At 43.9% G+C, this 63,548-nt stretch overlaps 1 protein-coding gene and 1 long non-coding RNA gene across 2 annotated transcripts; both read right to left on the bottom strand.

Moving 5' to 3' along the window:
• Positions 1 to 16,868: 16,868 nt before the first annotated feature.
• On the bottom strand, positions 16,869 to 33,533 carry LOC134485847 (protein NYNRIN-like). The gene is made up of 2 exons (XM_063282839.1): positions 32,762 to 33,533; positions 16,869 to 17,038 (listed from the first exon to the last, which is right to left on the bottom strand). Exons 1-2 carry the CDS (start codon positions 33,530 to 33,532, stop codon positions 16,949 to 16,951), a joined length of 861 nt encoding a protein of 286 aa, XP_063138909.1. The 5' UTR covers position 33,533; the 3' UTR covers positions 16,869 to 16,948.
• A 12,010-nt stretch (positions 33,534 to 45,543) lies between these two features.
• On the bottom strand, positions 45,544 to 49,191 carry LOC134485716 (uncharacterized). The gene is made up of 2 exons (XR_010063979.1): positions 49,040 to 49,191; positions 45,544 to 45,754 (listed from the first exon to the last, which is right to left on the bottom strand). It is a non-coding gene; the product is annotated as an uncharacterized LOC134485716 (long non-coding RNA).
• Between the last annotated feature and the right edge of the window lie 14,357 nt (positions 49,192 to 63,548).

Genomic DNA, 63,548 nt, shown 5'->3' with positions numbered 1-63,548 from the left:
TAAAAATAGAATTGGTATGTTTTAAAGCCATCATCTAATGGAATAATTCCCCTGTATAGCATTTCTGGCCTTTTTATATAGAATTGTCCTTTCCTTCCCTAATAAGTGAAATGTGGCCTCAAATGCTTTAGTGCCCTCTTAACTTGGGTGAGCTGATGGAAGGTTCTGTTTACTTTCTTGAGCTGAAGCACTGAATGTTGCCAAAGTAACAATACGGGGAGTTTTCAGATCTAGGTCACCAGCTCTCCCACATCCTTCTCTCTGAAAAGAGCTGCCAGGTGATAAGGAGTTACCGAGACCCACCACGCACGGCATGGAGAAAGTAACTGAAGAAGCTGTCCAGATAAAAATCACATCAGGTTTTTTTTAAAAAAACAAACAAACAAAAAAAAAAAAAAACATGAGTGTGTTGTGCACACAAAAGAACAGTTTGTGACTGGGAGAAGCCAAGTTTGGCTGTCAAGACTTACAGACTAGTTTATAAAGCTTAAAGGAAGAAATTCATTGATGTCTCTTATGATTGGCCTCCAAAAAACAACCAAAGACAAAAAGCCGTGTGTCCTTTTGAAGCCAGTGGAGCTTGACGAGCTCATGTGTGTAAGACTGGCTGTTTCGAAGAAAATTTAGTTTCTGTTGCTATGATCGGTCAGCCTAGGGGTATACGAAATTATTACACACACACACACACACTGTTACTATATTATAAAGTCCCTTCTCTGGGTTGGTCTGATTGTGGCTAGATATAATCAGTTCTCTCATCAGCATGAGATGCCGCAGAACCTTGCAGATGGCAAAGGGAAATTTAAATAGGCCTTTGCAACACACCACAGGCCATTCCTTACCTTTTGTTTGTCCATGCTCCTGGGGATGATTTGTGGAGCCAGCATCCACCCACAGGCCACAGGCGTTTAAAACTCTTGGGAGACCCTGGTGCTCAACGTGGTTATCAAGACAGTGGTTATCGCTAGAACCATTAGGGAGATAGGACCAAGGGCTTGACAAGATCCCAAACGGAGAACCCAAAGTCAATATTTAGCCAACCAAAGAGATAACTGATTGTACCTTCCTGGCTCTGTGGAAGATTTGAAGACAAGATCACAAATGGAGAACCCAAAACCAATATTTAGTCAACCAAAGAGATAAATGTGCCTTCCTAGCTCTGTGGCAAGTTTGAATCTGATCCTTTAGCTCTCTCAGATGTGAGGCTGACTGTTTTCTCTATGTGTGTTTGAATATAAGGACATCCCCGGCTTGTCTGTTTCATAAAGAATTTAGAGCTGGGGAATCTGAACTCAGGAGGACTTTGCAAGGGGCCTTAAAGTTCAACAAGGACCAGTCTCCTGGTTTGTTTCCTGAGGAGAAACTTCCTGAATGTTCTTTTCAGTTTGTGGCCTGGTCAGTAAAAACTTAGGGACAGAAGGCCCTCAATACACTGCATGCAAATCCAATGAGTCTTTCATGCTGCCTTCCGTTGCTGAGGGAAGAGAGAGTTGGATGTTATTATTTTTTTCTGAAGGCAGAAAGGCTTCCTTTACTGACATGATGGCATAATACACCATTTCTTTTGAGAAGTAAAACTTATCCCAGCAAGTCTTAAACCCTAAGAAGACAGTTGTAATCGAAACATTGAGTCAAATGTCCAGTCCTCTTTAGATGAAGAACTAAGCAGTAAATCTCCATACTGAATCCACAGAGATTTTCTGAAATGACAATGTTCAAATCATAAACATAAAACATGTAATAGTACGAGGGAGCATTGGTTAATTTCTAAGGCATTACTGTCCAAATAATATATATAGTTGGATATATAACAATATATTAAATAATATAATTACATATATTGTAAATGACATATACTTACATATATTATAAATATATTTGGATATATAATAATAAATACATATTTGGATATATATTTATATTTGGATTATAATATATGCATGTCATGTAATGTATCATGTAATATATTGCATGACAACTTATGTATTGCATTTTTTATTACATATTATGTAAATAATATATAATATATATTTATAATGCAAATATACTATTTGAAATGAATAGATAGATAGATTCTAGTATATATCCATAGTAAGGCCTAGAAGTCATTGTGTAGGCCTGGCTGGTATCTATATCCAGTATGTGTGACTTATATTTTGAGTTACATTCAGTGGTCTTATATACAGGAATACTTAAAGAAGGGAAACATATACTCCTACTACTGTCATCTGCACTCATGTCACTGCTAGCAAAACATTTTGATTTGCTACCATTGAGAATCTTGGTATTAAACTTTGTTTATGGCTTGCAGGACCTATGCAATGGCCCACACACGCCATTCCTTGCTCTATTGACAGATATGTAAAGAAGGTCAAAGATTAGCACATGGAATGATTAGTTCTTGATTAGGTTCTCTTATTGGAGTGTGCCTTGCATTGTTAGGGATCAAACACCCTTGAAATGACTTAGGAAGCAGTTTAGCAGTGCAATCAGAAACACAGTGGGTTTAGTGCTGTTGGTGTTTCCCTCATCAATACAAGAAATCTTCTCGTGAGGAGCACAAGGAATTCAGAATAGTGCATGTCCATATATCATGACAATTTAATGCTCCCTCTCAGAACATCTGGAGTCTCCTCTGGAGGTTGACAGGGACAGAATCACACGGTAGGAAATTGTTATGCTCAAAACCAGGCCAATGATGACTGTTACATGTTCCCGTAATACAAAACCTTGAACTTGACTTGAAATTCCCACAACTGAGGTATTTTTACTACTCTGAAAGTTTCTTAATGCACATGGTGATGTTCAAAAGGGGAAAACAAGGGTTGGGGATTTAGCTCAGTGGTAGAGCACTTGCTTAGCAAGCGTAAGGCCCTGGGTTCGGTCCTCAGCTCCAAAAAATAAAATGGGGGGGAGGGGTCGGACAGTATAAATCTCTCCATTTGCATGCATTTTCCCATGTTGGTGTATTATAATGGTGTGGAATATTACACAATGAGGTTGAAAGCTGGAGCCGTGGAACACGAAGCCAAGTCTAAGACACCCTTGAACTTTACTGTCAGCAAGAAAACTGTGGGTAGAAAGGTCTCTGTGGTTCCTGGCATCCAGTCACCCTCTCTAGCCTTGGGGCTCATCAGAGTCCTCTGTGGATCTCAACTCTAACACTAAAAACCGTGAGCAATCAAGTCAGATGAAGTAAAGGGGAATAGAAGACTCCATTGTGCTCGCAAAGGAACAGTCCGGGAGCTGGGAGACATTAACAGTGGTAAGAAGCCTGGCTCACAAGAGTCACAGAACAATGAGGAAGTGCGTTGTTCTGTGTCAGGAACTGACTGCAGAAACCACATTCCTTTCAGGACAAGAGGAACCGTAGAAAATCACTTGCCTGGAACTGATTGTTTTAAACAATCACAGTGACACAGGGGAAAATGTGAGTTGTATGTTTTGTTAGAACTTAACTTTTATTGAGTACTTTTATAGGTTAAGAACTGAAGGTGGAGTAACGGGTGTTGGCCTCTGTTTTGACTTTTTAAATAGCCATAAGTGATAAGTTTCCATGTGGAGAGCAGTGAGGTCCTAGCTTTGTGAGGGACCCTCATGTTTCAAAAGCCAGTTCTCAGCTGAGCACCATGAAGTTATTGTCCCTTCCTAGTAGAGAATTGCCACGTGACTCCTGACCACCCTCCTAGCCCAGAGCACAGTGAGACACAAGATAACTGGGGTGTTTTGAGCACCAACGTTCTGAAGTAGTTTGCATCATCACAATAAACAAGACAGTCCCTTTTCTCAACATTCACACTGTCTATAAGATTAATTTCATGATTAATAATGTATAGCCTGGAGCTTTACTCTTGCTTTGAATTTAAATATTTCACTATTACTCAATTGTGATTTTTATCATGTTTAACAAGTAAAACGCAGCTTTATAAGTAACATTCTTGGTTCGCTCTGTTGTCTTTCTTTTAACTTACTAGAAAATTCATACGGGGAAAACATTTTATTTTATTTATTTTATACCTTGCCATGTGTGCTGCTGGCTAGTTTTATGTCAACATAAATTGACACAAACTAAAGAAATCAGTAAGGAAGATGCCTTAATTCAGAAAAATATTTTTTGAAGGTGCAGCTGGGAGGCATTCTCATTATTAGTGATCAATGGAGGAGGACCCAACCCATTGTGGGTGGTGCCATCTCTGAGATGGTGGTTCTGGGTTCTATAGGAAAGCAGGCTGCGTAAGTCATATACAGCAAGCCAGTAAGCAGCACCCCTCCATGGCCTCTGCATCAGCTCCTGCCTCCAGGTTCCTGCCCTGCCTGAGTTCCTGTCCTGACGTCCTTTGGTAATGAACAGTGATGTGGAAATGTAAACTGAGTAAACCCTTTCTTCCCAGCTTGTTTTCTGGTCATGGTATTTTCTTGCATCAAGAGGAACAAACTCTAATTATGGTACCATGTAACTCTATCTAGCTTGACATTCACTATGTTGACCAGGCCAGCCTTAAAACTTATAGAGATCTGCCTGCTTCTGCCTCCCAAGTGCTCAGATTAAAATCATGTGCCACCATGCCCTGCACACGGTTTTGGTTTTGGTTTTGGTTTTGGTTTTGGTTTTGGTTTTGGTTTTGGTTTTGGTTTTGGTTTTGGTTTTGGTTTTTTTCAAGACAGAAACACACTACAGGAAAAGGTTTTCTGTATAGCCTTGGCTATCTTTGAACTCATTCTGTAGACTATGCTAGCCCTGAAATCAAAAGTCTGCCAGTCTCTGCCTCTGGAGTCCTGGGATTCAAGGCATGCACCACCACTGTCCAGCATGTGGTTGCATTTTTTTTAATATAGTTTTTCTTTGTGCTTGGAAAATAATGTCATAAAAATCTGCCTTTGTGTTTATTTTTATCATCTTGAGCTGTCAGTGGATAGAGTGTGTGTAGTGGAGTCCGGGGATGGGGTGTGGGGACACATGGGAATGATAGTACAGATGGGAAAAGCTATTATTGAAAGCATTGTTAGAATTTTTATATTAGAGGAAATGTCACATGGTATGTCTCTACAAAGTATGGAGAATTTATCAATAACTATAAGTAAAACAGGCAAGCCAAAACGTAGCAAGATAAGTCAAAACCAAGCAAGTTTCCTTGCCCCTTAAGTGTGGGCAGGTCAGGGAGTGTGGTGAGATTGGCAGCCAAACTATAATATTACATTTGATGTCTTCCTTTAATAGGCTGGATGCAGTGTCCTAATGGAAGCTGTCCTTGTTGTTGGTCTGGAGTCGAAAACCAGTCACACTATGAACATTTTGTGGGAGGTGATTGCCTCTCTAGTCTGGATACCTCAAGTCCTGCAACTACCAAGAACTGAATTCTGCCACACATTCAGCTAGGAAGAGGTCCCAAAACCTCTTCCTAGGTGAGATTGCAGACCTGGAATAACTTGAGGAGAAACCCAGAAATGGCTGGAACTCTGTCAGATCATGTTTTTGTGTTGTTTTATGGTAATGTGTTAATGCAGCAACAGAACACTGGCAGGCTACCCACATGATGTTACTCTAGTTACACTGAGAAATCGCCCTATACCTGAGCACCAGGAATAGGCTTGGCGATGGGGGCAGGGGTAGTGATGGTGGTGGGCATCAGTGCAGCTCTCAGGATGTCAAAAAAGGACAAGTTCAAGGGCCGCTGAGCAAACGTGCTGTTTCTAAGATGAGACCCATGGTTTGTCTCTGCTAAGATAGTCTGAGCTATACACAAACGTTTTGAGGATCCTCCATCTTGAAGATGAAAATCTAACATACCCCAGATGATGAACCACAGGCGGGTCTCCATCTGTGACCTGTCTCGCTGGGTGAGGTTGTGGGGGAGAAGTAGCTAATGAAGTACAATAAGAGATATCAGTTCTCATTACATAGAGGTAAAACATAGAAGCTGCCTCTTCTTCCTCCCTTGAATATAGCCATGATGTCAGGATTGGCAGGGGCAAATCTGCATCATGTGCTGTTGAGCCAATGTCTTCATCAGTAGATGAGGAACAAGCCGTGTCATCACATTCCTACAGCCACCTCAAACCCCTCCCCTGAGACCTGACATAAAGTAGCCGTAGCAAGTATCAGTGTAGAACTGCTTGGGCTCTGCAAATGGCAGCTAAATGCATTGCCACGTGCTTCTGACTTTCTAAAGCTTCCTTTGGTCTAACTATAAAGCCTTGACCTCCCATGCCTTAAAGTCCCCAGGAAACTCCTTCTAAATCCTGCCCTCATTCACCTTTGTTCTTTGGATAGCATCCTCTATTATCTCCTCTTCCCCCTCCTCCTCTTGCTCTTCCTGCCCTCAGTCATTCACCTTTGCTCTACTGATAGTATCCACTCTCAACACAACTTCCTCCTCCTCCTCCTCCTCCTCCTCCTCTTCCTCCTCTTCCTCCTCTTCCTCCTCTTCCTCCTCTTCCTCTTCCCCCTCCTCCTCTTGCCCCTTCTCCGTCTGCTGCTGCTCCGTCTCTTTTCAGTCCTATTTTCTGCATGCCCTTTTCCTCAGAGAACATTATTGACGGTCCCTCTTCCTCCCTCCAGCTTCCTCTGGCTTCCACAGTATCATGTGCGTACCCTCATGTCCTTGCTTATACTGCAGTTTGTATCTGGAATGCCCCTGAAAGACCAGGTACTGGTGGTGACTTGTATTGCGATTGTGAAGTTATGAGAAAGAGGTAGAACATTCTGGAGGTGGGGCGCTGGTGGAAGAAACTTAGGTTTGGGTGAATCTTTGCAAGAAATATTGGTACTTCAGCCCCCTTGAGTATGACCCTGTCTACTTCCTAGACACTATGATATAATCATGTTCCTCCACTGAATGCTCCTGCCAAGATATTGTGCAACACTCAGAACCGAAGTGCCAGAGCCACATGGCTGTGGATTAAACTTCTGAAACCACAAGTCAAAATAAACCTTCCCTCCCTCTAAAATGATTTAGCTCAGGCAGCTGTTACAGCAAGAGAAAGCTACTATAACTAGTTCTTAGCACATGATCTTGTTCTCTATCCACGTTCTCTGTCATTTAGCTCCCTGAATGCTGAGATCATATCTGGCTAGACTTTATGTCCCATGTTCTAGGACATAGTTGCTACATAGTAGAACAAAGGAAAGTTAAAAGCTATAGACTCATATTCTTCAGTAGTCTCCATCTCTTAAGAACGCATCCTCCATGCAGCCCTCCCCGGTAGAAGGATTTGGCTCTTACCTGCCTTCCTCCAAACTCATTCCAAATCAATGCAAACACATCTGTGGGTTTATCTTCTTTGTCGGTGGGGGATGGCATGCAGTGCCCCATGGCCCACATTGTTTCTTTCATTTTAACGAAATGGCTACAGATCCCCATAGAGACCTCACTTTTTTAGACAATTCAGTATCACTACGTTCTTCGGTTGCTCAATGTCCACTTACCAGTTCCTAGCCGACTGCATTTCCACTGATGTTTATTTATGCTTTTTCATTTAGAACCAATTCAAAATTGAACCACTGTACATTTATTTAGTAGGCTATATGAATATGCATATAGAAATATAATCATAGGAATAATTCTTTTTCCAAAGGAGAGTTGCATTTGAATTCAGAAAGATATTGGCATAGTATCTTTCATCCAACTTGCTTCATTTTGCATTCTATCCAACAACCAGAAAGCCTGCTTACTTGTTGTAATGCCTACAGATCCGACTCTTGGTCCTTGTCAATATAATAGCTGAACAACAGGGCATGACTTGTTTTTCCCTATTACTAGTTGGGGTGAGCACTTTTCATATGATATAACACCATGTGCAAACCTTGATGTAGACAAGATCTAGTCTGGCTAGTTCTACCAGAACGAGAATCTTCTAACGCAGATTAGGCATTACTTGAGATTGTTAAGAAACAAACACAAAAGCAAACTTCCAGGAATGCCAGAAATTACACACTAGACTGGACTGAAAGGAATATCCCCCATACCTCTTCCCTCCATCATGAAATTCAGAGAGAGATTGGACGGCTGGCACTGCAGACGTCTCTGTCTCAGATGCAGCTTGTTGGGTGCTACACCTGGCTCTTCCGGCTGCCACTGTCACCAGCAAGGTGGGAACACAGCTTAGCTCATCTCGAAAGTAGGCTCACCAGGGCGTGCCTGTGGGCCAAGGTCGAGGCCACATGCTTGACTCCTAGCTGCAAGAGAGGCTGCTCACCAAGTATTGATCCCCTTGGGGTGAAAGCAGGATTCATAATGTGACAATTCCCTCAAAAATAGGAAGATAGTCCAAGAATGAAAAATTTGCCTTAGTACTACACACTACTACGGGAGACTTAACGACTTCATTATACTACACCATCCGAAGGAACTCTACAAGAGATTTAATGACTTCAGTACTCCACACTATTAACTACTTTACTCGGTTCTCAGTTTCTGAAGTAGTAGCGTGTACTCCTCCATCCTCTCACACCTTCCATCCATGGCCAGTACAAGAATCAGGAAAGAGCATGTTTCACTAGAGGAGGTCCTGACTTGTATAGGTGCATCTAGGGGCAAAAACCACACTACCTTCACTTGCTAGATGCTTTTGCAAAATTTGCTAAGATCAGTCATTTAATCAAATTATTTATGTGTACTCTAACTGCCCTAGTTTCTTTCTGTGACTGTGATAAAATAGCCTGAAAGAAAGCAATTTAGGAGAGAAAGTGTTTATTTTAGCTCATAATTCCAGATGACAGTCCACCATCGTGAGGAAGTCAAGGCAAGGACGTAATACAACTAGCCACACCCACAATCAAAAGTAGATGCAGAATAAATGCATGCATGCTTACTTGCTCAGCTCAGTATTTATACTCATTTGCAGTTCAGAACCCAGCCCATGAAATAGCACTGCCCACATTCAGGGCGAGTGCTCCAACCCCAATTAGGCCAGGTAAGAAAATCCCTGCTCAGCAAGGTGGCTCACACTTTCAATTCCAATACCCAGGAAGAAGAGGCAGGTAGATCTTTATGAGTTTGAGGCCAGCTTGATCTACATAGAGAACTCCAGGTGGTGAGGGATACAAATCAAAGGGGGAGAGAGAGAGAGAGACAGAGACAGAGAGAGAGAGAGAGAGAGAGAGAGAGAGAGAGAGAGAGAGGAAAAGAGAGAGAGGAAGAGAGAGAGAGGGAGAGAGAGAGAGGAAGAGAGAGAGAGAGAGAGAGAGAGAGAGAGAGAGAAGAAGAAGAAGAAGAGAGAGTGTGTGTGAGAAATGGGAGGGGTGAGAATAAAAAACAAAACAGAAGATCCAGAAGATCCAAAACATCCAAACATCTAGCTTTATACCTTGATAAGCACGCTCGGAAGTCAACCCACCTTAATAACTTCATGGTGGATTCTTCCGGGAGATTCTAAGTTGTGTCAAGCTGACAGTTAAAATCACACCTCACTCTAGTGGAACTGTCCTTGTGCTTCCCTCATGTTGAAGAGTTAGGGTAAATCGAGGAGAGATTTAGCATCGTGTTGCTTGTTTCCTGCAGTCACTCCTGTGAAGAGGAAACTCGTTCCAATGCAGGGTGGAAATGGCCAGCAAGCACGGAGCGTCTGCTGTTGTCTACAAGGGCCTGCTGTTCTGCTGGCCCTTGGCACCAAATGTAAGTACACAAAATAAAATAAGAATCACAAGTTATAAATCAAACATCTAATCCTTGAACATTTTTCTAATTTTGGGCTGGAGAGACGGCTCAGCGGTTAAGAGCACTGATTGCTCTTCCAGAGGTCCTGATTTCAATTCCCAGCAACCACATGGTGGCTCACAACCATCTGTAATGAGATCTGGTGCCCTCTTCTGGCCTGCAGGCCAGCATGCTGAATACATAATAAATAAATCTTTTAAAAAAAGAGAAAAAAAGAAAAATTTTCTAACTTTTAGACCAATAAATTTTAAAGAATGTTTTCAACTCTCATCACCTTCCAGACATCACCAAGTACAGCATATGGAAGATGCTACAACTTTTCGTGGTGGTTGTTATGTAAAATAGGACGCATTGAAGGCAGAAAGTAGTGTCTGGGCAGTACACTTGACATTGGTGTTCTCCTTTCTCTGTGATCTGACTACATCTGGTCATCACCCAGCATCTGCTCTCATTCCGGGTTCTTCCAAAAGTGCTTATCTAGGAGGAGGCTTGGGCCTCCTCAGGACCCCTGACATCTCGGTCCATTTACCATGAATGGATCGCTTGAGTGTGTCACCCTTGCCAACATCGTGCTTGACCTTCTTCCTTCTAACTCTTCATCATGTTGAAGGCAAAGTGTCCAGTGGACAGCAATGCCTTATCGTTAATGAGACCCTTTGTGTAGTCTCTGGGTCAGTCTTTCCTTTAGATCTACAGAACACAAGGTTGTAAGAATTAGATCCATGAGTTCCCTAATTTCTACTGCTCGGTAACTTGGCTCATATAAAATGGTTGGCTGACAGTATGTACTGATACGAGACGACCTTGTGGCCTCTCAAGGTATCATTTCTGAACTGTCAGCTTCAGCCATATCAAACATCACAATTTCTGGGATATGTGGTTCTGGTATGACATGTTATGACTAGTGGATCTATGGCCACGTGTTTACCCCTGGGTCTCTGTCTGGCTGTCACAGCTTTCTGTGAGATTCTCACTCAGTGGATCAAATGCCTAATAAATTCAAGAGTAGATATTTGGGCTGGACTCTGTGAGTTAGAAAGCCACATTCAAATACAAATGTGATTTGCTTTTAAAAGGGGGTGACATAGTCAAATTGGTTGGGCATGTCATGTGACTAGGCCGCATCAGAAATGTGTCATTTGTCTCTGCCTTGACAGTTAGAAAATTTAGTGTGACCCACCCACGTCACAACACCTTTGTGCTGTGTTTCTCAAAGTCTCTACCCTAAAGTCCCAACCTCTAGTAACCAAGACTGTTATTTTAAAAACATCTTATTAAATATTACTCAAGATGAGGTCATAGTAGAGCTGGGGGCAGGGGCTAACCCTCACATGGAAACTTTATTACCAGTACCTGAGGATGTGACTGTATTTGGAGATGGGCCCTTTAAAAGATAAGGTAAAATGAGGTTAAGAGACTGAGCCCCAAGCCAGTAAGAATTCTCTGCTTCCTGTGTGTCCACAATGAACTTTTTCCTGCCCACTCATCCTTAATATTTCTACCAGAAGAGGAAGAAAACGAGTGGGAATGAGTCAGTGTGTAAAGTTGCTGGACACCGGGTCTGACAACCTGAGTTCCAGGCCAGGACCTACGTGGTAAAGAGGGAACAAACTTCTGTAAGTTGTCCTTTGATGTACACATGTGCTGTACACACACAAACACACACATGTGCGCTCTCTCTCTTTCTCTCTCTCTCTCTCTCTCTTTCACACACACACACACACACACACACACACACACACACACACGCACAGAGATAAATAAAGTTAAATTTGGAAGGATGGGCAATCATGGAGACAGGAACAGGGAGAATGTCGCCATCTTCTGGACAAGGAGAGAGAGAGCAGGTGAAAGCAAATACCTGGATTGAGGATTTTCAGGCCCCGGATCTCTGACACTAACAGCAGTTTAAGGGACTCAGTCTGTGCTATTGTGACATCTCCAGTTGAGTGACACAAGCAGTTACACGATACAGCACACCATAAACCTGAAAGTTAATCTGCTTTACCCTGGGGATTGTGTCACTGGCACAATAACTGCAGGTAGATGACTCCATGGCTGTGTCAGCGCTCACGGTTACCCTGCAGGTGTCACGTGCTATTTGCTTGCTTTATGTTGAGGATGGAAACACTGTACATGAAGTAGACTAAGCTGACCACCATGACCATTGCATGATTTGATTCTTTAAGATTGTAAGGAAGCGGGGTTGGGGATTTAGCTCAGTGGTAGAGCGCTTGCCTAGGAAGCGCAAGGCCCTGGGTTCGGTCCCCAGCTCCGGAAAAAAAAAAAAAAAAAAAAAGAACCAAAAAAAAGATTGTAAGGAAGCTTTACTTTATTCTAAGAAGCGATTCCAGTTTAGACTGACTGTCTTGGCTGGCTTCCACTGGGCCTTCCCTCCTGTGGTTTCATATTCTGAGACTCTAGCATAGCCGTTGTGCCAAAACAAGGCATGTTAATTCCAGTTATGCCTTCAAAGACTAAGTTATTGCCACATCATTGGCAATTGGTAAATCTGCACAAGGAATCAAATACTCAGTTCCTGAGCAAAGAGCCTTGGGCATTATTGACAGCATTGCCTAACAACCTGGCCCTGATTTCTTGATTCTATAGCTGAGCATTCTCTTTAAGTATTTTGCCCTAACAGTACTATGTTCTGACTCTCCCTATACATTCCTAGGGACCCGAGATCCACGGATGGCTTTCTGGGTTTTCCATGTACTACATTAAGCTTGTCCATGGAGATTCTAAGGTTTACCATTTAATGTCTCCTTCCAGATCACCACCTCTAGGACGGGTGAGCCCAGCGCTACAGCTTCTTCTGCATCAGGAGAGAGGAGAAGCAGCAGCGGGTGTGTTAGGGCTGCTGATTTTTTTTTTTACACACAATACACAACACACAATACACACTACACATCCTAGGCACATCTTAATGACCTCTATAAATGATATGTCTTTTCCATGTCCTCCCAAGGAGAAAAATAGTGGGTTTTCTATTCATTTAATATTTGATCTGAATACCTTCAAATCTCTGAATATATTTTAATCTCAGTATCAGGCTTTTTCTATATTTGGCGGGGGGGGGGGCTAGCTTATTAGTGAATTCACTAATTCACTTTCTTCTTGAATTCATGACATGTTATTAATATTCTGACCTGGAACATGTACCTCATTTAAAAAGTCTCCTTTATCCCTCTTCACACATCCCCCCCCCCACCGCCATATTAACCAAAGCCTCTCAGAATGTCTTTCCGCATTACTTTGTGTGCTTCTATGGATCCCTGTTGGGAGTGTGAGTCTTCCACTCATACAGTGTAATCGCTGGGATTGAGCTGGATTGTATATATTTAATAGCCAAATCGTGGGGAATGGTGCTGAACGTGAACCACTTCATGGCTTGGTAGTTCAAATTCTGCCCACCATGGGCCAGCGTTTAGTGATTACTCATGTAAGCTCATATCACCGTATAAACAGAGACTCAATGACGTTCATGTTTTTATTATGGAGGAAAAGAGTGCCAAGGGAACACACACTTTTTTTTTTGGCACACATTTTTAACATCAGCACTAGGAGACTAAGGCAGAGAGATTACAAGTTCAAAGCCATCTTGGGCTAAATAGCAGGGCCTTGCTCAAAAGCCCAGAAAAAGAAAACAGAGAAGCATTGAAGGGCTGGAGAGATGGCTTAGCGGCAAAGATCATTAAGTGCTCTTCCAGAGGTCCTGAGTTCCATCACCAGCAACTACAAGGGGGCTCACAACCATCTGTAATGGGATCCGATGCCTCTTCTGGTGTGTCTGAAGAGATCCACGGTGTACTCATATAAATAAAATAATCTTCAAAAAAAAAGAAAGAAAGAAAGGGGAAAGAAAGAAACTATGGAAAGAAAGAACAAAGAGAAAGGAGAGAGGGAGGAAGGAGTGGTAATTACAGTATATTTTCTACTTTGCTGAATAAACGTCACTTTATCCCAAATTACAGGTCGAATAAATATGATAGGATTGAATTGAGATGCAGCCACTTGTAGTTAAAGAAGATGATCGACCCTGAACAAGAATAAAGGAACTAAGCTAGGCAGTGGTGTGTAGTACACACTATTGTTATTGTTATTATTATTATTATCTTTACATCTTTCTCTCCCTCTTCTCCTTTTTCCCTCCCTCTCATCTCCCATCCTCCTGTTCTCATTTTCTTTTCAGAAAAATGGAGCCTGCCACCCCCAGATATCAATCCACCTTGGCATATCAAGTTCCAGTAGGACTAGGCACATCTTTTTTTTTTATTGGATATTCTTTATTTATATTTCAAATGTTATCCCCTTTCTCAGTTTCCCATCCATAAACCCCTATCCCATTCCCTCTCCCCCCCTTCTTCTATGGGGTTGTTTATCCCCCAACCTCTTCCTGCCTCCCCGCCCTGACATTCCCCTACACTGGGGGGAAGTCCTTGGCAGGACCAAGGACTTCTCCTCCCATTGTTGCCCAACAAGGCCATCCTCTTATATTGTGGCTAGACAAGGTAGCCCAGTTGGGAAAAGGGCCAAAGGCAGGCAACAGAGACAGCTCCTGCTCCTGCTGTTATGAATCCCACACGAAGAATATATATTGAAGCATATAGATGCTGAGAGCCTGAGTCTGCCCCATGCATGCTAGCCCAATCTCTGCGGTCCTGTAACACACCTTTAATCCTAGCACTCTGGAGTGAGTTCCGGGATACCCAGGGCTACACAGAGACTCTGTCTATCTTCCTGGTATGAACACTTACCTTCTGCTTTCAGCTTACAATGTTCTGATTATCAGTGTACTGTAACTAGTAGGATAAACTGGTCCTGTTAGAATAGTTCAAATTATTGTCTTACAAGGAGAAAAATGAACTTCTGCATGTACCTTTTCAAGCATCTTTTTGTTTTAACCTAAAACTTTGCAATGCAACCTGAGCATGCACAGACACTTCCTAGCCGCCATCTTTTCTGATGCAGTTGAAAATAAAGAGCAGTACTTCTGCCTTCCATTTGACTATCATTGAACTCGTGTTGCAGGACCCTGAGGTAACCATGTCCCAAGTCGTGTCTGCCATACTTTCTCCTTGAACTGTGACCACAGGCTGAGCACGCACAGGGATATATAACCCTTAGCTGAACATGGTCAGGGATATGCCCACTCTGAAGAGCTTTCTCACAAAAATCTAGGGCTCCATAAAGATCCATAGGCTTGATGGTGAACTACACATATTTATTTGCTTGAAGAATATATTGTACTGTAAATAAGTCTGTATTCTCCTTACCTATTACAAGTAATAGATCGTTCTCTACATCAGACAGATGATAGAGACAGACAAACAGACAGGCAGGCAGGCAGACAGACAGACAGACAGACAGACAGGACACTAGCTCCGCTAAGATTCCTAAACTATGGCTACACAGTCACATTCACTTGTTTTGTAACATTGGTGATGCCCCAGGACACAGGGGTTCACCTGTGGTCTAGGATATAATGTGAGTAGAGACTGAGGAGAATCACAATGTTCTTGTAAGGTTACAATGTTCTTGTAAGGTTACAATGTTCTTGTAAGGTTACAATGCAACCTGAGCATGCACAGACACTTCCTAGCCGCCATCTTTTCTGACAGAGTTGAAAATAAAGAGCAGTACTCCTGCCTTCCATTTGACTATCATTGAACTCATGTTCCAGGACAATTGCCTGTGCTACTGAACCTTTTTTGCCTGCAGGAATCTACCTGCTCATGGAGGAGAAATTGGAGGTGCTTCACCTGGCAAAGAACATTCATAGAATCTAGGCGTTTTAGAAGGCCGGAGTCATCTGGGTCTTGCCAGATGTCCCCAAGCTAATTCTCACAGTTCTGTTCTTCTTTCAGAATATATATTTCCTCCATGCATCTATCAAGTACTTAAATTCAGTTACCTGTAATACGGCAGCTCAAAGGCTGGTGTTTGTTGTTACTGTTGTTGTCGTTTCTCAAGTTTTGAAGCTATAAATGATCACGCACAATTTTAGAATCAATAGAGGCTTCTTGCTCTCTGACACAGTGAGTCCAGCCAAGATTTGAAGTCTGACCTGAGCATAGTCTCCCCTCACACTCCCTCTCTCCCTCCTCCCCCACCTCCACCCCAGAGATCAAGCCTGTGATTTCACACATGCTATTCAAGTGCTTTACCACTAAGTTACCTCCCCGGCACCACCATTCCTTTTACTTTTCTAGCACAACTGGAAATAAGAAACCAGCACCACAGTTCAGAGAAAGGAACTCACTGGCTATGTTAGCCAGGAAAGGACAGAATCATTCTGAAAAGCTCTCAGGGAGAACTTTCCCTCGGGATGGAGATCCTCTAACTCCAAAGACCAGACCGAGACACCACAGGATGCAATCAGCAAGAGGATTTGGTTTATTGTCGGGATACACAGGCACAGGCACCTGCGGGCGCTTCAGTCACTCGGGGGACTGGCGCGCCCCACGGAACCAAGGATGGGCTTTTATAGGATTTTGGGGAGCAGAAGCAAGCATACAGAAGCAGATGCATGGTTACAGGGATATAATTGGTGGATTCTAATATGGCAAGGGTTTAGCCCGGGGGTAAGTTTCCTAGCTACCTTCCTGAAACATAACGGCTGACTCAGCCCCCCAAGGGTTCAGCCCGGGGGCAAGTTTCCTAGCTACCTTCTTGGAACATAACGACTGATTCGGCCCCCCACCAGGGTGTGGGACCTCTCTCGGGGCTTTTTTTTCATTGTCAGGTGCTCAACCGAAGTCGTCCTGTTGCCAGGCCTTCAACCAAACACATCCTGCTTGGCAGCCGCTGTGTACTCAGTGTTCTAACCTTTCCCTGAACCAGTCATCTTAAGTACAGCCTTGCAAAATGGCGTTACTGCTGCTAAGCTGGGGTCTTTCATTCCCCCATTTTTTTTTGTTAACTTTGAGTGAAATCTTTCACTCGACTTGGTCAAGAAATTTCTGTCTGGTGGGGGCTTATTCTCCCACTGACTCTAGGCCACAAAAGGGCTAGGAGGAGCCACGTAGGAGTTTTAACTTTAAGGGGTTTGGAGTGCGCTGAACTCTCCATGTCTGGGGTGTAGTGTTGTGATTAGTCAATTCCTCAGACCGGACTGCCTTGACGTGTGGTGCGTGGATCTAAGCCGAGACTCCGTCTATCTTTAGGGCGGTCGGGGTAGTCAGGAGGAGGTTTTGGGTCCTTTCCACCGTGGCTCAAGATTTTTGGTCTGGTGTCTGCGCACCCACACGGTGTCTCCAATCTGGAACGGGTGTGGCACCACCGGATGTTCAAGCTTGTCCTGGTAAGCAGCGGCCAAAGGTCTCCAGACGTCTCTCTGTACAATCTGTAGGGCCTGTAAATGGGCCCTCAGAGAAGGGCTGTCAGCAAAATCAGCAATGTTTGAATCAAAGAAATGGACAAATGGGGGTGGTGTTCCATACATTATTTCAAAAGGAGTTAGACCATGAGGGCCCGGGGTATTCCGGGCCCGATATAGAACTAGGGGAAGGAGGGCCACCCAATCCTTTGAGCCAGTTGTAAGCGTAAGTTTGGATAAAGTCTCCTTAATTGTTCTATTCATGCGTTCTACCTGACCTGAACTCTGGGGTCTATAGGCACAATGTAATTTTCAATCAATCCCCAGCAATTTGGCCACCAACTGACTTACTTGGGAGACGAAAGCGGGCCCGTTGTCCAACCTCAACGCTTGAGGCATGTCATACCTGGGAAAGATTTCCTCGAGGAGCTTCTTGGTGATCATTTTTGTAGTCTCGTGCTTCGTGGGGAAGGCTTTGACCCATCCTGAGAAGGTGTCTACAAACACTAGGAGATACTTGTATCCATATATACCTGGTTTAATTTCAGTAAAATCAATTTCCCAATGGATGTCGGGACGGTGTCCCCTAGGACGAACTCCTTGTCCAATCATGGTCCTTTCCGGGTTAACCTGAGCGCACGCTTTGTAACTCTCAGTCACCTTTTGTATCGCTTTGTCCCAATTCAAAAAAAAAAAAAACACAGATTTATCTCTTCTCGATCTAGTAAGGTTTTTATCTTTTTATGTAAAAAGGAGATCAATTCAAAAGTCCTTTGTAGACCCACTGTTTTAGTTGAGGGTGGTAGATGGCCCCCATTTTTTCTAGGAGCTCTATGTCCTCATGGGCATAAACCCAACTGGTTTGTCCCACTGGTGGGGGCGTGGGTTGGTCTGGGCTATTTAAGGGCAAGATTTGTTTGCTCATGGCCGCTTTTCGCGCCGTGGCATCGGCCAGCCGGTTTCTTCGTGCCTCTGGGTTGTGCCCTTTCTGGTGTCCTGGACAATGTATAATACTCAGTCTTTTGGGCAAGAATAGGGCTTCTAAGAGGGCCAGAATTTTAGCCTTATTTTTAATATCTTTATCTTCAGATGTGAGCAGCCCCCGCCTCCAGTAGATCTCCCCGTGGATGTGTGCCGTGGCAAAGGCATAACGGCTGTCTGTATATACATTTAGCCTCTTACCTTTTGCCATCTTGAGCGCCTGAGTCAAGGCGATGAGTTCAGCCCGTTGTGCGGAGGTACCAGCAGGCAGGGCTTTCGCCCAAATCACTTTGTCCTCCGTAGTGACCGCAGCTCCAGCCTTTTGTTCTCCCTCTGCCAAGAAGCTGTTGTCATCCGTGTACCATGTGTGGTCAGCATTCTGAAGAGGCTGGTCCGATAGGTCCAGCCTGGTTCCATGTACTTCTGCGAGGATTTGTAGTCAGTCATGCTGTTTTGCCTCCTCTGGTAGAGGAAGCAAGGTGGCAGGATTGAGGGCGACTACGGGCCCAAACTGAACCCGTTCTGCATCTAGTAACAAGGCTTGGTGTGAGAATTAGAGAGCCAGCGGTCTGGGGGCTGCTTTACCAAGGCCTCCACTGCGTGGGGTGCTAGGATGGTGAGTGGCTGTCCCAAAGTCAATTTTCCAGCGTCCTTGATCAGGACAGCAATAGCAGCCACCATCTTTAGGCACGGTGGCCAGCCGGAGGCCACAGGGTCCAATTTCTTAGACAGGTAGGCCACAGGGCGTTTTCAGAGTCCCAACCTTTGTGTTAGGACCCCTTTAGCATACCCCTGTTTCTCATCGATGAACAGTTACTGAGCAAATTGTAAGGGTTTGGAACAGTCGGATGAATATCTTTTATCCTCTTATTGACCTTTCTCAAGTCTTGTATTGGCCTATAATCTCCAGTGCCGGGTTTCTTAACAGGCAGAAGAGGCGTATTCCAAGGCGACCGGCAGGGGACTAGGATGCCTTGATCTAGAAGCCTCGTAATGTGAGGCCTTATACCTTGATAAGCTTTATGTGACAGGGGGTATTGTTTTATGGAGACTGGAGTTGTAGTGGCCTTTAACTGTATAATTAAGGGGGGCTGTTGGAGCGCCAACCCCAACCCACCAGTCTCTGCCCAAGCCAGTGGAAAATTCGTGACCCAAGTGTCTATTTCTAGGGATTGTGGCTTGTCTTGTCCCAGTTCATATAGTCTATATTTATAGAACTTGAAGGGGAGTTTCGTGGGGGCCAGTTATTTGGGCCCCTCTTTCCTCAAAATGAATTTAGTTTGGTGACCAGGTCACGGCCCAGCAGAGGGTACGGGCAGTCCGGAACATGTAAGAAGGAATGGGTCACCTTACCAGTAGCCAGCTGAACCCGGCGGTCCGTAGTCCATCGGTATTGTTTCTCACCAGTAGCTCTTTGTACCCAGGCCGTCCGGTCGCTGAGTTGTCCTGAAGCTTGAGTGAGGACTGAATGCTGGGCTCCTGTGTCTACCAGGAAAGTAACCGGCTGTCCCCCAACTTTAAGCGTTACCCTGGGCTCAGGGGGGGGGCTCCTGGCCCTGACCTCCCTAATCTTTATCTAGAGCCAAGAGGGAGGTTCGTGGTCGAGGCTTTCGGGGTCCGCCAGGCTTCTTGGGGCACTCTCTGGCCCAGTGTCCTTTCTCTTTGTAATAGGCACATTGATCTTTATCCAGCTTCAGCCCCTTTCGAGCTCCCCCCTATCTCCCTTCCTTTCTTGGCCCTGTACTACGGTGGCCAAGATTTGACTCAATTTTTTGGTTTTTTTTTTTTTTTATCTCTCTCTTATTAAAAATCTTTTTAGCTTCTTTAAGTAAATCCTGTAATGTATAGCCCTGCAAATTTTCTAACCTCTGTAACTTAGTCCTGATATCTGGAGCAGCCTGCCAGATGAAGGACATAGAGACACTCGTCATTTGTCCTGGGTCATCTGGGTCATAGGGAGTGTACATATGGTAGGCCTCCTTAAGTCTCTCTAGAAAGGCAGAGGGAGTTTCCCCTGCTTCCTGTAATACCTGTTTTACCTGAGCCAAATTAGTAGGGCGTCGTATAGCCCCTCGGAGACCCGCTAGAAGCAACTGGCGATAAAGGCGTAGGTGTCCCTTACCTTCAGCTGTATTAAAATCTCAGTTTGGTCCTCAGGCAGCTGGGTGGGACGCCCATCATCTCCCAGAACATGCCTTCTGGCCTCTAGGAACACTCTTTGTTTTTTTTTTTTTCTGAGGTTAAGAGGGCCTGTAAGAGCTGTTGGCAGTCATCCCAAGTAGGCTGGTGGGTAAGTAAAACAGATTCTATTAGGTCGGTGAGTGCCACCGGATCTTTGGAGAAAGAAGGGTTGTGTTGTTTCCAATTGTAAATGTCAGCTGCTGAAAACGGCCAGTATTGGGTCTGGCCACCGGTTCCCTGTCTAAGTGGGAAAGCCTGGGAGGTTGAATCTGGCATCACCTCGCGCTTATTGTGTAATCTCCCTGCGACAGGGGAGAAACCCTTATCAGACTGTGGCCCGGCAACTGATCTGGCCGGCGGCTCTGCCTCCTCCGTTTCAGCCGGGCCTGTCAGAGAGAAGAAGATCTATGAGAGGGGAGTTTGGGTCTGCCGGGAGGACAGGTTTCTTAGAAGGCTCTGATTTCACAAAGGTAGAGAGAGGAAGACGTGGCCGGCAGACCGGGCGGGGCCGAGGGGACAGGCTGGGGGTTGAGGGGAGGCCAATTCGGGTCCACGAAGGGTTCCGCCCGGGGGGGGGATTAAGGCGAGACTCTCTCAAGTGATAATATAAGAAACCTGGTCAGGATGTCCGTGGACGACCCAATCTTTAACCTGTAAAATAATGATCTTATTAAATGTGCCATTCACTGGCCATCCCGCTCCGAGTCTGTCATTTTCCTTTTTTAACCTCGACGGACTGGTTGTGTGCCCGGTCGTGGACGTCTTTCTAATGATCAAGAGTGAGACTTAGGGGCATTGTTAGGGACTGTCCCATGTTAGTTCTAAGGAAGATTAGAACACAGAGAAAACAAACAACACCAACAGTCAAACAAACAACAGACAGGCGTGCTGCACGGCTTTGGTACCAAACTGAAAGCAAAAGTCAGATGGAGGTGGCAAAGGTCCGGGGCCCTCTGAAAGCCAAAAATACAGACAGAGGTGCCGTTAGTCCGGATCTTTCTCCTCTCCCAGATTGGGCCCCGAAAAGTCGGGCCCCTAACACCCTTGGAACGTCTTCCAGGGCTGCGGGGCGAGAAGTCCGAGCTCGTCAGCTCCTTCTTCGTCCCACCCAAATTCCAAACAACCTGGCTGAGCGCTCACAGAACAGACCTGGCTGAGCGCTCACAGAACAGACCTGGCTGAGCGCTCACAGAACAGACCTGGCTGAGTGCTCACAGAACCTGGCTGAGCGCTCACAGAACAGACCTGGCTGAGCGTTCACAGAACAGACAGAATAAGGCAGAACGAGACAGAATCAGACAGACGCCGGCCGGCTTACCTCCCAGTGGGTGGTCGGTTGTCCCTGGGTGGAGGATCTCCATTCCCGGCCAACGCACCAAATGAAAAGCTCTCAGGGAGAACTTTCCCTCGGGATGGAGATCCTCTAACTCCAAAGACCAGACCGAGACACCACAGGATGCAATCAGCAAGAGGATTTGGTTTATTGTCGGGATACACAGGCACAGGCACCTGCGGGCGCTTCAGTCACTCGGGGGACTGGCGCGCCCCACGGAACCAAGGATGGGCTTTTATAGGATTTTGGGGAGCAGAAGCAAGCATACAGAAGCAGATGCATGGTTACAGGGATATAATTGGTGGATTCTAATATGGCAAGGGTTTAGCCCGGGGGCAAGTTTCCTAGCTACCTTCCTGAAACATAACGGCTGACTCGGCCCCCCAAGGGTTCAGCCCGGGGGCAAGTTTCCTAGCTACCTTCTTGGAACATAACGACTGATTCGGCCCCCCACCAGGGTGTGGGACCTCTCTCGGGGCTTTTTTTTCATTGTCAGGTGCTCAACCGAAGTCGTCCTGTTGCCAGGCCTTCAACCAAACACATCCTGCTTGGCAGCCGCTGTGTACTCAGTGTTCTAACCTTTCCCTGAACCAGTCATCTTAAGTACAGCCTTGCAAAATGGCGTTACTGCTGCTAAGCTGGGGTCTTTCAATTCATTGTAGGGACTAGAAAGGAAGGCTCAACTCTATGTGGCTAAAAATAGTATTACCGCATATCTAAAGAAGACACAACCCCTTTAGCCCCTGCCTCCTCTGGTGTCAGAGGCCACACATGCAAAAACTATTTACTTATCCTGTAGCAAATGCTAGTGCCTCTTTGCGCCAGAAAACGAACCTGAAAGTTACGGGAAAACGCGCTGTCTTTACTTGTCTTAAACTAGTGAAAACAGCTCTTTACAGAGTGTTTCCTGCTCTTGATCATTGATGAATCAACATGTGCCACACAGGTGTGAGCGTCAGAAGCTGTGTCACATGCTTTTTGCCATCCCTAGCTAGAAATACATGAAGCATAACATGGCCGTTTTCCAAGGATAAAAAGCTTATGCCTGAAGAACACGATGTATAAAGACATTCATGTATGAAAGGTCATAATGAGGCCCACTGCTTTGTAGGCTAACGTAAAAAGACAAAACTATTGAAGGGATTCGAGTGAGTTGGATTTGTGGTTAAGAGCATTAGTGACTGTTCTAGAAGATGCAGGTTCAATTCCCAGCACCCAAAGGGCAGCAACCTCAATTGTCTGTAATGGTCTCAGGGTATCTACTGCCCTCTTCTGGCCTCTCCGGGCACTGCATGAACCTGGTGCACAGACATACATGCAGGCAAAACACCCATACGAATCAAACACCAAACACATAAATAAACTACATTTTAAAAACGGTACAGAAAAGAAAAAATGCAAATAGTGGTATTTTCACTTCCTTTTTTTGATGAGCTAACTCACCAAATTTATTTTGGTTCTTCACCCATTTTTCTACTGTATAGTTTTAGTTTTTGATGAAATCTTCCCAGGATTCCTTTTGCTTACAAGGCTGTTTATCACAAGGAATAATTTGTTATATAGTCATATGAACCGGTCTTTTAAAAATAGTTTTGCTAATTTCAAAATTAGAAAAAAAAAAGTCATGGAAAAAGCAAAAAATAAGTGTAGCTGCCTATGTCCTTAATTCCAGCACTTGGGAGGCAGTAGTGGGGGGGATCTCAGTAGATTCAAACCCCAGCCTGGTGTAGGCCATCCAGGGCTACACAATGAGATCGTGTCTCAAAAACAAACAACAGGGTTGGGGATTTAGCTCAGTGGTAGAGCGCTTGCATAGCAAGCACAAGGCCCTGGGTTCTGTCCCCAGCTACGAAAAAAAAAAAAGTTAAGAATTTCACTTTGAGCCTATCTATACATTTGTAGTGCTGGGTATGAAACAGGGGTCACAGATGCAACCGGGAGGGTTCTACCACGGAGCTATACCACCATTCTCTCATTTATTAACATTTTCATTTCCTAGCTCAGATTAGATCTATGGGGGGTGGGGCGTGTAGCAGCCACACACACACACACACACACACACACACACACACACACACGCACACACGCAACACCACGAGCTAGTCTGATCATTTGGCTCAGTTGGGGTAAATATTTTGTAGCTGTGTGGAATTCCAAGAGATCTAGCTCGTGCTGGTGTTCTGCAGGGGAAGCAGTTTATACAAGACAAAGATCAAAGACGCCAAAGTCTTACGTGAAACTTTTTATCTCGATCTTCCCAGCGAGGCCGCGTGGAATTTTATCTCCACCTTGGCAATGGAGCTTCGAGGGAGAAATGAGGAAGGACCGCATTCTCTGCCACCAGGGACGGAAAAGTCAGTTTTTACTGAAATACTCTTGTGTATGGAAAGGTGTACGCCAAAATAATATTTCACACTATGTTTTAAATGTTCTTATGTTAAAAAAAAAAAAACAAAAAAACGTAAGACGTAGAGGAAGACCTCGTCCTAGGCTTAAGATCCCATAGGTGCTCTTGCCAGTGTGATAGTGTGTCTAAATAAACAGGGCGGGTCTCTAGTCTACATTCTGATGAATGCAGCGTGCTTTCCATTCTGAAAGATGAATGTTTGCCAGGGTAGACGCTGGTGCAGACCGAGCGGGGAAATAAGACAACTATTCATTTTATTTTTATATTTTTACAACAACAGATGGCACAGGGACTGTGCTAGTGGAGATTTGTCTCTACAACCTCTCAGTTCTGGAAGCCCTGTTAGGCTTCCTATGTGTATAGATATTTGGTCATTCTCAGATTTCTGACGGGGTTGAAGACTGATTATAGTCTCATAGCCCATCAGGCTGTATAACTCTGAATATACATATTTTATTAGATAGTTGTCAGATAGTATACAAGCTAGCCAAGGTATAATATAGATTTTAAGACTTTCTCAAGCTGGAATGAAGAACTAAATGTTCTGTCTAACTGATATAGTGATGGACTGGGTGTTGAGTATATCATATGCTTTATAAATTGTAGAATGGTAATAATTGTACTCAATTTATATATAAGTGAAAAAGCTTTTTAACTGGACAAAAAGGGGGAAATGTTGTGGTTGCCCTGAAGGTATCTGTATTTTGATGCTAATTCCACTGCCCCAAGGACAGCTGCCTAGTGACGTACTCAGGACTCAGGTGACTTCACCAGAAACTTCTCCCCATTGAATTTGTAAAGTACAGGTGAGGGGCAGGTACAGGATAGAAGGAGGCCTGTCATTGGAGGAGAAGGAAGGATGGGTGGGAGAGAAGTTTGAAGGAGGAGGAGGAGACAGAGGAGAGAGAGGGGGGAGAAGCTATGGCAGGTGATGTTAAGATTCTGCTCTGTGTATTTACAGGTTGTTATCAATGTTCCTAAGGGATGGATGGTACCGGGCTTTGTATGTTTAAGTGGGCAATTATATCTTACCAATTGGGTCAAAGATTATTGTGTTGTGTGTTCTTTTATGTGAGTGTTTAAGTGTAAGAAAGTGTGCGGCTGAGATGTGTGTCTGCCAAGATATCTAGCAGATATCTTGGGACACCGCGGTGCGGACTGAGCGGGGAAATAGACAACTATTGATTTTATTTTTATATTTTTACAACAACAACACACTTAGTTAATAAATATGGGCAGCGCTCACTAAAGGATACAACGGAAGGGTAAGATTTCCCCTCAGATTGGGAGAGGGGAGAACATTTGAAATGTAAGTAAAGAAAACATCCAGTATAAAAAGGATTCATTGTAAAAAAAATGAATTATGATTTTTGAATAAAAAAAAGAAAATGTGCAAAACTGGAGGAGTCAGATGAAAAGGGGACCTTCTCCTGGGCTGGCCTGCTCTCCTAGAGAAGCTCACACGGTTAAGAGGGTTTGGGGAGGTAGCAGTCCTGAGCTTCAACCCTGTCGCTTGCCTGTTTTGAGAAACTGGGACCCATCTCTTAACCCCTATAAGGTAGAAAAACACACATCTACCAGTGTTGTAGAGAGCAAGACGAAAGTTCAGCATTAATATAAATTATAAAATATAATATGGGAGTGTTTGTTGTAATGGTTAGTACTGCTTTTATTCCACTACCAAAAAGTTACTTCCTCCTCCTTGTAGAGCATTTTCAGGTAATGTGCTCGCTGCAAGTGTTCTAAGGTTATCAAATGATTAAAATAAATGTTTTAATCCATGAGCAAGCTCTATTTTGTTTTTAAGATTTATTATTAGTTTTATTATTTTTAAAGATTTATTTATTTATTATATATAAGCACACTGTAGCTGTCTCTAGACAGAGCAGAATAGGGCATCAGATCTCATTACAGATGGTTGTGAGCCACTATGTGGTTGCTGGGAATTGAACTCAGGACCTCTGGAAGAGCAGTCAGTGTTCTTAACCGCTGACCCATCTCCCCAATCCCTGACTCCCCAGATAACCATGAATAAGAATAAAACAACTTAAGTGGACAGTGGTGGTGTGTGCCTCTAATCTCAGCACTTGGGAAACTGAAGCAGTGAACCTCTGAGCTGGAGACCAGCATGGTCTACAGAGTGAGTTCCAGGATGGCCGGAGATACACAGAAAATCCCTGCCTCAATAAACAAACAAACAGATAAATAAAATAAAATAAATCAACTAAAGATTGACAAATACCAGAGAGAATTTCAAATGAAAAGAGAAAACAGAGTAAGCAAACAAAGAAAGCCCTGTAAAGAAACCTAAAGTGTTCTGTTCTAAAGGCCCTCTCCTTGCAATGTGGCTGCTTCCTGCTGTGGACTGACCTCTGTGTCTAACTCAGTGACATGGTTCTGCTAGTTAAGCTATTTCCCATGAATCTATGATCAGCTTTTCTCCAAAAATAAAAAAAAATGAAGTTGAGAAGCTCTCTGAAGGACCAACAGATGTTCTCAGAAGACAGAAAGAAATGAGAAAGTATCAGTGTTCCAAAGAACAGAAGTCCCAGGGAGTCAGAGAAAACTCAAGGAGGAAGGAAGTCAAGGAGGAAACATCAGAAAATGTAAGAGAATGTAGGCAGAAGTATTCCTTGTTTCAGACAGGTGGGTAGAGACAGATGCACACTGATATCTTGTGAAACTGTAAGATTATAGACATCAAAAGAGAGAGAGGGAGGGAGGGAGGGAGGGAGGGAAGGAGGGAAGGAGGGAGGAAGGGAGGATAGAGAAGTGTTAAGGAATTAAAAATGGCTGCAACTTTTGTTTGCTTGCTTAATTTTTTCAGGCAGGGACTCTCTACTGAGTCCTGGCTATGCTGGAACTTCACATGTAGACCAGGCTGGCCTTGAGCTCATAGAGATCCACCAGCTTCTGCCTCCCAAATGCTGGTATTAAAGGTGTGTCCCACTATGCCTGTCTCTTTTGTTTGCTTTTTGAGACACTCTTAACTCTATGGTCTAGACTAGAATAGAACTCACTATGTAACCCAGGCTGGCCTTGAGGTCACAACAATCCTCCTGCCTCCAGCCCTTGTGTGCTAGGTCAGGTATGACCAGCAACCCCAGATCAGTTTCAGCTTTCTCAACAGAATAGAAATGGCTCCAAAATTCTGAAAGAAAAAAATATTTCCTTCCTTGGCCCTGTTGAAATGTCTATTAATATGAAGACCAAATAAAAACATACTAAATCAAGAACTATGTATAAATGTGTGTATTTCAAACATCTTTTCCCTGAGGACCTACTGGAGAATGTCTTCCATAAAATCAAAGTAAATGAATTAAATGGGCTGCTGTGGGGGCAGGAATTGTCAAGATGACAGAGGAGGGGTATTCCAGGGGGCCTGGCCCATCCTGTCAGGCTGCAGATGGGAAACTTCAGGTCTCTCATGGCTGTGCCCTTACCCTTGTCTCATGCACGTAACCTGCTGATTCACTGAGGCAAAACAGGTTTTAAATCAAGTAAGAGGAAGTTGGAGGCCGTTAGCAAGATACCCAAACCACAGGAAAGGCGCAGTGAATTCAACATAAGACAAAAAGAGAAGCCCTTGATTGACAGTTATATGTTAGGTTAGAGGATGCGGGTCCTGACAGGAGAGGTGACACCTCCAGAAGACTGTGGAAGGGAGATAAGGGAGATGACCGTTAGGAAAGGGGAGGAAGGAGAGGAGGAGAATAGCAACACACACACACACACACACACACACACACACACACACACACACACACACTCAGCTGCACACATAGGTACCCATATATGCATGCCCACACATATACACATGTATACACACAGAGCAGCAAGAGAAAGGTATGGCATAAGATAACTTTATGTATACACTAGAAATCTCAGCTATGCAAACACATGCACACAGACCCAATACTATCAAGACTGAAGACTGAACCAAATAAGGTCAAGTCGGATATGATTTGAAATGCAAGGAAGCAATCCGACATGAGGAAACTTGTTCACATCATCTGATATTTTATATTACTGAATCACCTTTTAACTTTCAGCACATATGCTATAAATGCCTTTGACAAAAAAGGGAGTACTCTCTCCTTTCTCCCACACAACTGGGCACACAACTTGGATCACTGTGCATGCTAGGCAAGGGCCGTACCATGAGCTCCACTCTGATTTCAATCCACCTTTTACTAAAACCACCATGCCAGCAATTGACCCTTGGTAGGCCAGAAGTAAATAGAACTGCCATTTATATAATTATGGGGATACAATGAGGAATATAGTTATCAGTAAACTATTGTAGGGATTGCAGTTAATGTAAGGAACAGTGTACGACACACTGTTTCTATTGCTGCCCTATCCAGTGTGTTTTGGTGAGTGTGGAATACTCTGGTCTGTCTTCTGCTTAACATGTAAACTCTGGCTCTTATGTTGACAAGTTTCTCATTAGTTGAAAACTCCAGGCAGTCAAAAAAAAATGAACTTTGCCCATCTTTGCCATGTACATATGACATAGGCTTACCCAGTCAGACAGACTGAAGGAAAACCTAGTCAGCAAATAACACAGTGAGGACAGACCAGGAGCCACTCTGGCCACCTGGGATCCAGTGATAGCAGGGAAGGCAGAAACAGTGGATTTTAGTCCTCCTAATTCTGAGACCCCCAATCATAAAATTGTTTCATCGCTACTTCATAGCTGTGAACTTGCTACTGTAATGAATCATACTTAAATATCTCATATAGAAGATATCTGGTATGTGAAACACATAGGGGTTGCAGCTCACAGGTTGGGATCCACCGGGTTTGAGGGACTTGCCGTTGGTGTTGTTCTGGGCCAGTGCTGAGGCAGCCATTTTTGCCATCCAACAGTGACAGCAGGATCAGGGTGACCAACCAGATAAGCTTCTTTCTCATCTGATTCTAGCTGCTCACTCTAGATGATTGTAAAATGTGTTTTTCTGGTCTCCTCTTTAACTAAGTTTTTTTTCATATTTTTTCCAAAATTATCCAGTCTGATTTACTCTGTTTTCTGCTTTGTTTTATTTTAATTAAATACAGTGGTGCTGCAAGTTCTGCCAAGATATTAATGCGATAAATAAACATTCGAAGGGGAGGGGGAATCAGGATTAATTGCTATTTATAGGATTCTCTAACTAGAACATCCTGGATAACTAATTTAAAAACACCCACTAGAATAAATGGAACAATTTAATGAGCTATCCAGTTTATAAGATATTGTAGATGTTAATACTGCTGTTAAAACTAGTAAATATTAACTTTAAAAAAATGTTCCCAATGGAGCAGTTAGAGAAAGGATTGAAGGAGCTGAAGGGGTTTGCAACCCCATAAGAACAACAATGCCAACCAACCAGAGCTCCCAGGGACTAAACCACCATCCAAAGAGTACACATGGACAGACCCATGGCTCCAGCTGCATATGTAGCAGAGGATGGCCTGTTGGGTACCAATGGGAGGAGAAGTCCTTGGTCTTGCCAAGGCTTTAAGCTCCCAGTGTAAGGGAATATGAGGGTGGGGAGACAGGAAGGGGTGGGGGAATGGGATAGGAGCTTTATGGGCAGGAAATGGGGAAAGGGGATAACATTTGAAATGTAAATTAAAAATATCCAATAAAAAATGACCTTAGCAGGGTGGATGAGATGACAGAAGCAGTGTTGGTCCTAGTATACTTCTCTGGTGCCAGCTCTTATTAAGCTAGCTTCCTTCCACTGGCCCCAGCTCCTGAGGCCTACCATTTTCTAATGCTACTATAGGCTGGGGACCAATCCATGTCCATTTAACCTACGATCCAAACCATACCATAGGTCCCTTGTTCAGAAATCACCTGAAGTCCAGGAAATAACTCAGTTTCAAGCTTCTACCATTATTTTGTAGTCTTTCACTGGGTTTATAGTGCCTTTTTTATTTGCTACTTAATAATCTAAGGAAGAAAAAAGTTATTGGAAAGAACTGTGCTTAAAATAGTGTGCTGTGCTAATACAGAGAATTTAACATACAGAAGCAGGCACTGAAATTAATTTATCTCTCTCTCTCTCTCTCTCTGTGTGTGTGTGTGTGTGTGTGTGTGTGTGTGTGTGTGTGTGTGTGTGTATGTGTGTGTGCTTTTAGACAAGCTATTGTGGTGTGTAGCCCAACTGGTTTGGCATTCACCATATGAATAAGGCTGGCCTCAAACTCATGATTCTGCTACATCAGCCTCCCAAGTCCTGGAATTATAAATACGTGTACCTGGCTTTTGTATATGCTGTTGTTCTTACCATGAAAAGCTCTCTGGGAGAACTTTCCCTCGGGATGGAGACCCTCCAACTTCAATGACCAGACCGAGACACCACAGGATGCAATCAGCAAGAGGATTTGATTTATTGTCGGGATACACAGGTACCTGTGGGCGCTTCAGTCACTCGGGGGACTGGCGCGCCCCACGGAACCAAGGATGGGCTTTTTATAGGATTTTGGGGAGCAGAAGCAAGCATACAGAAGCAGATGCATGGTTACAGGGATATAATTGGTGGATTCTAATATTTCCTAGCTACCTTCCTGAAACATAACGGCTGACTCGGCCCCCCAAGGGTTCAGCCCGGGGGCAAGTTTCCTAGCTACCTTCCTGAAACATAACAACTGACTCGGCCCCCCACCAGGGTGTGGGACCTCTCCCGGGGCTTTTCTTATTGTCAGGTGCTCAACCGCAGTTGTCCTGTTGCCAGGCCTTTAACCAAACATCTCCTGCTTGGCAGCCGCTGTGTACTCAGTGTTCTAACCTTTCCCTGAACCAGTTATCTTAAGTCAGCCTTGCAAAATGGCGTTACTGCTGCTAAGCTGGGGTCTTTCATTCCCCCATTTTTTTTTTTTTTGCTAACTTTGAGTGAAATCTTTCACTCGACTTGGTCAAGAAATTTCTGTCTCTTGTTGTCTCAGCCTATGGTACTGCTGCGTTAGTACAAGGGTCTGAATGACTGAAAGTCTATCCCTCATGAACTGTACCAGCCTATTAAGGATGCAGGGTCCAAAAAGAAGAATTAGGAGAAGAATAATTAGGGGTCCCATCAGGGTAGACAGGAGGGTAGCAAACCAAGGGGATCGGTTAAACCACCCCTCGAACCATCCCTGTTGGGAATCAAACAGTTTTTGTCTTTGGGCCAGGCGTTCTCGAAGCTTAGCCATATTATCTCTTACTATTCCAGTATGGTCTGCATAGAAACAGCACTCTTCTTTTAGAGCAGCACATAATCCACCCTCGCGGAGGAACAACATATCTAGCCCTCGTCTATTTTGGAGGACCACTTCAGACAACGATGTTAAGGACTTTTCTAATGCACTCACAGACTCTTCTATAGCTTTAAGATCTGCATTCATGGCTGCTTGTAACTGACGGAAATGGCCAGTTTCAATGAGTGCAGTGGTCCCGGTCCCTATACCCGAGGCCACTCCCCCCAAGGTGATTCCTCCTAGGAGTAAAGCTAAAGTCAGGGTGGCAGGCTCTCGTCGGAAACGAGTCTGTCTCTCAAAAAACGAGTATATATACTCGGATTCATGGTAGGTGACTTTGGGCCAAATTTCTACTAATACACAATAGTCAGAGGATTGGTTGAGGACTGTGGCTGAGATACAGGGTGTTAGTCCGGTATTGCAGGCCCAGTATGTGCCTTTTGGGGCTGCCAGGAAGTAGTTCCCGATGGGAATCTTCTGAGTGGTGTTGCAGAGGGTCTGGTGTGTGTGGGGTACATTCCCCAAGCAGAGCCCTCGTCCCGAGACCTCGGGCAGAGTTAGTCTGTGGCTGGGGGTATTGGCACAACTGTCTGGGGCAGCAGTCAGGTTGGTATAATTTCCAATGACTGCCACCCCTTCATAATAGGGCGGACCGGAAACGAGGCACAACCAGCACTCCTGAGTCCTAAAAGGGTCTGAATAGTTGAGAGCCAGATATGCACCAGCCACCAAATTGAATAATCGATCCCCGGTGCCTGGCGATGGGGAGATCAAAATGGTGGAGCCCCCCGTTGTGGAGAAGGGGCTTGTAGGAGTACTACCAGGGGCCTGGGTGACCTTAGGCAATGACGGGGGTTGGGCTTGTGCCGGGAGCGAGGGAGGCTTCTGATCTGGTAGAACTAGGTTGGGTCCAATGGGTCGAGTGGCCAGGGGAGAGACTTGTCTATTTAGAGAGAACAGACCCACCGGATCGGTCCCTGTGACGTATAAGCGCAGGCCCCAAGATTTGGGCCCGTCCCAGGTCGCTCTTCTACCTGAGTCGGTGAAGTGGAGGACGAGGGGATTGCATTTCGAGCCCCGTTTACACAAGGTGTAAGGAAGCCGACCGTCTCGTTTCAGAGTTATCAGGTCCCAAGATGAGGATGGCTTCCAATACGCATCCCCAGTAGTCTCACATCCCCACTGGGCACAGTACCCATTCCCCGGCCCTCCGCACTGCCGGCTCACTCTGTGTCCAGGGCAAACGTAGATCTCTTTGCTGTAGGAAGCCGGACTGCAACCATAGTAGGTGGTTGAGGGATGCCAATTATGGGTAGTGCCAGGCTCCCACTTGTAGTCTATCACATCACAAAGGTCAAAGTATAAGGGGGGGAAGGCATCGGCCAGCGTCCCCCTTACGGAGGTAGCATTAGCCAGCCTTCCTGTCATGAGATTAGTGACTATCCAGGTAATGTTATAAATGTGGTGGGGGCTTATTCCCCCACTGACTCTAGGCCACAAAAGGACTAGGAGGAGCCACGTAGGAGTTTTAATTTTAAGGGGTTTGGAGTGCGCTGAACTCTCCATGTCTGGGGTGTAGTGTTGTGATTAGTCAATTCCTCAGACCGGACTGCCTTGACGTGTGATGCGTGGATCCAAGCCGCGACTCTGTCTACCTTTAGGGCGGTCGGGGTAGTCAGGAGGACGGTGTAGGGTCCTTTCCACCGTGGCTCGAGATTCTTGGTCAGGTGTCTGCGCACCCACACGGTGTCTCCAATCTGGAACGGGTGTGGCACCACCAGATGCTCAAGCTTGTCCTGGTAAGCAGCGGCCAAAGGTCTCCAGACGTCTCTCTGCACAATCTGTAGGGCCTGTAAATGGGCCCTCAGAGAAGGGCTGTCAGCAAAATCAGCAATGTTTGAATCAAAGAAATGGACAAATGGGGGTGGTGCTCCATACATTATTTCAAAAGGAGTTAGACCATGGGGGCCCGGGGTATTCCGGGCCCGATATAGAACTAGGGGAAGGAGGGCCACCCAATCCTCTGAGCCAGTTGCAAGCGTAAGTTTGGATAAAGTCTCCTTAATTGTTCTATTCATGCGTTCTACCTGACCTGAACTCTGGGGTCTATAGGCACAATGTAATTTCCAATCAATCCCCAGCAATTTGGCCACCAACTGACTTACTTGGGAGACGAAAGCGGGCCCGTTGTCCGACCCCAACGCTTGAGGCATGCCATACCTGGGAAAGATTTCCTCGAGGAGCTTCTTGGTGACCATTTTTGCAGTCTCGTGCTTTGTGGGGAAGGCTTCGACCCATCCTGAGAAGGTGTCTACAAACACTAGGAGATACTTGTATCCATACATACCTGGTTTAATTTCAGTAAAATCAATTTCCCAATGGATGTCGGGACGGTGTCCCCTAGGACGAACTCCTTGTCCAATCATGGTCCTTCCCGGAAAACCTGAGCGCACGCTTTGCAACTCTCAGTCACCTTTTGTATCGCTTTGTCCAGATTCAAAAACCACAGATTTATCTCTTCCCGATCTAGTAAGGTTTTCATCTTCTTAAACCCCAAATGGGTTAATTTGTGTAAAAAGGAGATCAATTCAAAAGTCATTTTTATTGGCATAACTGTCTTTCCTTTGTAGACCCACTGTTTTAGTTGAGGGTGGTAGATGGCCCCCATTTTTTCTAGGAGCTCTATGTCCTCATGGGCATAAACCCAACTGGTTTGTCCCACTGGTGGGGGCGTGGGTTGGTCTGGGCTATTTAAGGGCAAGATTTGTTTGCTCATGGCCGCTTCTCGCGCCGTGGCATCGGCCAGCCGGTTTCCTCGTGCCTCTGGGTTGTGCTCTTTCTGGTGTCCTGGACAATACATAATACTCAGTCTTTTGGGCAAGAATAGGGCTTCTAAGAGGGCCAGAATTTCAGCCTTATTTTTAATATCTTTACCCTCAGATGTGAGCAGCCCCCGCCTCCGGTAGATCTCCCCGTGGATGTGTGCCGTGGCAAAGGCATAACGGCTGTCTGTATATACATTTAGCCTCTTACCTTTTGCCATCTTGAGCGCCTGAGTCAAGGCGATGAGTTCAGCCCGTTGTGCGGAGGTACCAGCAGGCAGGGCTTTCGCCCAAATTACTTTGTCCTCCGTAGTGACCGCAGCTCCAGCCTTTCGCTCTCCCTTTGCCAAGAAGCTGCTGCCATCCGTGTACCATGTGTGGTCAGCATTCTGAAGAGGCTGGTCCGATAGGTCCGGCCTGGTTCCATGTACTTCTGCGAGGATTTGTAGGCAGTCATGTTGTTCTGCCTCCTCTGGTAGAGGAAGCAAGGTGGCAGGATTGAGGGCGACTACGGGCCCAAACTGAACCCATTCTGCATCCAGTAACAAGGCTTGGTAGTGGGTCATGCGGGAATTAGAGAGCCAGCGGTCTGGGGGCTGCTTTACCAAGGCCTCCACTGCGTGGGGTGCTAGGATGGTGAGTGGATGTCCCAAAGTCAATTTTCCAGCGTCCTTGATCAGGACAGCAATAGCAGCCACCATCCTTAGGCACGGTGGCCAGCCGGAGGCAACAGGGTCCAATTTCTTAGACAGGTAGGCTACAGGGTGTTTCCAGGGTCCCAACCTTTGTGTTAGGACCCCTTTAGCATACCCCTGTTTCTCATCGATGAACAGTTCAAAAGGTTTGGTAATATCAGGGAGACCCAAGGCAGGGGAGGACAATAAGGCCTGTTTGATGTTTTCAAATGCTTTTTGCTGCTCTGGTCCCCACTGGAAGAGCACCCCCGGTTTAGTGAGGGGGTACAAAGGGGCTGCCATTTCAGCAAACCCAGAATCCAGAGGTGGCAGAATCCTGCCGTCCCCAAGAACTCTCGTAGCTGTCGGCCATTCTTGGGGGCAGGGATGCCGGCCACAGTCGGTCTCCTGGCCGGGGTCAGCCATCGCTGTCCATCCTGTAGCTGGTAGCCTAAATAAGTAACCTGGGTCTGGCAAATTTGAGCCTTTTTGGCAGAGGCTCGGTAGCCCAATCGTCCCAAAGTCTGTAAGAGGGATTCAGTTCCCCGTTGGCATGCAGTTTCAGAAGTGGCCGCTAGGAGGAGGTCATCTACATATTGCAGGAGTATGAGGGTGGGATGCTGAACCCTAAAGTCAGCTAAGTCCCGATGTAAGGGTTGGCTTTTCGGGCTCAGCCGGAGGCAAAAGAAGGCATCTTTCAGGTCCAAAACCGTATACCAAGTATGTGTAGGGGGCAGTGTACTGAGCAAATTGTAAGGGTTTGGAACAGTCGGATGAATGTCTTCTACCCTCTTGTTGACCTCTCTCAAGTCTTGTACTGGCCTATAATCTCCAGTGCCGGGTTTCTTAACAGGCAGAAGAGGCGTATTCCAAGGCGACCGGCAGGGGACTAGGATGCCTTGATCCAGAAGCCTCTTAATGTGAGGCCTTATGCCTTGATAAGCTTCATGTGACAGAGGGTATTGTTTTATGGAGACTGGAGTTGCAGTGGCCTTTAACTGTATAATTAAAGGGGGCTGTTGGAGCGCCAACCCCATCCCACCAGTCTCTGCCCAAGCCAATGGAAAATTCGTGACCCAAGTGTTTATTTCTAGGGATTGTGGCTTGTCCTGTCCCGGTTCATATAGTCTATATTCATCCTCTAATTGTAGGGTTAGAACTTGAAGGGGAGTTCCGTGGGGGCCAGTTATTTGGGCCCCTCCTTCCTCAAAATGAATTTGTGCTTTTAGTTTGGTGAGCAGGTCACGGCCCAGCAGAGGGTACAGGCAGTCCGGAACATGTAAGAAGGAATGGGTCACCTTACCGGTAGCCAGCTGAACCCGGCGGTCCGTAGTCCATCGGTATTGTTTCTCACCAGTAGCTCCTTGTACCCAGGCCGTCCGGTCGCTGAGTTGTCCTGAAGCTTGAGTGAGGACTGAATGCTGGGCTCCTGTGTCTACCAGGAAAGTAACCGGCTGCCCCCCAACTTTAAGCGTTACCCTGGGCTCAGGGGGGGCTCCTGGCCCTGACCTCCCTAATCTTTATCTAGAGCCAAGAGGGAGGTTCGTGGTCGAGGCTTTCGGGGTCCGCCAGGCTTCTTGGGGCACTCTCTGGCCCAGTGCCCTTTCTCTTTGCAATAGGCACATTGATCTTTATCCAACTTCAGCCCCTTTCGAGCTCCCCCCCTATCTCCCTTCCTTTCTTGGCCCTGAACTACAGCGGCCAAGATTCGACTCAATTCTTTGTTTCTTTTTTTATCTCTCTCTTCCCTCTCTCTGCGAACTCTATCTTCTTTTTCTTCTTGTGTCTCTCTCTTATTAAAAATCCTTTCAGCTTCTTTAAGTAAATCCTGTAATGTATAGCCCTGCAAATTTTCTAACCTCTGTAACTTAGTCCTGATATCTGGAGCAGCCTGCCAGATGAAGGACATAGAGACACTCGTCATTTGTCTTGGGTCATCTGGGTCATAGGGAGTGTACATACGGTAGGCCTCCTTAAGTCTCTCTAGAAAGGCGGAGGGAGTTTCCCCTGCTTCCTGTAATACCTGTTTTACCTGAGCCAAATTAGTAGGGTGTCATGTAGCCCCTCGGAGACCCGCTAGAAGCAACTGGCTATAAAGGCGTAGGTGTCCCTTACCTTCAGCTGTATTAAAATCCCAGTTTGGTCTCTTAAGTGGGAATGCAGCATCAATTTCCTCAAGCAGCTGGGTGGGACGCCCATCATCTCCCAGAACATGCTTTCTGGCCTCTAGGAACACTCTTTGTTTCTCTTCTGAGGTTAAGAGGGCCTGTAAGAGCTGTTGGCAGTCATCCCAAGTAGGCTGGTGGGTAAGTAAAACAGATTCTATTAGGTCGGTGAGTGCCACCGGATCTTTGGAGAAAGAAGGGTTGTGTTGTTTCCAATTGTAAATGTCAGCTGCTGAAAACGGCCAGTATTGGGTCTGGCCACCGGTTCCCTGTCTAAGTGGAAAAGCCTGGGAGGTTGTATCTGGCATCACCTCGCGCTTATTGCGCAATCTCCCTTCGACAGGGGAGAAACCCTTATCAGACTGTGGCCCGGCAACTGATCTGGCCGGCGGCTCTGCCTCCTCCGTTTCAGCCGGGCCTATAGGTAAACGATATGGGGGAGGAGGATCTTCAGAGAGAAGATCTATGAGAGGGGAGTTTGAGTCTGCCGGGAGGACAGGTTTCTTAGAAGGCTCTGATTTAATTAGAGTGGGGTAGAGAGAGGAAGACGTGGCCGGCGGACCAGGCGGGGCCGAGGGGACAGGCTGGGGGTTGAGGGGAGGCCAATTCGGGTCCACGAAGAGTTCCGCCCGGGGGGGCTTTAAGGCGAGACTCTCCCAAGTGATAATATAAGGAACCTGGTCAGGATGTCCGTGGACGACCCGATCTTTAACCTGTAAAATAATGATCTTATTAAATGTGCCATTCACTGGCCATCCCGCTCCGAAGGTGGGCCACTCGGATGTGCAGAGAGTCTGCCATTTTCCTTTTTTAACCTCGACGGACTGGTTGTGTGCCCGGTCGTGGACGTCTTTCCAATGATCAAGAGTGAGACTTAGGGGCGTTGTTAGGGACTGTCCCATGTTAGTTCTAAAGAAGATTAGAACACAGAGAAAACAAACAACACCAACAGTCAAACAAACAACAGACAGGCGTGCTGCACGGCTTTGGTACCAAACTGAAAGCAAAAAGTCAGATGGAGGTGGCAAAGGTCCGGGGCCCTCTGAAAGCCAAAAATACAGACAGAGGTGCCGTTAGTCCGGATCTTTCTCCTCTAACCAGAGTCCCAGATTGGGCCCCGAAAAAGTCGGGCCCCTAACACTCTTGGAACGTCTTCCAGGGCTGCGGGGCGAGAAGTCCGAGCTCGTCAGCTCCTTCTTCGTCCTGCCCAAATTCCAAACAACCTGGCTGAGCGCTCACAGAACAGACCTGGCTGAGCGCTCACAAAACAGACCTGGCTGAGCGCTCACAGAACAGACCTGGCTGAGCGCCCACAGAACAGACAGAATAAGGCAGAACGAGACAAAATCAGACAGACAGACAGACAGACGCCGGCCGGCTTACCTCCCAGTGGGTGGTCGGTGGTCCCTGGGTGGAGGATCTCCTTTCCCGGCCAACGCACCAAATGAAAAGCTCTCTGGGAGAACTTTCCCTCGGGATGGAGACCCTCCAACTTCAATGACCAGACCGAGACACCACAGGATGCAATCAGCAAGAGGATTTGATTTATTGTCGGGATACACAGGTACCTGTGGGCGCTTCAGTCACTCGGGGGACTGGCGCGCCCCACGGAACCAAGGATGGGCTTTTTATAGGATTTTGGGGAGCAGAAGCAAGCATACAGAAGCAGATGCATGGTTACAGGGATATAATTGGTGGATTCTAATATTTCCTAGCTACCTTCCTGAAACATAACGGCTGACTCGGCCCCCCAAGGGTTCAGCCCGGGGGCAAGTTTCCTAGCTACCTTCCTGAAACATAACAACTGACTCGGCCCCCCACCAGGGTGTGGGACCTCTCCCGGGGCTTTTCTTATTGTCAGGTGCTCAACCGCAGTTGTCCTGTTGCCAGGCCTTTAACCAAACATCTCCTGCTTGGCAGCCGCTGTGTACTCAGTGTTCTAACCTTTCCCTGAACCAGTTATCTTAAGTACAGCCTTGCAAAATGGCGTTACTGCTGCTAAGCTGGGGTCTTTCAACCAAATAAACACAAATGATGCACAAAAGTAATTTGAAAATGCTTGCTTCTTATTAAATTCATTTTACCAACTCCGGTTTTCGTTTTTGTTGAGAATTTCATACAAAATACCTTGACCATATCTTTCCTCTCTTTAACTCATCCAAGAACTTCCTTCCTTTCTATACACACCCAACTTCATGGACTTTCTCTCTTTTGAGTAAGACAAAAAGGGAAGCAAAGGAGACGAGAAGGCACTGAGTCCCATTTGTGTGAGCAACTATTTGCAAGCATTTAGCCCGCCTTGTGGTATAGTTGATATAGTTAGTGTCACTCCACTGGAGAAAATTGACTCCCCTCTAAGCAGCTACTAATTACAAGTAGTTTCTTGTCTAGGGCTAGAATTTTGTGCCCATTTCCCATACAAAGATTTTTGTCTTGCTTGAGCTCGTGCAGGTCTTGTCCATGTTGCTAGAGTCTCTGAGATTGATTATATGTACATCAGCCCCATCGTGTCTAGGAAAACACTGTTTCTTGACGTTTTCATCTCCCACAGAGCTCCCAGAGGCTGGATAGGACGGAACGTGAAAAATACTTCCAATTTGGGGCCGGGTGCTTCTGAGTCTCTCATTTTCTGTACATTGTCCAGTTGTGTGTCTCTATGCTGGCTGCCACTTACTGTGAGAAGAATCTTCTATGATGAGGGTTTTGTGATCCACTGACCTATGGGTATAACAGTTTGTCACTAGGAGTTGTCTTATTGCTATGTTTTTGCAGCAGAGTAATAGATGCTGTCGCTCCCCTAGAACCCAAGGCATTTCCAGTCTCAGGTTCTCAGCCCCATTGGCAGTACAAGATACAGGTTCCATCCTATTCAGAGGCCTTGTAGTCAATCAAAAGTTGTTGGTTATTTCCACGACCTCCGTGTCAGTATTGTACCCATGGGCATATGTTACAAGCAGGTCACTATTTTAGCTTATAGGATTTGTTACTGGGGGAAGAGCAATGCTTACTTCCCTCCTCAGGCAGCATGTCTAGCAGCTTCTAGCACTCTGGAAGCTGGTCAGTGATGTTTCCAGTTTAGCACCAGTTTGATTTCTCCATGTTTGACGCCATAAGTATATGGTGTCTTTAACAGTAGGGTCATCAACAAATGTGGCAGTAGCCCATATTGTTTAGCAGGTCTAGGGGACCTGTTGGACAGTAATTCAAAGAAATGCAATCCATTCCCATTACTGGGGCTTTTATTATGTAGCATATGGTATCTAGTTGGGGTATTGTCTCCACTATTCTGTGGTGACTACATTTAAGTTCCTTTTATATATGTATATATTTTAGGAAGCTTCTACAGTAATAAGTTTTCATATGGCTTTTCAGAAGGCCTTTGTGGACCTGGAGAGACAGCTCAATAATTTTACCTTATATTTTAATTGGGCTATTATTTATGGTGGTTTGAATATACTTAGCCCATGGGAAGAGCTACTATTAAGAGGTGTGGCCTTGTTGGAGGAAAGTGTTTCACTGTGTAGGTGGACTTTGAGGGATCCTAGTGCTCAAGTTCTGCCCAGTGTGGAAAAGCCTTCTTGGCTGCCTTCAGGTCAAGATGTAGAACTCTGGGGCTGGAGAGATGGCTCATTGGTTAAGAGCACTGTCTGCTCTTCCAGAGGTCCTGAGTTCAATTCCCAGCAACCATATGGTGGCTCACAACCATCTGTAATGGGATCTGGTGCCCTCTTCTGACCTGCTGGTGTACATGCAGGCAGAACAATGTATACATAATAAATAAATAAATCTCTTAAAAAAAAAAAGATGTAGAACTCTCAGTTCCTTCTCCAGCACCATGTTTATCTGGACTCTGCCATGCTTCCTGTTATGATGATAGATAATGAACTAAACCTGTGAAACTGCAAGTCAGTCCCAATTAAATATTTTCTTTTATAAAAGCTATCTTGGTCATGGTATCTCTTCACATCAATAAAACCCAAACTAAGATTATTATTATTATTATTATTATTATTATTATTATTATTACTACTACTATTATATTTATTTATTTATTTATTTATTTATTTATTTATTTATTTATTTTGCTTTTTGTGACAGGAGTTATTTGTGTAGCTCTGGCTGTTCTAGAACTCTCTTTTTAGACCAAGCTGGTTTTGAATTCAGAGGTCCACCTGCCTCTGCCTCCTGAGTGCTGGGATTAAAGGCACGTGCCACCACTACCTGGCTAGGTTATTGTTTCTTGATGTTCAGTTTTTTTAAAATTTCTGTATACTCTAGATACTAACCCCGTACCAAATGTATAATTAGCAACCTTTCCCCTATCCTGTCGACCACTGCCTTGCTCAGATGAGGGTCTTTTGCTGTGCAAGTGTGTACCTTTATGAGGTGTCATTTATTAATCATGGATTTTCATGTTTCTGTGTTCAGAGCCCTGCTCAGAACATCTGTCCTGTGCCAGGGAGTTCAAGTCTGCTAACACTCTCTTGGTTGCCGGCTTACTGGTAGCTAAGGAAGGACAAAAGGAAATGATACCCCAGGTGCTCTGCTTTTCTCTGTCTTCCTATCACCATTTTGTTGTAAGTAGTTGTCCACTGACAGTTAAAGGAAAGAAAAGCAGTAAGGAAGACTGTGACCAGTTCCTATGGTAATTTTTGTTTCAGGAAGGTCATTGCTCTCTTTCTACATTTAAAATAAGTTCATGTTCAAAACAGTGCAGCTCTAATGGCCGTCAGTGTCTTGTCTCCCAGAAATAGAAATGAGACACTCACCTGTTCTACATTTAGTCTCCTTGACTTCTTTCACCATATCTGTGGAAGCCCTGTGCTTAGGAGACATTGCAAATTCTCTCCTGCGAATGGGCTAATGAGAAGCATTGCTATGTGCTTGCACTGGAGGCATCTGCCTTTTTCACGTTTTATTTCCTGCTGAACTCAACCTGGAAAACATAAACTCAAAGATATGATTAACAATGTCCAGAACAGAATCCTAATGGTTATATCAGTGGTTATAGAGATCCAGAATTCTGACCCTCAGAAACCTGTAATGCTGGAAGAGGGTGGAAGTCTATCTTTAACTCTAGCTTTGGAATGTAGATACAAGGAGACTAGCCTTATCTGGGAGCTCTGGGTGTGTAGGTGAGCCTGCCTCAGGAAGAATAAAGTAAAGAACAATTGTGGGAGATTTCTAATATCAGCAGATATGAGCACATATACAATTACATACATATGTGTGCCAATACATGTGTGGACTCTTGTACACACCCGCCCCCACACACATGAGTATGTGCATGTGCATGCACACACACACACACACACACACACACACACACACACACACACACACCGCATATACATGAAAAAGAAAAAAGAAAAGAAATAATGTTGTGGTGATTTGAATATGCTTGGTCCAGGGAATGGCACTATTAGAAGGTGTGGCCTTGTTGGAAGAAGTGTGCCACTGTTGGGGTGGGCAATGAGACCCTCTTCTAGCCAAGTGGTAGACAGTTTTCTCCTAGCTTCCTTTGGATGAAGATGTAGAACTCTCAGTGCCATGTTTGCCTGGAAGCTGCCATCTTCCTGCCTTGATGATAATTGACTGAATTTCTGAACCTATAAGCCAGCCCCAATTAAATGTTGTCCATATAAGAGTTGTCTTGGTCATGGCGCCTGTTCATAGCAGTGAAATCTTAACTAAGACAAACATTAAGAAAGTCTCTGGGAGCTGGAAAGAACCCAGATGCCCTTGGACAGAGGAATGGATACAGAAAATGTGGGAAATCTACACAATGGAATATTACTCAGCTATCAAAAACAATGACTTTATGAAATTCATAGGCAAATGGAGGGAACTGGAAAATACCATCCTGAGTGAGGTGACCCAATCACAGAAAAACACACATGGTATGCACTCATTGATAAGTGGATATTAGCCCAAATGCTTGAATTACCCTAGATGCACAGAACACATGAAACTCAAGAAGGATGACCAAAATGCGAATGTTTCACTCCTTTAAAAGAGGAACAAGAATACCCTTGGCAGGGAATAGGGAGGCAAAGTTTAGAACAGAGACAGAAGGAACACCCATTCAGAGCCTGCCCCACATGTGGCCCATACATATACAGCCACCCAATTAGACAAGATGGATGAAGCAAAGAAGTGCAGGCCGACAGGAGCCGGATGTAGATCGCTCCTGAGAGACATAGCCAGAATACAGCAAATACATAGGCGAATGCCAGCAGCAAACCACTGAACTGAGAACAGGACCCCCGTTGAAGGAATTAATGAAAGGACTGGAAGAGCTTGAAGGGGCTTGAGACCCCATATGAACAACAATGCCAAGCAACCAGAGCTTCCAGGGACTAAGTCACTACCCAAAGTCTATACATGGAGTGACCCTGGGCTCCGACCTCATAGGTAGCAATGAATAGCCTAGTAAGAGCACCAGTAGAAGGGGAAGCCCTTGGTCCTGCCAAGACTGAACCCCCAGTGAACGTGATTGTTGGGGGGAGGGTGGTAATGGGGGGAGGATGGAGAGGGGAACACCCATATAGAAGGAAAGGGGGAGGGGTTAGGGGGATGTTGGCCTGGAAACCGGGAAAGGGAATAACAATTGAAATGTAAATAAGAAATACCCAAGTTAATAAATATGAAAAAAAAAGGATAAGGTGAAAAAAAAAAAGAAAAGAAAGTGTCTGGGAAGATGGCTCAGTGGGTAATGTTACCACTCAAGCATGAGGACTTGAGTTCTGAACCCCATTACATGTGTTCACATAGCCCAGGTTGGCCACCAACTTTGTATGTCTCCAAGGGTGACGTTGAACCCCGATCCCCCTGTCTGTATCTCCCAAGTATAGCATGTATGAACACTACACCAAGGTTATAAAAGTACTAATTAAGGGAGCTGGAGACATGACTCAGCAGTTAGGAGCACTGACTGCTCTTCTAGAGATCCTGAGTTCAATTCCCACCTACCACATGGTGGCTCACAACCATCTGTCATGAGGTCTGATGCCCTCTTCTGGTGTGTCTTAAGATAGCTACAGTGTGCTCATACAAATAAAATAAATAGATCTTTAAAAAATATTAAATAATCAAAGTTAGCCATGTAGTTTTATGTTAAAATAATATTAGAAATAATGGCATAAATATGAGGCAACAATTATTTGAACTGTCATATTTTCAAGCTATCGCCTTTTACAGTTTCTGGAGTGATACCAGGAATGACACCAATTGGAAGACTCTCTCTCCTTCTCCGTAGTTCAACAGCCCATTGTCTCTGAAATGGCCTGGTTTGTCACCAGATTTCATTGCCTCTGAGAAACTGAAATTCTAGACGCCTGTCTTTCACTTTCCATGTCTCTGATAAACTGTAGTTTACCGGTGGAGTAAAAGAAAGAAAAAGCAGGAGCAGTTCCTTTGGTAACTTGTGTTTCAGAGAAGGTCGTTGCTCTCTTTCCACACTGGAAGCGAGCTCATGTTCAAAGGACTGCAGCTCTAATGGCTGTCTCCCCAAAATAGAAATAGAGACACTCGTCTGTTTTGGTCTCCTGGATTTCCCTCAGAAAGGGTATGATGTGGTCATGACACCAGTCGTGTTCAGGAAACCAGATTGTTGGCGTTTTGTGGGTTCAGCTTCCCTGTCATGTCTTGAGGATGCTATCTCAGAGCAGACATTCTCGTCCTCTGTCTAACAGTCTTCCCATCCCCTCCTCTGCAATGTTCCACGAGCCTTCAGTGCAGGGGTTATGTTATAGATGCACTAATTGTGGCTGAGTAATTCATGGTTACCATGGTTACTTATTTCATATATTTTGACCAGTTGTTGATCTCTGCTCTTGTTCTCCTGAGAAACTTTTTTTTTTTTAAGTGTGTGTGTCAGGGGAGGGTTGTTGACACAGGGTTTCCCTGTGCAGCTCATGATATTCTGGCACTCTCTTTATAGACTAGGCTGGCCTCGAACATAGCCATTCACCTGCCTCTGCTTCCTGAGTACTGTGATTAAAAGCATGCGTCACTACTGCCCTGTCTAGAAAAACTCGACACTCCAAACTTTTGTATTATAATTATAGACAATAAACTTAGAAACTGCAAATACAGCATTAAGATCTTTTCAAGCCATCTTTGTTTCTGGAATGTGGGTCAAGGCAGAGTATTTGCTGGTGCTTGCTCTTTAGATGACCCAGAGAGATAGGAGAAACATTTAATCCTGAGGCAAGCCGATGTTTGTTGATGCAGTTCCCGCTGTGATGTCACCGGTATTTGAATGGCAAGTTAATAGTTTACATTACATTACATTACATTACATTAGTTGTATTTATTTGTCTGGTCAATTTATTACCAGATACATTAGATAATGAGTCTCCCATCTAGTTGTGTATCCAGAAGCAGCTTTTAAAAAAATAATTTGTTCGTTTTTAGAGCATTGACTGGTGTTTCAGCTGCGTGTTTGTCTGTGTGAGGGTATCGGATCCCGTGGAATTGGTGTTATAGACAACCGAAAGGTGCCATGTGGATGTGGAGAATTGAATCCCGGTCCTCCAGAAGAGCAGTGTGTGCTCTTAACCACTCAGCCATCTCTTCAGTGCCCCCAGAAGCAGGTTTAAAGCACAGTCCAATTCCTGTGATCTACTGAGCTAAAACCTTTGGGGAAGAAAACATGTAAACCCCTTTCCTCTCTCCTTTATGTCCTTCCTTCCTCTGTCTCTTTCCTTCTCCAGGGGCATATTACAGCGAGATAAACCATTAATGCAAGGTGTAGGAGAGAATTCAGAAATGATAATGAAAAGAAATATCTTTATTAAAAAGAAATTCTTCTACAAATAAAAGGTTTAGGGGAGCAGGCTTTTCTTTTCAGCTACTCAGAAAGCTGAAGGAAGTGGATCACAATTTCCAAGCTTGCATTGGTGATGCAGCCAGACTCAGTGTCAAAATAATGGTCTATCTTGGAGGCAGAGTATTTCTCAGCAGGGCCACAGGGTTAATGTCAGCTACATAAAGAGAACAAAAGAAGTTATTCATTACCTTAGCACACAGTCTCTCTTTCAAAAGAAACACAAGGTGGTTTATTCAGCCCATTCAAGCTTGTACCGACTGCTCCAAAACCATTGTAAGACTGTAGACAATAACTGCATTTCCAGCATTTTTCAACTGTGGTCCCCTCCAAGGGTCAGTGGTTCCCCCGTCATGTCCTATAGTGTTTTGTTGATCTTTGTCAAGATCGTTAAGTCTCTTAATTTATTTGCCTACCTGTATTACTGTAATGTGAGTTCCTTAAAGGGAGCTGGACATCACTGAATTGTCTCAACCTCTGCCTCTTCATGGTCTCCATTTCCTAGGACACCTCTTCCTACCTCAAGCATATACAGCCAGTAAACAACGATTAAGGTCAAGTTAGCACCAAGCATTGTGAGAGGCAGAAAGTGAAATGGTGGAACTGGGTTCGTCTTTCCACTAAACATAGTTCTGTCTTGCTGTGCAAGAGAGATAGGGAGAAGCGTCAACAAGACAGAAAGGCAGTGAGGCTGGAAACATTGGGTAACACAGCAAATCAATACATTAGGTGGCAGGCCAATCTGCTGTGAAATAATGGAAGCGTGTGCCCATGCCCCATCCCCCATCTTCAAACCTTGCTTCTTACGTTTTGTCATTAGAATATTGTGGGGAGCACTTCCAGAGTTAACTTTGACTGACTCCTTGCTTGTAATTAATCACGAATGAGTCTGCCCACATCTGTCTTTGTTTTTAATTAAGATGGGCATTATACTCTGAGAAGTTATTCTGCTTACACCTATGTCCTTGACACTGTCCCATCCTGAAGGAAATGACCTTAGTCAAACATAGATACTGTGTACCATAAAGTCATCGTGTAAGGACTTGTGGCCATTGTTTACATCCCTGAAATCAGTCATGCTTTGTGTTTCTTTCCTTTAAAGGCACTGAGAAAGTACACTTGCTTGCTGACATGGTATTCACCCTTCCATCTCTGTGTCTTGCATTTTTTTCTGTGTTTCCTATAATCATCTTCACTACCCCTAGTCGTGTGTGGTTCTCACATTGACAGACCAGCAGACTCCAGCAGAATATAAATATAGACAATATTCTTTGCAAAGCATGGGGGAAAACAAATTGCAGATGGGAGCCTTGATCAGGAAGATGAGGGAAGCCAGGTTCAAATTGATGGACACTCTAAGTTGGTGGTTTAAATTTGGTGCAATAAAATTAAGGAGAATTATAGTACATGGAGATACCTGTCTTGAAAATATCTTTTAAAAATGATTTATGTTTACTTTATATGCATTTGTGTCTTGCCTGCATATTTGTCTGGGCAAGGGTGTCAAATCCTCTGTGATTAGAGTTTTAGACAGTTGCGAGCAGCCAGGTAAGTGCTGGGAATTGAACCTGGGTTCTTTGGAAGAGCAGCCAGCACTCTTAACCCCTGAGCCATCTCTCTAACTCCTTGAAAATATCTTTTTCTTTGTGTGTGTGTGTGTGTGTGTGTGTGTGTGTGTGTGTGTGTGTGTGTGTGGTTTAAGGCAGGGTTTCTTTGTGTAGTCCTGTCTGTCCTGGAACTCATTCTGCAGACCAGGTTGGCCTTGAACTCAGAGATCCACCTGACTCTGCTTCCCAAGTGCTGGGATTAAAGATGTGCGACACTACCACCCAGCCTTTTGTTTTGTGTTTTAAAATGCCTTCTAATAAAAGATGTTGATAGAGATAAGTAACTATGCCTAAAGGTCCACATAGAAGACCAAAGGCAGGACCTGAAGCAGAGGTAATGGAGAGGAGTTGTTCTGACTTTCTGCCTCTTGTTCACCTTTTTGTCTAATGCAGCCCAGACCCACCTACTAGGAATGGCATTGTCCACACTGGACTGGGCCCCCTATATTAACTATTAACTAGTAAAATGCCTCCACAGTCACTACCACAGGCCAATCTGATGGAGGTAATTCTTCCACTGATGTTCTCCTGTCCCAGGAGACTTTATGTTTGTGTCACATTGACCACAGAGGTTAACTTTATAGGTATCTAGAGTATGATTCATTTAATATTAAAAATGCACAAAATTCATCCGGGGAGATTTCTCAAGGCAGTTGTCACCAAGCCTGAAGACTGACCTGAGTTCAATTCCTAGAATCCACAGAATGGAGAAAAAAAGAATAAATTCCAGCAAGTTGTCCTCTGGTACACACCAGTTCTCCCCACAAAAACTTAATTAAAAGCTTTTATGCACAAAGTTAAATGTGTGTTGTAAGAGCTACAAGGAAGGGGTTGGGGATTTGGCTCAGTGGTAGAGCACTTGCCTAGCAAGCACAAGGCCCTGGGTTTGGTCCCCAGCTCCGAAAAACAAAAACAAAAACAAAAACAAAAAACAACAAAAAAAAACCCAAAACAAAACAAGAGCTACAAGGAAAACTTATAAATGATAAACATGAAATTCTGTGGTTACCTAAAGGGGGATGCATGTGAAGAAATGCAAGGGTGAGAGTGCCTTAGTAACCTTTCTAGGGCTGTGAGAGACACCATGGCCAAGAAAATTCATAGAAGAAACAGTTTACTGAGACTCATAGTTCTAGAAGGTGAGTTCATGGCCATCCTCGGTGGGAATATGGCAGCAGGCAGCAGACAGCCGACAGCCGACATGGAACTAGAACAATAGCTGAGAATTCAAACCTTGATCCATAAGCATAAAGCAAAGAGAACTAACTAGGAATGGTGTGGGCTTTGGAAACCTCAAAGTCCCCGTCCAGTGACACACGTCCTCCAACAAGACCACTCCTCCTAATCCTTCCCCAACAGTTCCAGCTACTTGGGACCAGACATTCCCCGGTATGAACCTATAGTCATTTCTCAGACCACCACAGATAGTGGCTGGAGGTGAGAGGTTTTGCTACCAAGTAGATCAGTAATGTTTGCTTCAGAATTAAAACATATCAGTGTGTGTAAATTACATCAAAATTACATTGAAAAGAAACTTCAGAGACTTGTAGTTTTATCAGTCAAGGTGCAGCTGGATAAGCGAAACACTTGGGGATGGATATCTACAACCGAGCAGTCAGGAAGAAAAGATGTGCATAAAGTGAAGGAGATCAGAACTCATAAACCCAAACTTAGCCCTTAAAACAGTGCCAGTTTTTACCGATACTGGCGGCAATATTACCCCATAGGTCCTCAGGACTTTTGTCACAAAGCCAAGCATATACATCTGACCCAGGAGTAAAGTAACATGAATCCAGGGCAAGCCATAACAGTTGCAGATCCAGCTTTTACTTTACCCCAAGGAATTGAATCAGCAGCTCAGAAATAGCATGAGTTAGCGACCAAGAGCTGTTGCTTCCCTCTGCCCTCTGAATCTCCCATGTGTCTTCCACGTGACCGGCCCTAATAGTCAAGAAAGGCATTCAAGCAGAGAGAGTTCAGCGTCTCCAAGTTCGCACGTGGCGAATCTTGAAACGTAATAATGTACTGTGACATTTTACTATAGAACAGATGTTTGCCACCTTTGTCCTCATTTAATAATCTTACTGTGTTTGGTAAGCACTATCTCCAGTGAGCTCTGGGCATTATGTCTTAAGAAGGCTTTGTAGGAATCGAAGTGTGATTTGAAGATGTATAGTCATATGAGGAGGATTTTGATGACTCTTGAGATTTTCAAAGAACTCTGTACAGAGGCATACTTGGTTTATGCAGAGGCTTGCAAGTGAAAATGTCATAGGAATGTAGATTTTTGATACATCTTTTTTTTTTATTAACTTGAGTATTTCTTATATACATTTCGAGTGTTATTCCCTTTCCCGGTTTCCGGGCAAACATCCCCCTCCCCCTTCCCCTTCCTTATGGGTGTTCCCCTCTCAACCCTCCCCCCATTGCCGCCTTCCCCCCACAAGTCTAGTTCACTGTGGGTTCAGTCGTAGCAGGACCCAGGGCTTCCTCTTCCACTGGTGCTCTTACTAGGATATTCATTACTACCTATGAGGTCAGAGTCCAGGGTCAGTCCATGTATAGTCTTTAGGTAGTGGCTTAGTCCCTGGAAGCTCTGGTTGCTTGGCATTGTTGTACATATGGGGTCTCGAGCCCCTTCAAGCTCTTCCAGTTCTTTCTCTGATTCCTTCAACGCGGGTCCTATTCTCAGTTCAGTGGTTTGCTGCTGGCATTCGCCTCTATAGTTGCTGTATTCTGGCTGTGTCTCTCAGGAGCAATCTACATCCGGCTCCTGTCGGTCTGCACTTCTTTGCTTCATCCATCTTGTCTAATTGGGTGGCTGTATATGTATGGGCCACATGTGGGGCAGGCTCTGAATGGGTGTTCCTTCAGTCTCTGTTTTAATCTTTGCCTCTCTCTTCCCTGCCAAGGGTATTCTTGTTCCCCTTTTAAAGAAGGAGTGAAGCATTCACATTTTGATCATCCGTCTTGAGTTTCATTTGCTCTAGGCATCTAGGGTAGTTCAAGCATTTGGGCTAATAGTCACTTATCAATGAGTGCATACCATGTATGTCTTTCTGTGATTGGGTTAGCTCACTCAGGATGATATTTTCCAGTTCCAACCATTTGCCTACGAATTTCATAAAGTCGTTGTTTTTGATAGCTGAGTAATATTCCATTGTGTAGATGTACCACATTTTCTGTATCCATTCCTCTGTTGAAAGGTATCTGGGTTCTTTCCAGCTTCTGGCTATTATAAATAAGGCTGCAATGAACATAGTGGAGCACGTGTCTTTTTTATATGTTGGGGCATCTTTTGGGTATATGCCCAAGAGAGGTATAGCTGGATCCTCAGGCAGTTCAATGTCCAATTTTCTGAGGAACCTCCAGACTGATTTCCAGAATGGTTGTACCAGTATGCAATCCCACCAACAATGGAGGAGTGTTCCTCTTTCTCCACATCCTCGCCAGCATCTGTTGTCCCCTGAATTTTTGATCTTAGCCATTCTCACTGGTGTGAGGGGAAATCTCAGGGTTGTTTTGATTTGCATTTCCCTTATGACTAAAGATGTTGAACATTTCTTTAGGTGTTTCTCAGCCATTCGGCATTCCTCAGCTGTGAATTCTTTGTTTAGCTCTGAACCCCATTTTTTAATAGGGTTATTTGTTTCCCTGCGGTCTAACTTCTTGAGTTCTTTGTATATTTTGGATATAAGGCCTCTATCTGTTGTAGGATTGGTAAAGATCTTTTCCCAATCTGTTGGTTGCCGTTTTGTCCTAACCACAGTGTCCTTTGCCTTACAGAAGCTTTGCAGTTTTATGAGATCCCATTTGTCGATTCTTGATCTTAAAGCGTAAGCCATTGGTGTTTTGTTCAGGAAATTTTTTCCAGTGCCCATGTGTTCCAGATGCTTCCCTAGTTTTTCTTCTATTAGTTTGAGTGTGTCTGGTTTGATGTGGAGGTCCTTGATCCACTTGGACTTAAGCTTTGTACAGGGTGATAAGCATGGATCGATCTGCATTCTTCTACATGTTGACCTCCAGTTGAACCAGCACCATTTGCTGAAAATGCTATCTTTTTTCCATTTGATGGTTTTGGCTCCTTTGTCAAAAATCAAGTGACCATAGGTGTGTGGGTTCATTTCTGGGTCTTCAATTCTATTCCATTGGTCTATCTGTCTGTCTCTGTACCAATACCATGCAGTTTTTATCACTATTGCTCTGTAATACTGCTTGAGTTCAGGGATAGTGATTCCCCCTGAAGTCCTTTTATTGTTGAGGATAGCATTAGCTATCCTGGGTTTATTGTTATTCCAGATGAATTTGCAAATTGTTCTGTCTAACTCTTTGAAGAATTGGATTGGTATTTTGATGGGGATTGCATTGAATCTGTAGATTGCTTTTGGTAAAATGGCCATTTTTACTATATTAATCCTGCCAATCCACGAGCATGGGAGATCTTTCCATCCTCTGAGGTCTTCTTCAATTTCCTTCTTCAGTGTCTTGAAGTTCTTATTGTACAGATCTTTTACTTGCTTGGTTAAAGTCACCCCGAGGTACTTTATATTATTTGGGTCTATTATGAAGGGTGTCATTTCCCTAATTTCTTTCTCGGCTTGTTTCTCTTTTGTATAGAGGAAGGCTACTGATTTATTTGAGTTGATTTTATACCCAGCCACTTTGCTGAAGTTGTTTATCAGCTTTAGTAGTTCTCTGGTGGAACTTTTGGGATCACTTAAATATACTATCATATCATCTGCAAATAGTGATATTTTGACTTCTTCTTTTCCGATCTGTATCCCCTTGACCTCCTTTTGTTGTCTGATTGCTCTGGCTAGAACTTCAAGAACTATATTGAATAAGTAGGGAGAGAGTGGGCAGCCTTGTCTAGTCCCTGATTTTAGTGGGATTGCTTCAAGTTTCTCTCCATTTAGTTTAATGTTAGCAACTGGTTTGCTGTATATGGCTTTTACTATGTCCAGGTATGGGCCTTGAATTCCTATTCTTTCCAGGACTTTTATCATGAAGGGGTGTTGAATTTTGTCAAATGCTTTCTCAGCATCTAATGAAATGATCATGTGGTTTTGTTCTTTCAGTTTGTTTATATAATGGATCACGTTGATGATTTTCTGTATATTAAACCATCCCTGCATGCCTGGGATGAAGCCTACTTGGTCATGGTGGATGATTGTTTTGATGTGCTCTTGGATTCGGTTTGCCAGAATTTTGTTGAGTATTTTTGCGTCGATATTCATAAGGGAAATTGGTCTGAAGTTCTCTTTCTTTGTTGTGTCTTTGTGTGGTTTAGGTATAAGAGTAATTGTGGCTTCGTAGAAGGAATTCGGTAGGGCTCCATCTGTTTCAATTTTGTGGAATAGTTTGGATAATATTGGTATGAGGTCTTCTATGAAGGTTTGATAGAATTCTGCACTAAACCCGTCTGGACCTGGGCTCTTTTTGGTTGGGAGACCTTTAATGACTGCTTCTATTTCCTTAGGAGTTATGGGGTTGTTTAACTGGTTTATCTGTTCCTGATTTAACTTCGGTACCTGGTATCTGTCTAGGAAATTGTCCATTTCCTGAAGATTTTCAAGTTTTGTTGAATATAGGTTTTTATAGTAAGATCTGATGATTTTTTGAATTTCCTCTGAATCTGTTGTTATGTCTCCCTTTTCATTTCTGATTTTGTTAATTTGGACGCACTCTCTGTGTCCTCTCGTTAGTCTGGCTAAGGGTTTATGTATCTTGTTGATTTTCTCAAAGAACCAACTTTTGGTTCTGTTGATTCTTTCTATGGTCCTTTTGGTTTCTACTTGGTTGATTTCAGCTCTGAGTTTGATTATTTCCTGCCTTCTACTCCTCCTGGGTGTGTTTGCTTCTTTTTGTTCTAGAGCTTTTAGGTGTGCTGTCAAGCTGTTGACATATGCTCTTTCCTGTTTCTTTCTGCAGGAACTCAGCGCTATGAGTTTTCCTCTTAGCACAGCTTTCATTGTGTCCCATAAGTTTGGGTATGTTGTACCTTCATTTTCATTAAATTCTAAAATGTTTTTAATTTCTTTCTTTATTTCTTCCTTGACCAGGTTATCATTGAGTAGAGCATTGTTCAATTTCCAAGTATATGTGGGCATTCTTCCTTGATTGTTATTGAAGACCAGTTTTAGGCCGTGGTGGTCCGATAGCACGCATGGGATTATTTCTATCTTTCTGTACCTGTTGAGGCCCGTTTTTTGACCAATTACATGGTCAATTTTGGAGAAAGTACCATGAGGAGCTGAGAAGAAGGTATGTCCTTTTGCTTTAGGATAGAATGTTCTATAAATATCCGTTAAGTCCATTTGGCTCATGACTTCTCTTAGTCTGTCTACATCTCTGTTTAATTTCGGTTTCCATGATCTGTCCATTGATGAGAGTGGGGTGTTGAAATCTCCCACTATTATTGTGTGAGGTGCAATGTGTGTTTTGAGCTTTAGTAAGGTTTCTTTTACATATGTAGGTGCCCTTGTATTTGGGGCATAGATATTTAGGATTGAGAGTTCATCTTGGTGGATTTTTCCTTTGATGACTATGAAGTGTCCTTCCTTATCTTTTTTGATGACTTTTAGTTGAAAATTGATTTTATTTGATATTAGAATGGCTACTCCAGCTTGCTTCTTCTGACCATTTGCTTGGAAAATTGTTTTCCAGCCTTTCACTCTGAGGTAATGTCTGTCTTTGTCTCTGAGGTGTGTTTCCTGTAGGCAGCAGAATGCAGGGTCCTCGTTGCGTATCCAGTTTGTTAATCTATGTCTTTTTATTGGGGAGTTGAGGCCATTGATGTTGAGAGATATTAAGGAATAGTGATTATTGCTTCCCATTATATTCATATTTGGATATGAGGTTATGTTTGTATGCTTTCATTCTCTTTGTTTTGTTGCCAAGACGATTAGTTTCTTGCTTCTTCTAGGGTATAGCTTGCCTCCTTATGTTGGCCTTTACCATTTATTATCCTTTGTAGTGCTGGATTTGTAGAAAGATATTGTGTAAATTTGGTTTTGTCATGGAATATCTTGGTTTCTCCATCTATGTTAATTGAGAGTTTTGCAGGATACAGTAACCTGGGCTGGCATTTGTGTTCTCTTAGGGTCTGTATGACATTAGTCCAGGATCTTCTGGCCTTCATAGTTTCTGGCGAGAAGTCTGGTGTGATTCTGATAGGTCTGCCTTTATATGTTACTTGACCTTTTTCCCTTACTCCTTTTAATATTCTTTCTTTATTTTGTGCGTTTGGTGTTTTGACTATTATGTGACGGGAGGTGTTTCTTTTCTGGTCCAATCTATTTGGAGTTCTGTAGGCTTCTTGTATGCCTATGGGTATCTCTTTCATTAGGTTAGGGAAGTTTTCTTCTATGATTTTGTTGAAGATATTTACTGGTCCTTTGAGCTGGGAGTCTTCACTCTCTTCTATACCTGTTATCCTTAGGTTTGATCTTCTCATTGAGTCCTGGATTTCCTGTATGTTTTGGACCAGTAGCTTTTTCCGCTTTACATTATCTTTGACAGTTGAGTCAATGATTTCTATGGAATCTTCTGCTCCTGAGATTCTCTCTTCCATCTCTTGTATTCTGTTGGTGAAGCTTGTATCTACAGCTCCTTGTCTCTTCTTTTGGTTTTCTATATCCAGGGTTGTTTCCATGTGTTCTTTCTTGATTGCTTCTATTTCCATTTTTAATTCCTTCAACTGTTTGATTGTGTTTTCCTGGAATTCTTTCAGGGATTTTTGTGACTCCTCTCTATGGGCTTCTTCTTGTTTATTTATGTTTTCCTGGAGTTCTTTCAGGCATTTTTGCGATTCCTCTCTGTAGGCTTCTACTTGTTTATTAATGTTTTCCTGTGTTTCTCTAACGGAGTTCTTCACGTCTTTCTTGAAGTCCTCCAGCATCATGATCAAATATGATTTTGAAACTAGATCTTGCTTTTCTGGTGTGTTTGGACATTCCATGTTTGTTTTGGTGGGAGAATTGGGCTCCGATGATGCCATGTAGTCTTGGTTTCTGTTGCTTGGGTTCCTGCACTTGCCTCTTGCCATCAGATTATATCTAGTGTTACTTTGTTCTGCTATTTCTGACAGTGGCTAGACTGTCCCTATAAGCCTGTGTGTCAGGAGTGCTGTAGACCTGTTTTACTGTTTCCTTTCAGCCAGTTATGAGGACAGAGTGTTCTGCTTTCGTGCGTGTAGTTTTTCCTCTGTACAGGTCTTCAGCTGTTCCTGTGGGCCTGTGTCTTGAGTTCACCAGGCAGGTCACTTGCAGCATACAAGTTGGTCTTACCTGTGGTCCCGAGGCTCAAGTTCGCTCGCGGGGTGCTGCCCGCGGGCTCTTTGCAGCGGCAGCAACCAGGAAGACCTGTGCCGCCCCTTCTGGGAGCTTCAGTGCACCAGGGTTCCAGATGGCCTTTGGTGTTTTCCTCTGGCGTCCGAGATGTGTGTGCAGAGAGCAGTCTCTTCTGGTTTCCCAGGCTTGTCTGCCTCTCTGAAGGTTTAGCTCTCCCTCCCACGGGATTTGGGTGCAGAGAACTGTTTATCCGGTCTGTTTCCTTCAGGTTCCGGCGGTGTCTCAGGCAGGGGTCCTGCCGCTCCTGGGCCCTCCCCCACGGGAGCCCAGAGGCCTTATACAGTTTCCTCTTGGGCCAGGGATGTGGGCAGGGGTGGGCAGTGTTGGTGGTCTCTTCTGCTCTGCAGCCTCAGGAGTGCCCACCTGACCAGGCGGTGAGGTCTCTTTCCCACGGGGTCTGGGAGCAGAGAGCTGCTGTGGGCCGGGCTTGATACATCTTTTTTAGAATTACTTGTTTATTTGTTTTATGTATATGAGTACACTGTAGCTGTCTTCAGACACACCAGAAGAGGGCATCCGATCCCATTACAGAAGGTTGTGAGCCACCATGTCTTTGCTGGGAATTGAACTAAAGACCTCTGGAAGAGAGGTCAGTGTTTTTAACCACTGAGCCATCTCTCCAGGTCCCCAGGAATGTAGATTTAAAAAAAATCATTTGAAGTCTGAAATTCCTTTCTTATTATAAGCTCTGTAAGGACAGAGAATTGTGTGTGTGTGTGTGTGTGTGTGCGCACGCACATGCATTTATGTTTTATTCTTAGACCCCAGTCCTTATCGACAGATGCTAAAGTAATAAAATGTTTGTTGTATTAATCAATTAATTAAGACAACAAAGGCACTTTTCTATAAAGATGAAATTAAACCAGTTAAGTGTGAAATGGATTATGCATACATTCTATAATTCCCATGTATCTCAGCATGATAAGCATGCCATCTCTTCATAAATATGATCTTTCACGGTTGTAAAATCAGAGAGTGGGAGATAACGCAATCTCCAGAATATCTCCAAGTCTTTGAGAAGTTACACAAGTGGCATAATAATTAAAATTATGTTTCACTTCTTTGGGCAATTTGAAAGTTTCTATTGACAATTGTAACACGACGTATAAAGGGAGTGGAGAGACGGCTCAGCAGCTTAGAGCTCATAGTGATCTATGAGAAGACAGGATCTCTGATCTCCAAAACCTTTGTGCCTGTAACTTCAGCGCAAGGGCACCTGACGCCCTTTTCTGGCCTCCATGATTACCTGTACAAACTAACACACACACACACACACACACACACACACACACACACACACACACACACACAGTGTTTTAAAAATAAGTCTAAATTCAGGTCTTTAATACAATGAGGATTTCCTATTTGGCATAATAATATCTATTTTTCCATATGACATATTTCTTAGTCAGGGTTTCTATTCCTGCACAAGCATCGTGACCAAGAAGCAAGTTGAGGAGGAAGGGGTTTATTCACCTTACACAGTCACATTGCTGTTTATCACAAAAGGAAGTCAGGACTGGAACTCACATAGGGCAGGAAGCAGGAGCTGATACAGAGGCCATGGAGGGATGTTATTTACTGGCTTGCTTCCCCTGGCTTGCTCAGCGTGCTCTCTTGTAGAACCCAGGGATGGCACCACTCACAATGGGTCCTTCTACCCTTGATCACTAATTGATAAAATGACTTACAGCTAGATCTCATGGAGGCATTTCCTCAAGGGAGGCTCCTTTCTCTATAACTCCAGCTTGTGTCAAGTTGACACACAAAACCAGCCGGTACAACATAATAGATCAAAATATTTTGGGGGGCTGAGGAGTCTAATTTTTAAGGTAAGAGTGTTTACTGAGAAGATGTGACCATGAGGACCAGAAGTCAAATCCCCAGCACCCATATAAAATGTCAAGCATGGCCATCACTGTGAGGGGCAGAGAAAGGAGGATTGTGGGGCCTTGCAGTTTGCCAGCCCAGCTCCAGATTTAGTGGAGAACTTGTATTGAGAAAATAATGCATATCATGGGTGTTCTTTTGTGATTGGGTTACCTCACTCAAAATATTTTCTAGTTCCATCCATTTGCCTAAGAATTCATGAAGTCATTGTTTTTAATAGCTGAGTAGTACTCCGTTGTATAAATGGAGCCCAAAGGCTCAGAATACCCAAGATACAATTTACAGACCACATGAAGCTCAGGAAGGAGGAAGACCAAAGTGTGGATGCTTCAGTCCTTCTTAGAAAGAGGAACAAAATACTCACAGGAGGAAATACGGAGACAAAGAGTGGAGTGGAGACTAAAAGAAAGGCCATGTAGAGACTGCCACACTTGGGGATCCATCTCACATACAGTCATTAAACCCAGACACTATTGCAGATGCCAAAATGTGCATGCTGACGGGAGCCTGTCAGAGGTGTCTTCTGAGAGACTCTGCCAGAGCCTGACCAATACAGAGGCGGATGCTTGCAGCCAACCATAGGACTGAGAATGGAGTCCCTAATGGAGGCATTAGGAAAAGGACTCAAGGAGCTGAAGAGGTTTGCATCCACCTAGGAAGAACAACAATATCAGCCATCCAGACCCCCCCAGAGCTCTCAGGAACTAAACCACCAACCAAAGAGTACACATGGAGCAACCCATGGCTTCAGCAGCATATGAAGCAGACGATGGCCTTGTCAGGCATCAGTGAGAGGAAAGGCCCTTGGTCCTGTGAAGGCTTGATGCCCTAGTGTAGGAGAGTGTTGGGATGTGGGAAGGAGTGGATGGGTGGGTAGGGGAGCACTCTCACAGAAGGAGGGGGAGAGAGGATGGGATAGCATGTTTCTGGAGGGGAAACCAGGAAAGGGGATAGCACTTGAAATATAAAGAAAGAAAATATCCAATTAAAAAACTATTATAAAAAAAGAGAAAGTAATGCAAAAAGTGACAAAGCCAGTCACCCAATGTCCCCTTCTAGCTTTTGAATGCACACATCATATTCACTTTCTCTCTTACATGTAAAATGTTATTTGCTTATTTCCTTTCATTGTCTTGGTAGCTTCTGGCCAATTCAGCTTCAGCAATTATCAGTGTGTCATCTATACACTGAGAGCACGAGAAGGGCTAATTAGGAATTTTTATAGTTTTTGCATCCAGATACTTTCATTCTTTGACTGTACCTTGTCAAATATTTATGTTTAAAAAATCACTGTTTGCATCATAGGTCACTGAAAACCCAGCAGTGGCTATGGATTCAGTTATAATATCAACCATGAGTTATCATGTCTGTTTCTTGAAACAGAGTCTCACTTTGTAGCTCAGGCGAGCCTCAAACTTAAGATTCTTCTACCACAACCTCTTGGATTCTATATGCACCATCATGCCTGATCTCCTCCTTTTTCTGCTTTGATTATAATTTTGTAAGTTTAGCTTGTCAGCTTAATGGTAGTCTAAAAACCCAGCCTTTAATTTCTATGTTTCTAGGTCCTGCGAAATTGTTCCCCTTGACCATAATGTAAAGTCCTTCCTGCCTAATACCACAAACATATAACTTTTAATCACCTATATACATGAGTTACATCTTTTTTAAAAAATAATTTGTAGACAATATTTCTTTTTAATTTTTTTATTAATTTTTATTTATATGAGTACACAGTAGCTGTCTTCAGACACACCAGAAGAGGACACCAGATCTCATTATGGACGGTTGTGAGCCACCATGTGGTTGCTGGGAACTGAACTCAGGACCTCTGGAAGAGCAGCCAGTGCTCTTAACCACTGAGCCATCTCTCCAGCGCCATGAGTTACATTCTTATTCAAAATAGTTTCTCAGCTGAAATACATTACCAGGGTAAGCTAATAGTACTATAAATATTTGTAGTTATCACAGCTTGAATTTAACAGCTGTGTTTGAAAACACACTTCTATCCCTGGAGACTTCTATGACCAGCACAAACTCATATTTTCTTGTTCTTTAGAAACATGGTTATAGAAAAATGAAGGCAATTATAATCCGTACCTGATATGCTAGATTTCTCATAGTTTATACTTATTTTTCTCCTATTTCAGCTCTCTGCCCCACATTACTGCCTGAGTGTTCTATATTCTCTGGTTAGAAACATATAGACCCCTATAGATGGTACCAGATGGAGGGAGTGTGGGTGTTCTGAAGTTAACTGAATGACTGTATTCTGTTGCTTTCACTGTTCCTCTCTTTTCCTCAGTATCAGCTTTTTAAATTTTATTTATTTATTTATTTATTTATTTATTTATTTATTTATTTTTTGATACAGCCTTCGCTGTCTTGGAATGCACTGTATAGACCAGGCTGGTCTCAAACTAACAGATCCACCTGCCTCTGCCTCCTGAATGCTGGAGTTAAAGGCATGAGGCACCACCATTTGCTTCAATATCAGATTTAGATCTATGCTTATCATATGCATCTTAGAGGAGGTTGTTTTTGACACAGTATCTCTCACAGCACAGCGCCTTCCATCAGCTTCAAGGAATATATGTTACAGCCATAGCCTCAAGGGAATGCTGGAGACCATGATGTCACCAAGCCCAACATGCAGGTAAATGCCTATGGTAAAGTTTAGTCTGTACGTTAGTCAGAGATCAGCAACAGCCACTAGTGATCATTATGACAATGTGCAGGAATGACAGTGCGGACTCTCCACCCATGCACTCACTCACAACGCTAACTGGACCCAGTGGATTAAGATAAGGTGATGTGAAGTTGGAAGGGAGATGTGGGGGGTGTCTGGGAAGAGTTGGCAGAGAAGAGTGTGGGTTACGATCAAAATATGTTGTATTTGAATGTTTAAAGAAATAAATAAAATACATAGGCAATAAATTAATAAATAAACAAATAAATAAATACACTAAGAAGTGGTTAGGACGTTTGTCTTTGTGCCTTTTTCTCCCTCTCCATCCCTCCCTGTTCCCCCACCTCCTCATTCTTCTATTAATAATGCACAATGACATGATGAGATGCATTGCAGTGTGTGACACTGGCACTGCAGCCCTGTGTTAGATGGACACTGTGATACTAGTGCCACAGTAGCCAGTAAGTCAAGAAGACTTGACAATAGTCACAAAGGCTACTGAGGAAGTAAAGGGCAGTGCCAACAGACAGGCAGAAGGGAGAGTCATGTCCCCTAGAAGATGAAGCCAGATGATATAAGACTCATCAGGTACTCAGAAAGGTACATGGTTAAAACTTATGTATTCTTCCTGGAGCTTTAAAGTTACTATTTTGGAATTATGGGTGGATGAAGGGGAGCTTAAACAGCAAAAGTGAAATGTCAGATATAGGTGACTAATTGTGGTCTAATGGGGTTTACGCATTCTCTGCTAGGGACAGAAAAGTTGTGAATGATTTCTTCTTTCATAATAAGGTTATAATGTGTGCACATTCTCAGCATGTGTGCCTGTGGATCTTAGTGGGGAGTTCTCCAGGGAAGACTCGGCAGCAGCATGGCCGGGACATCGGGAGAACATGGTTGTAACTCTAACTGATGCTTACCCCCTTTACAAAGAGAGTAAAGCAACTTCCAGAGTTTTCAGCAACACCCCCTCCCCTCCATGTTGAGTAGTCCCATCATTCTCCTCTCTCATGTTAAAGCAAAGATTTCCTATGTGTTTTGTATGTTCTGGATTCTAATGCATCATTTATTTTATACATCTTGTCAGTCAGTGCTTAATTTTATACTCATAATTTCTTTATATATTTAAACTTAATGTAACCAAATTCATATCCACATCACTTCCTTCCTCCTTACTTGCTTTTGATCTTTCCTTTCTTTCCTTCTTTCTTCCTTTCTTTCTTTCCTCCTTTCTTTCTTTCTTTCTTTCTTTCTTTCTTTCTTTCTTTCTTTCTTTCTTTCCTTCCCTTCAGCTTCCTTTATAGTTTTTGTCTCCTAGAGTATTTTGAATATGATCTTTCACTACTTCAAGATAAACATATTCTCTAGAAATTTATTTTTTAACAATAATTCATATCACTTTCACTAATTTATGGAAGAGATATGGCTTTGTTAGCTTTTGTATGTGTATGTATATATATGTGTGTGTATATATATGTACATATACCCCCCCACATATAATATATATATATATATATACATATACACACATACGAACACATGCACAGACGCACACACTCATAATCCTGTGTGTGTGTGTGTGTGGGTGTGTGTGCATGCTCACACATGCACATGAATGGAGATGTACCTGTGTACCTGCACCCATGAGTGTGGAAACCAAAGGTTGATATCTGCTGTCTTCCTCAGTCACTCCCCACTGTGCTTTGTGAAACAAGGTCCTTTGCTGCAGCTGAGCTCTCACTGCTTTTGCTAGGCTAACTGGCCAGTGCACCCCAGCCATTGTCTGTCCCCAATGTTGTGACTACAGGTGTGCAATGTTATACTTGCCTTTTCCGTCAGTGCTAGGAGGTGAACTTACATCTTCATTCTTGGGTGGCAAGCACTTTACCAACTAAGCCGCCATCTCAGGTCCCCTTCAGTTAATTTTTGTACCAATTCTCCAGTGCTACCTAGGAGATTTTCCCGCTTGATAATGTGTAGTTCAAATTTTTTATGCAATAAACTCACTAATGTGGGTCATTGCAGTGGTTAGGAATGTAGCTCAATGACTAGCATGACCAACACCCTAACATCACACACACACACACACACACACACACACACACGAACACATGCACAGACGCACACACTCATAATCGTAAATATATTCATGTTTATTCTGAACGTCCCCATTTTTTGTTATTACTCTTTCTAGCTATGATAAATACAACATCGTCATCATTATAGCTTTATGAGTGAAGCCTAGCAAAATGTTCTCTCATTATCTTCCTTTTAAAGGAATTATTCTTGAAGTTAATTTTGCATGTATGTATATGTGCACATACATGCACATAAATGCAAATGCACAGATGTGCCTGAAGACTTGCATGTGGAAGCCAAAGGTTGATATATGGTGTCTTCCTCAGTCATTGATTTCTCTCTCTCTCTCTCTCTCTCTCTCTCTCTCTCTCTTCTGTAATTTCCTCAAAAACTTGTGTTTAATTTCTAATGAAAACAAGATACCACTCTGAAAATAATGGCACATATTTAAGATCTTCAGTTTACCTGCTTAACTCATCTCTCTGACTTTAGCTTCACCTTGTTGATCTTTTATTATGATGTGGGCACAATTTATAGTTTTATAATTTTTCTTGTACTGACAGGGATAAACTCCTGCTGTCATCTACAGCCAACTGGTAGACCGAGGAGTGGAATGAGGGTATGGAGACCCTCTGCCTTAATAACAGAGGCTTAGTCTCTGTACTTCAGTCTGTCCCCTCCCTTCAAAACCAGTAAGGAATGTAGAAAGCCTACGGATCCCTACAGCAGTACTGTCACGTCTCTGTGGTTAGCAGCTGCTCTCATATTCTGGGCTCAGCTTCTGCCTTGCATATTTATTAATTATGATGTCATCATGCATCTAGTCTATTAATTCAGTTTGCCTAGAAAACTTAAATAGTATTGGAAGTTTACCACATAGTGTAGAACCTACCTAGGTCTTTGTTTCCCAATGTGTACACAGGAGACCACCCAGGAAATTGTCAGACAATGCAATGCTGACCTGTTAAAGTGTGTCCAGCTAGAAGGGACATTGTGTTCTCTCACAGTTCAGAGGGTGACCATTGCATACTTCTCTCTGTGACAAAGTAAAATGTAAATAAAAGAAATTATCCTCCTTAATAGTGGTTAAGAGAGCAAATGTTTGTACTTTGTGGACCTCCTCTGGTCATTCAACCACAATTTCCTGATCTAAAAACCAGAAGGTTGGTAGTACCAACCTCACAGGTTCACTGTTGAACTGAATGAATATGTGGTTTTTCTTTCATTTTATTACTATTATATTTTATCCTCAGAACTGTGTCTTACACAGGCTCCTAATTAAAGCCATAATTCATCATAACTTCTACTATTACAGTAATCCACGAGCTTGAACGT

Source organism: Rattus norvegicus, chromosome 2, assembly GCF_036323735.1.
Source record: "Rattus norvegicus strain BN/NHsdMcwi chromosome 2, GRCr8, whole genome shotgun sequence".
Taxonomy (NCBI): Eukaryota; Metazoa; Chordata; class Mammalia; order Rodentia; family Muridae; genus Rattus; species Rattus norvegicus.
Note: the sequence above shows the minus strand (reverse complement) of the source record. Positions and strands in the feature narration are given on the sequence as shown.

What these genes read in the sequence shown, in the direction of transcription:
- LOC134485847 (XM_063282839.1), bottom strand. Translation starts at nt 33,532, where the DNA reads ATGATTGGACAAGGAGTTCGTCCTAGGGGACACCGTCCCGACATCCAT. An exon ending in CTACCCCGACCGCCCTAAAG is followed by an intron (nt 17,039 to 32,761) that starts GTAGACAGAGTC and finishes TTTTGCTGACAG; the next exon opens with CCCTTCTCTGAGGGCCCATT.